Here is a 72,089-nt window from a genome sequence, read left to right as displayed (position 1 = left end):
CGAAAATAGATTAGAATCCCTCTCTGAGAGATAATAGAAGTAAAACTAGTCAGAGTGAAATTTAAAAAAATGCTATAACTGAGCTGCAATCTTGAATGGATGCCATGGTGGCAAGGATGGATGAGGCAGAGCAGCGAATCAGCAATATAGAGGACAAACTTATGGAGAATAATGAAGCAGAAAAAAAGAGGGAGACTAAGACAAAAGAGTGCAATTTAAGAATTAGAGAAATCAGTGACTCATTAAAAAAGAATGACATCAGAATCATAGGGGGCACAGAAGATGAGAGAGAAAAAGGGGTAGAAGGTTATGTGAGTGAATCATAGCAGACAACTTTCCTAACCTGGGGAAAGACACAGAAATCAAAATCCAGGAAGCACAGAAGACTTCCTTAAGATTCAACCAAAACAGACCATCAACAAGGCATATCATAGTCAAATTCACAAAATACTCAGGCAAGGAAAGAATCATGAAAGCAAGAAGGAAAAAACAGTCCTTAACCTACAAGGGAAGACAGATCAGGTTTGCAGCAGACCTGTCCACAGAAACGTGGCAGGCCAGAAAGGAGTGGCAGGATATATCCAATGTGCTGAATCGGAAAAAAAAATATGCAGCTAAGAATTCCTTATCCAGCATGGCTGTCATTCAGAATAAAAGAAAAGATTAAAAGTTTCCCAGGCAAACAAAAATTAAAGGAGTTCATGACCACTAAACCAGCCCTGCAAGAAATTTTAAGGGGGACTCTCTGAGGAGAGAAAAGATGGGAAAAAACCCCAAAAGCAACAAAGACTAGAAAGGACTGTAGAACACCACCAGAAACTCCAACTCTACAAGAAACATAATAGCAATAAACTCATATCTTTCAGTACTCACTCTAAATGTCAATGGACTAAATGCTCCTATCAAAAGACACAGGGTAACAGAATGGATAAGCAAAGACAAGATCCATCTATATGCTGTTTACAAGAAATCCACTTTGACCTAAAGACACCTTCAGATTGAAAGTAAGGGGATGGAGACCATCTATCATGCTAATGGTCAATAAAAGAAAGCTGGAGTAGCCATACTTATATCAGACAATCTAGACTTTAAAATAAAGACTGTCAAAAGAGATAAAGAAGGGCATTATATCATAATTAAGGGGTCTATCCAACAAGAAGACCTAACAATTATAAATATTTATGCTCCAAATGTGGAGCACCCAAATATGTAAATCAATTTATTAGAAACATAAACTCATTGATAATAATACCATAATAGTAGGGGACTTCAACACCTGACTTAGAGCAATGGACAGATCATCTAATCAACAAATCAACAAGGAAACAATGGCTTTGAATGACACACTGGACCAGATGGACTTAACAGATATATTCAGAACATTTCATCCTAAAGCAGCAGAATATACATTCTTCTCCAGTGCACATGGAACGTTCTCTAGAATAGATCACATACTGGGACACAAATCAGCCCTAAAGAAGTACAAAAAGATCAAGATCATACCATGCATATTTTCAGACCACAATGCTATGAAATTCGAAGTCAACTACAAGAAAACATTTGGAAAGATAACAAATACTTGGAGACTAAAGAACATTCCACTAAAGAATGAATGGTCTACCCAAACAGTTAAAGAGGAAATTAAAAAGTACATGGAAGACAGGCGTCTGGTGGCTCAGTTGGTTAAGCATCTGACATTGGCTCAGGTCATGATCTCACAGTTCATGGGTTCAAGACCCACATAGGGCTCTGTGCTGAGGGCTCACAGCCTGGAGCCTGCTTTGGATTCTGTGTCTCCCTCTCTCTCTGTGTCCCTCCCCAGCTTGTATTTGTCTCTCTCTCTCTCTCTTCCTCTCTCAAAAATAAACATTAATTTTTTTTAAAGTACATGAAAGCCAATGGAAATGATAACAACATAGCCCAAAACCTCTGGGACGCAGCAAAGTTAGTCATAAAAGGGAAGTATATAGCAATCCAGGCCTTCCTAAAGAAGGAAGAAGTGTTTCAGATACATGACCTGACCTTACACCTTAAAAAGCTGGAAAAAGAACAGCAAATAAATCCTAAAACCAGCAGAACAGGAAATAATAAAGGTTAGAACAGAAATCAATGCTATTGAAACAAACAAACAACAACAACAACAAACAACAACAAAAACACAGTAGAAAAGATCAATGAAACCCAAAATTGGTTCTTTGAAAGAATTAATAAAATTGGTAAACCCCTAGACAGTTTTATCAAAAAGAAAAAGGAAAGGACCCAAATAAATAAAATCAAGAATGAAAGGGGAGAGATCACAGCCAACACAGCAGAAATAAAAACAATAATAAGGGACTATTATGAGCAATTATATGCCAATAAAATGGGCAATATGGAACAAATGGACAAATTCCTAGAAACATCTGCACTACCAAAATTGAAACAGGAAGAAATAGAAAATTTGTAAAGATCCATAAGCAGTAAGGAAATCGAATTAGTAATCAAAAACCTCCAAAAAAACAAGAGTCCAGGGCCAGATGGCTTTCCAGGGGAATTGTACCAAACATTTAAAGGAAGATTTAAGCCCTATTCTCTTGAATCTGTTCCAAAAAATAGAAATGGAAGGAAAACTTCCAAACTTTTTCTGGTAAAGCCAGCATTACCTTGATTCCAAAACCAGAGAAAGACACCACTGAAAAGGAGAACTATAGACCAATTTCCCCGATGAACACGGATGCCAAAATCCTCAACAAGATATTAGCCAACCAGATGCAAGAATACATTAAAAATTATTCACACAACCAAATGGGATTTATACCTGGGATACAGGGCTGGTTCCATATCCGCAAAACAATCAATGTGATCCATCACATCAATAAAAGACAGGACAAGAACCACATGATCCTCTCAATAGATTCAGAAAAAGCATTTGACAGAATGCAGCATTCTTTCTTCATAAAAACCCTCAAGAAAGTAGGGAGAGAAGGAGCATACCTCGAGATCATATAAGCCATATATGAACGACCCAATGCTAATATCCTCAATAGGGAAAAACTGAGAGCTTTCCCCCTAAGGTCAAGAACAAGACAGGGATGTCCACTCTCGCCACTGTTACTCAGCATAGTATTGGAAGTCTTAGCCTCAGCCATCAGAAAACACAAAGAAATAAAATGCATCCAAATTGGCCAGGAGGAGGTCAAACTTTCACTCTTTGCAGATGACATGATACTCTATATGGAAAACCCAAAAGATTCCACCAAAAAACTGCTAGAACTGATTCATGAATTCAGCAAAGTGGCAGGATATAAAATCAATGCACAGAAATCGGTTGCATTCCTATACACCAACAATAAAGTGACAGAAAGAGAAATCAAGGAATCGATCCCATTTACATTTGCAACAAAAACCATAAAATACTTGGGAATAAATCTAACAAATAGGTGAAAAATCTATACAGTGAAAATTATAGAAAGCTTATGAAATAAATTGAAGAAGACACACAAAAAAGTGGAAAAATATTCTATGCTTCTGGATAGGAAGAACAAATATTGTTAAAATGTTAATACTACCAAAAGCAATCTATATATTAATGCAATACCTATCAAAATAACACCAGCATTCTTCACAGAGCTAGAACAAATAATCCTAAAATTTGTATGGAAACAGAAAAGACCCTGAATAGCCAAAGTGATCTTGAAAAAGAAAACCAAAGCAGGAGGCATCACAATACCATACTTTGAGCTGTATTACAAAGCTGAAATCATCAAGACAGTATGGTACTGGCACAAGAACAGACACTCAGATCAATGGAACAGAATAGAGAGCCCAGAAATGGATTCACAAGTGTATGGCCAACTAATCTTTGACAAGGCAGGAAAGAATATTCAGTGGAATAAATACAGTCTCTTCAAGTGATGCTGGGAAAACTGGACAGCGACATGCAGAAAAATGAACATGGACCACTTTATTACACCATACACAAAAATAAACTCGAAATGAATGAAAGACCTAATTGTAAGACAGAAAGCCATCAAAATCTTCGAGGAGAAAGCAGGCAAAAACCTCTTTGATCTTGGCCACAGCAACTTCTTACTCAACACTTCTCCAGAGGCAAAAGAAACAAAAGCAAAAATGAACTATTAGGACCTCATCAAAATAAAAAAAAAACTTCTGCACTGCGAAGGAAACAATCAGCAAAACTAAAAGGCAATCGATGGAATGGGAGAAAACATTTACAAACGACATATCAAATAAAGGGTTAGAATCCAAAATCTATAAAGAACTTATCAAACTAAAAGCCCCCAAACAAATAATTCAGTGAAGAAATGGGCAAACGACATTAATAGACGCTTTTCCAAAGAGGACATTCAGATGGCCAACAGACACATGAAAAAATGCTCAGCATCACTCATCATCTGGGCAATACTAATCAAAACCACAATGAGATACCACCTCACACCTGTCAGAATGGCTAACATTAACAACAACAGATGCTGGTGAGGATACAGAGAAAGAACATCTCTTTTGTGCTGCTGGTGGGAATACAAACTGGTGCAGCCACTCTGGAAAACTGTAAAGAGATTCCTCAAAAATTAAAAATAGAACTACCCTATGACTCAGCAATTGCACTACTAGATATTTCCTATGGACACAGGTATGCTGTTTTGATGGGGCACATTCACCCCAATGTTTATAGCAGCACTATCAACAATAGCGAAAGTATGGAAAGAGCCCAAATGTCTATCGATGGATGATTGGATAAAGAAGATGTGGATATACAATGGAGTATTACTCAATGATTAAAAAGAATGAAATCTTGCCATTTAAACTATGTGGATGGATCTAGAGGGTATTATGCTAAACGATCTTAGAGAAAGAAAAATATCATATGACTTCACTCATATGAGGACTGGTTCTCTATTCTGTTCTATTGATCTTTGTATCTGTGTGCCAGTACCATACTGTTTAGATTATTATGGTTTGTAATATAGTTTGGAATTAGGAAAAGTGATGCCTCCAGCTTTTTCTAAAAAAATTTTTACTATTATTATTTTTTTATTCCTCAAGATTGCTTTGGCTATTTGGAGTCTTTGTGGTTTCACATGAATTTTAGAACTGTTATTTCTATTTCTATGAAAAATGCCATTGGAATTTTGATAGGGGTCCTTTTGAATCTGTATATCACTTCATGTAGTATGAATGTTTTAGCAATATTAATTCTTCTGATTCATGAACACAAAATATCTTTCCGTTTTTCTTTTTGCATTTCTCTCATTAATGTCTTCTAGTATTCAGTGCCCAGTTCTTTCACCTCCTTGGTTAAATTCATTCCTAAGTAGTTGATTCTTTTACATGCTACTGTAAATGGGATTTTCTTTAAAAAATTTTTAATGTTTATCATTTTGGGGAGAGAGAGAGAGCGCGCGAGCAGGAGACGGTCAGTGAGAGAGGGAGACACAGAATCTGACACAGGCTCCAGGCTCTGAGCTTTCAGCAGAGTCCGATGTGGGGCTCGAACTCAACATCAGGTCATGTGATCATGACCTGAGCTGAAGTCAGATGCTTAACAGACTGAGCCACCCAGGCACCCCATGGGATTGTTTTCTTAATTTCTCTGATAGTTTATTATTAGTGTATAGAAGTACAACTGATTTTGGTATGTTGATTTTGAATCCTGAACTTGGTTTATTAGCTCTAACAGTTGTTTTGGTGGGGTCTTTAAGGTTTTCTATATATGTGTAAGATCATGTCATCTGCAAATAGATACCATTTTACTTTTCCCTTTCAGATTTGGATTCCTTTTAATTATTTTTCTTACCTCATTGCTCTTACTTAGACTTCCAGTACTATGTTGAATAACAGTGGTATGAGTGAACACCCTTATATTGTTCCTGAAATTAGAAAAAAAGTTTTCACCTTTTAACACTGAGTATGATGCTAGCTGCAGTCTCATTATATATGGCCGTTATTATGTTGAAGCACATTATATCTAGACAAAATTTGTTGAGTGATTTTATCATGAAAAGATGTTGAATCTTGTCAATTACATTTTCTGAATCTGTTCAGACCATCATATATATGTTTTGTTATTCTTTTTGTTAATGTGGTCTGTCACATTAATTGACTTGCGTATGTTCAACTATCCTTGTATCCCAGGGATAAATTCCACTTGATCATAATTTGTGATCTTTTTAAGGTGCTATTGTATTTGATTTGCTATTTTTCTTATTTTTTAAAAATTCTTTATTTGTATTTGAGATTGAGACAGAGTGTGAGCAGGGAAGGGGCAGAGTGACAGGGAGACACAGAATCTGAAGCAGGCTCCAGGCTCCAAGCTGTCAGCACAGAGCCTGATGTGGGGCTTGAACTCACAAACCATGAGATCATGACTTGAGATGAAGTTGGACTCTCAACCAACTGAGTCATCTAGACACTCCAATGATTTTCTAATATTTTGATGAGTATTTTTGCACGTATGTTTATTTCAGATATTAATTAGCCTGTAGTTTTCTTTTCTTGTAGTGTCACCTCACTTGGTACCAGTGTAGTGCTGACCTTGAAAAATTAATTTGGAAGTGTTCCTTCTATTTTTGGAAGAGTTTGAGAAGGATTGACCTTAATTTTTCTTTCAATGTTTGGTAGAATTCACCACCCATCTGGTCTTAGACTTTTTTCGAGGGGGAGGGAAATGTTTCTGAGAACTGATCCAATCTCCTTATCAGTAATTGGTCTGTTCATATTTTCAGTTTGTTCATGATTTGGTTCAGATAGGTTGTATGTTTCTGCCAATTTTTTCCATTTCTTTTAGGTTATATAATTTTTTGGTATATAGTTGTTCAAAGTAGACTCTTATGATCCTTTGTATTTCTGTGGTATCACTTGTAATATTTTCTCTTTTACTTCTGATTTTATTTGAGTCCTTTCTCTTAGTTTCTTAGTCTAGCTAAAGGTTTATGAATTTTATTTACCTTTTCAAAAATTAAGCTCTTAGTTTCACTGATCTTTTCTATTGTTCATTTAGTCTCTATCTAATTTATTTCCACTCTGATCTTTGTTATTTCCTTCTTTTTACTAACTTTGGGCTCCATTTGTTCTTCTTTTTCTACTTTCTTGAAGTGCAAATTTAGATTTTTTATTTTAGATCTTTCTTTTTTTTAAGTATGCATTTATTGCTATTAATTTCTCTTTAAGAACTGCTTGTGGGCATCCCACAAATTTTGATACATTGTGTTTATATTTTCATTTATTTCAAGATATTTTTTCATTTTCCTTTTTATTTTTTACCCATTGGTTGTTTAGGAGTATGTTGTTTAATTTCCACATCCTTGTAAATTTTCCAATCTTCTTGTAATTGATTCCTAGTCACTGTGGTCCAAAAAGATGTCTTATAAGACTTCAGTATTGTCAGATTTATTAATTCTTGTTTAATAGACCAACATATGACTTATCCCAGAAAATGTTCCATGTATGTTTGATGAGAATGTGTATTCTGCCGCTGTTGGTTGGAGTGTTCTGTACATATCTGTTGGGTCCATCTGGTCTAATGTATAGTTAAGTCCAATATGTCATTGATATTCTGCCTGGAAAATCTATCCATTGGTGAAAGTGGGTTTTAAAATTCCCTACTATTATTGAACAAATGTCTATTCGTTCCTTTGTGCCTATTAATATTCACTTTATATATTTAAGTGCTCCAATGTGGGTGCATAAGTATTTATAATTGTTATATTACTATGATGAATTGGGCTTTTTGTCATTATATAATGATTTAATTTGTATCTTGTTATAGTTTTTAGCTAAATTCTACTTTTGTTTGATGTAAGTGTAGCTACCACTGCTTTCTGTTTCATTCTGTTTTTCTGGAGTATCTCTTTCCATCCCTTCTCTTCCAGTCTACTTGTGTCCTTAAAGCTTAAGTTAGTCTTATTGGCAGCATACAGTTGAATTCTTTTTTTTTTTTTTAACTTTTTATCCATTCGTCCCTCTGTGTATTTTTTAAATTTTATTTAAATCCAAGTTATTACCATATAGTGTAATAATGGTTTCAGGAGTGGGGTTTAGTGATTCATCACTTACATATAACACCCAGTGCTCATCCTAACAAATGCCCTCCTTAAAGCCCATCACCAATTTAGCCCATCACCCCTCCAGCCATCCTCAGTTTGATTGAGAAATTTAGTCCATTTATATTCAAAGTATTTATTGATCGATATGGAGTTATAATTGCTATTTTATTATTTGTCTTCTGGATTTTTTATGTTTCCTTTGTTCTTTGCTTTCTTTCTTACTCTCTTCATTTGTGACTTGGTGATTTTATGTAGTGGTATGTTCAGACTCCTATCTCTCTATCTTTTGTATATCCACTATAGGTTTTTGTTTCTAGTTACCATGAAGTTTACATGAAAGCACATTATAGTTATAACAGTCTATTTTTTTAAAGTTTTATTTTTTTTGACAGAGAGATGGGGAGGGGCAGAGAAAGAAGGACAGAGAGAATCCCAAGAAGGCTCCATGCTGTCAGCGTGGAACCCAATGCTGGACTCAATCTCACAAACTGTGAGATCATGATCTGAGCCAAAATCAAGAGTTGGTCCCTTAATCAACTGAGCCACCCAGATGTCCCTATAACAGTCTATTTTAAGCTGCCAACAACTTTACTTTGAACACATACAAAAACTCTACATTTTTACAGTCTCCCACATTTTATATTTTTGATATTACAATTTACATCTCATAATATTGTGTGTCCATGAACAACACGTTGCATTTATACTCATTTTTAAAACTTTTGTCTTTTAAACTTTATACTAGAGTTATAGATGATTGGCCCATCACTGTTATAATATTAAAGTGTTCTGGGGTGGCTGGGTGGCTCAGTCGGTTAAGCGGCCGACTTCGGCTCAGGTCATGATCTCACAGTCTGTGAGTTAGAGCCCTGCGTCGGGCTCTGTGCTGACAACTCAGAGCCTGGAGCCTGTTTCAGATTCTGTGCCTCCTTCTCTCTCTGACCCTCCCCTGTTCATGCTCTGTCTGCCTCTGTCTCAAAAATAAATAAACATCAAAAAAAATTAAAAAAAATAAAGTGTTCTATTTAACACTACATTTACATTTAATAGTGAGTTTTATATTTTGTATGTTTCCCATTACTAATTAGCATCCTTTCATTTCAGCTGGAAGAACTCCCTTTAACTTTTCATTTAGACTGGTCTAATGGATATGAACTCCTTCAATTCATCTTTTCTTCAGAGAGTGGGAAGAAGTCCATCCCAGCCTTGCTTGTAACTCAAGCCTCCACATCCTCTGAGAAGAAACCCCACAGTTAAAGTGAAAGTGTTTTCATAGCCTTCTCAGTCACACAGTTCAGCAATCATAGATATAACACAAGTCATTTTCTGTTCCATTTATCCTTTCTAAGAACTTATGGAATTAAATTTTTCCACTTCCTCTCCTTTGGTGGATTTGTTCTCATGACTTGTCAGGTTCTGAGGAGGTTGGTAGAAATCTGGGGCCATGATTATCTAACTGATTTTGCATGGTCTCTTCTCTTTGTTTTCTTGATGATTTAGATGGTGGCTCCAACTGCATGTCTTCCGTTCTGACCTGTCTGCCTTGGTACTTGAAACATGTTACCTGTATGGACACCATCTGGTTCTGACAAAGCCTCCTCTGTCTCAGTGAAGCTTACCTTGTCCTGACTTACTAGATAGCATTACTTTAAAGATCTCATCATTGCTATTCTGAAATAACCCCCACAAAAATAGAGTTAATATCCAAACTGAGAACAATGCAGGCTTAAAAACAAGTTACTTTGACCTTTAGCATAAGGGTCCTGAGGGTTCTCTGTTTTTATTATTTTTTCCCCACAATTTAAACTTTTACCAGAATGAGTTTCTTGTGTTTCTTCTGTTTTATTGCTTTTGACTCACTAGAGGGGGATAGAGGAAAAGGTTTCAAAGAAGCAAGGCCAGAAATTACATAGAAAACTAAATACCTATTTAGGCTAGTGTTCCATATTTTCCTAAAAACAACTAGGGTCCAGATGTCAAATCTAATGGTGAAGCAAATTAAGATACTTGTTTTTCTCCACCCTTATTTTGAGGATAAACTTACTATGGATAATTCAGTCAATGCATCCATGGGTTAGGAGCTGATTACTGATTGAATTTGATGCCTTCTATTTTTATGTTAATTAAAGGCATTCACACTATTTTTTTTCTTCCACTTTTCCTTCAATTTTTGTTGGAAATATCCTAATGAAATCACTTCCTTATTAGTGCCCCAAATTTTGTCTTGCTTATAGACTGCAGAATAGTATTTTAAAAGTTTTGAAGTTACTGCTCAGCCATGAACATCGTAAGGAATGAAAACATAAATACAGTTTCTGTGCACTCACAATATTATATAATATGGTAACCTGCCAGTTAAACATGGTTCCTCGTATCCTTTTTGGGGATTGGATGACTGAGTATATTTTTGAAAAGAAAGCGATCTCAATTCAGTTAGCCATTAAGAGTTGGCATCTGAGATCAAGCACCCTTGATGTTTGGCCAAGTCTGTCAATCTGTCCCTTCCCCCACACTCCCCACTCTCTGAAGACAACATGTGTATTTGGAAACAGTAGGGTGACTCCATTCCTTAAAAAGAAAAATAAACAGGAGCACCTGAGTGGCTCAGTCAGTGGAGAGTCCAACTTCAGCTCAGGTCATGATCATGCAGTTCATGAGTTCAAGTCCCACAATTGGCATAGAGTTTGCTTAGGATCGTCTATACCCTTCTCTCTCTGTCCATCCCCCATTCTATGTCTCTCTCAATATAAATAAAAGAAAAAAAGAAAAACAAACAAATGAGAAGTATGGACTATACTTATTCCAAATGAAGTAACTAGTTGATCTTAAGCAAGGATCTAAAGCAGGTGATATTTCTCTTCAGAAATAACCCCTTCTCCCTCTCTCTCTCTCTCTCTCTCTTTCTCTCTCATTCTGGTACTTCTAGTTTTGCCCATCGCAATAAAAGTATTTCAGTCTGCATTGCACTTGAGTCCTGTAGACATATTCATTTGATTCCTGCATTATAACAGGAGGCTCATCAGTTAGATATGGAAAGAAATGTACATCAATGCACAATTGATTTTCAAATTTTCCTCTCTGTTCCCTTCGATCAGGTCTCCTTCCACCCCTTATTCCAAGAAATTGTGGCTCAATGTTGAACCCTAGTTACTAGGATACCCGGCATACGTGTTATGTCCACCCATCACTCCTGGATCCACACCTGGATCTGTCTAGGTTTTCTCATAAGAACCCACTTGTCCTGTAGCTCCATTCACCCGTAATCCAGTAAGTAACCTGATCACAAACACATGCCGAGATATAAATGACTCATCATGCTTTGAAATATGATGACTTTTTAAAGGTTTTGTGCATTCCAAGGTTCTTTCTGGATACACATGCATTTTTACATAGAGGATCAAATCATTAAAGGTGACATTTTGGACACTGGGGAAGGCCTTTGAGTCAAATTTCTGAGACTGTGTATCTGCTATCTCTCTACCAAAACTCAGGTTCAGTCCACAGAAGTGAGTCATTCTGTCAGAAATGATCTTGTCTTTCTTCCCACACTCAGGCCCTAGCAAACCTTTACCCAGTTCTGTCTCATATGTGGGCCAAAACCTACAGAAGAATACAAAATTGGCCCTTGGAGAGAAAAGCCATGTGGGCTTCTGGTGTGGTCTCCCTGGGGTAGTAAGGCAAACACATGTGGAACAGCCTTAAATATTTGCTGACAGGTATGTGCAAAGTTTGATTGTGAAGAAGTAAACACAGTTCCTGCCCCATGCCCTGCGGCTTTAATAAAAGATGGAAAGAGTTGTGGCAGAAAGGGACCACAACAGGTCCTTCCCTGGGGTGAGTCCCCACCAGGAAGCTGGATCCTGAAAAGTAAAAGCAGCTGTGGGTGTCATCACCCTTCCCTTTAATTACAGAACAACCAACATTTCATTTCATTCTGAAATGGAAAACTGTTCCTGCTTCATTAAATATGTACATTCCATAAAATATGGATTAGCACTGGGCTTTGCTGGTGATCAGTGAGTTATAGTCTTTCCAATCTGACCTAAATTATTCGTGTTGGTTTTATGATCTGGAAAGCAAATGTATGCATTCCAAAGACACTTTCTAAGATGTTTTAAGTTATTCCAATTGTAATATGGAACAAATCCTTACATTTCAACCCTGGAAAAAAAAGCAAGCCTGTTAAACTGCAGAAATGAGTTAGCCATTAATTCAAATGACATGTGGCCTCACCCAGAGAACAACTGTCTTCCATTTATCCAATTATGTTTTGCCCATTCTGGTTTGAATCCTTCAGTTATGTCTCTGACACTGTGGGTGGCTTCATATATTGTTATCCTTCCTGTGAAAACAATCTGGGACTTGTTTAAAATATAGCTAAACTAACAGTTGATTCTTCGCAGAAATGATACATGGAAAGTTGAAAATATATGACTTTTAGGAAGGAAAGAAATGGAATGCACAGAGACAATAAATGATAATTCATACAATCACCAAATGTGATTAAACCTAGAACTGTGAGTTAATTTAACTAGTCAATGTAATTTGGATTTTATTTTTATGATCTCAGAGAGGAAATGTGTTTTCTTTGCTTGAAGGTTTGTAGTTTTATTGGCTATGTCCAGGTTTATCAAAATGTAAAATGTATTGGAAAGAGCCCACTTTCCCCGCCTCCTGGTAAACCAACTCTAAAATTTAAAATGCAGCTGAAGATTAAAAACACCGTCTGCTCTGTGGAACCCTACCAAATCCAAAGTCATGCATCATTTCTGGGGATACTGAGAGAAATCCTAGGACATAATTTTCATTGCTTTTATTAAGCTAATGAATTTTTTATTTCTGAATAACATAGAGAGAATTTACTTTCATGTAAGGCACATATTCTCTACAGATGTATTAGCTTATTCATATTTAAAGCATTTGTCTCTTTATAACTTCCTTTAATGTTTATGTATAATTAACATTTACATAAAGCTTTGTATTTATAAGACAGTTTAAGATACATTATCTCATTTAATCTTTAGAATAATTTCAGAGATAAGAATGACTATCCTGCTTACAGATGAGGAAGCAGAAACTTGGAGAGATTAAATTTCTTCTCCAAACTCACATAGGGTAGTAAGTGGCAAAGCAGGACACAAATCACAAATTCAAATCCTTGGTGTCAAGTCTGGTGTCATTCAGGCCCTCCAAATGTCAATTGCCATTTAGTCCCTTCCTGTGGTGAGCACCACATGTTAACCATATGCCTGTTTCCCTTCAACTCAAGGATTATGCTCACATTTATAGGTAACCCACACAGTCTTACTTTTTTCTTACATTTACACCTAGATAAAATTGCCTACTTGCTATTGAGCTGAAATATAAAATTAGTACAATGTGTCCATTTTGAAACAAGTTAATTCCATGCTCAGCCCACACTCAGCTCTGGTTGTTTTCACCTGCTGATTTTCTTGGCCCTGCACCACTGGTCTGCTTTGTTAGAATACAGATTTCTTGAAGGCACACCTTTTATTATCATAATCTTTCCCATGCCTAACTCACTGCTTCCTATATAGCTGATGTTTTAAAAATGTTTGTCAATGAAGATGCTTAAAAGGAAAGATACAGATAATCTTCCCTGGATGCTACACTATATAGAACTCCCTTTTATTTGAATAAGCCTAAAATTTTATGACAAATATACAAAAAAAAATGTGAATCAAATAAAACTAAATCATGGAAACTAGATCCCTTTTACTGTATTTTACACAACATAAACTTCACATGTTGATGAAACTGCAATTGAAGGAAATTTTGAAGATCCATTTTGCTTCTCTTTTTCCTGGGATCATGAGAATTTGAGATGTCTGTATTCTCTGAGGGTCTGCTTAGCAAGGAATACTCACCAGCACACTTATTGATGAACATTGCATCTGAGTGTTAACTGTGTCCCCCCCACCCCACTGCTCATCCAGATGTGGGGAGCATCAGTGTAACACGCCCCTTCCAGCTCACCTCCAGGACAAATGGCGGTGTTTTCTGAAAGTGAGTCCTCTGGAAGTAATTTTGTAAAGCTTGCGTGGGAAGCCTCAATTTAGAATATATTCTGTATCCAAGAAAACCAGTGCTAGTTTCAAACTGTTACACAGCAGTAATTGATTATTTGAATACTGCATTTAAAATTTTTCCATGTGGCCTTTAGTTATTAATCTGAAGAGGGCCTATCTTCTCCATGATTCTTCATCAATAATTTCTTCTGTCTACTAAATCTTCCACCTCTCTTCATCTACCAGGAGTCCACAAACTAGTGCGCTGTTCTAAAAACTTCAATCCTATCGCCCCCACCATTTCTTCCTTTATAAATTTCTGGAATAACTGGTCTTTCTGGTCCTCACTTACTCCACTGTCAATCTCCCTGTAACTAACATGACTTGACTCGTGTGTCTACTCTTTTTGTGGAAAGTGTTTTCATAGGGTAGCTAATGTCTTCTAATTTCCTGAACTAGTCAGCAGTTTAATTTTTTCACTTCAAGTTTCTGTTAAAATTTAGTAATCATATATTACATATTTGTATACACATAGAAAGTGTATGAAATATACAAAATAATATAATACTGTATAATATATCTACAAATGTACTATCTAGATTGTATCTTATGTTAATATTTTATCATATTTCCTTCACTATGCCCCTTTTAAGAAATAAAATGGTTCAGTACATTTAAATCCTCACTTTGTCCTTTTTTCTTAACTCTAGTACCTCTCTCTTCACTTTCTGCATCACTGACAGTGCAGATGGATCCTTTCTTCCTAACATCTTGCTTCTCCCCAGCACAGCCGTGTTTCCTGTCTTTTCCTCCTACTACTAGGTCTGTGTCTTTCATCCATGGTTTTCATTCTTCCTTCTCTGCCTGGCTCTTAATTGTTGGTATTCCCATGGGCTCCATCTTGGTTCTGGCTTGCTGCTTTGCCTGGGATATAGTGATGCTGTCCACCTGTCCACCTTGTTTCCCTTGTGCCCATGTTTTCCTAGTCTGTTTTTCCAAGCTTGACTCTCTTTCTTGGACACAATTTTCCTCTGAGCAATAGACATAGATTTCCAAGTGTGGGGCAGCCTCACTCAAATCTGCCCCTGCTGGTCCTTTGTATTTTAGTGTATCCCATGCACCAACCTCAGTGTCCTCCCAAGCTCCATTTTTTTTTTCACCCTTAATACTCACTAAACATTGCAAGTCTATCTCAGGAAGTTTCCCTAAATTTTGTCTCCTATCTATCACAACTACCACTGCATTAATGCTCTTCCTTACCATCTTATCTCTGCTTGACACTATCACCCACACTCTAATTGTCTTTGTTCACTAGATATTTTGTACTCCATGCCATCAATCCTATATGCTGTCAGAGTTTGCTTCTGAAAAAAAAAAGTCTGAGTATGCATTGCTGGTACTTAAAAATTTCCATTGACCTCTGGTCCTGTGAAGAAAAGAAAGCATGGATTTCTTTTTGTGCCCTGTGAGGACCTTGAGACTTGTTTGGTGTATACCTCACCACTTCAGTTCATGCCCATCCCATTGCTCATGTACCCAGTTTCTACCTATACCAGCCTGGCTTTCCCCACCATGCATGGGAGTACTGTCAAGACACTCCAAGATGGCAGACTAGACTGATGTGCTCTTCTTGTCCCCTACCACCATTATTTTTTTAATTAATTTATTTATTTTGATAAAGAGAGAGAAAGAGTGAGAGCAGGGGAGGTGCAGAGATATAAAGGGAGAGAATCCTAAGTGCAGAGAGTGCAGAGCCTGAGGCAGGGCTTGAACTCACAAATGAGATCATGACCTGAGCTGAAATCAAGAGTCAGAAGCTTAACCAACTGAGATATCCAGGTGCCTCTTCCACCTCTATTCTAAAGACAGAGGGGAGCAGAGCAATTGATAACAGCAGCAATAAATAAAACAATATAAAATAAAATGCACAGATGAGCTTAAAGTTAAGTAGGGGACATCTTCAGTTGCTTGATGACAAGATTGGAATGTCCATTAACTCAAAAAGACATTAGTATTTGATCTACCTCTTCGAGTGGGTTTTCACACCCATTCTATTGAAGAGTTAAGAATGCATTCCCTGTGCTCCACATGAAATAGAACTGAGGCTGTCGAATGAGGAAGCAGGGGAGAGGTGTTCTATCCATGAATGGGAACTAAAATAAAATTGTGCTCACCAGGCCAGAAATGCCCCATGGAGCATGCCATCTGCCTTGGACCATGGATGTGGAAAGAGCCTCCAGGAGCAAGAAAACAGATACCCAAATTTGTGCTCTGCAGGAGGATGTGATCCAATCTTGAATTTTGTACATGGTGAGGAAATAATGAGCTGAGAAATTAACCTTAAATACTTGGTTAGTGAAACTGATAAAACTCATAGTGCCTAGTGAGAAGCAAAAACTTCCCCACATTATTATCTCTAGACTCTTGTAGAAAATGATTCCCATCAAAGATAAGCTCAGAGTCAAAAATTAAAAGCAAAAATGTAACATAGAGAATTCACAACGAAGGCACTGTAAATCCAGAGAAATCTGAAAACAATTTTAAAGACATGTGCTTAAATTATTCAAAATGTTGAGGGTAGGGCTTGAATCTGTAAGGAAACTACAAAACATTAGGAGGTAAACATTACAGATAGACTTGAAAGGGAAGTAAATACTGAGAGTTGTTGCTCTGGCTCTGGGTTGGGTGTGTCCTTTGAGGAAAAAGGAAAACAGTTGTCCACAGTAAAACTGAAGAGGAAAAAGAAAACAAAAACAGTCAGTTCTTCCCAGGAAGGAAAAGCACCAAGCCGAGGAGTCCTCCTGTTTCACCCCTCTGTTGCTCTATTACTGTCCCTGCCCCTGAACTGCCTCTGCTACAGGTATGGTAAGTGGCCTGCTCTTGCCACTGAAATCAAAGTAGCAGTGTGGATAGACCTATGGGGAGATTTAGACAGCCCAGCGGTCGGCCTCCCAACAATTTGTGCCAGCAGGAGACAGTGCGTGATACCCAAAGACATGTTCTGTTGTCAGAGTGGTAGGGTTAGTACTGGCATCTGGTGGACAGGGGATACTGGAAATACCCTGCATAGACCACACAGGCCCCACAACAAAGTTCTGGCCCAAAAGGTCAATTGTACAGAGGTGGGAAAGCCTGCTATGGATGAAGTAAAAGGCTTTAAATATTATCATATTAATATTATGCTCTGGTTTTCATGCCTTGTTCTTGCGGCTTCCACTGTATCCAGAATGAGGTCTATAGCACATCCCTCTGATGAACCCCATCTTCCTGCATGCCCTTCTCTAATGGAGGAGAAATGGCACCGCCAATGGAGGCAAGAGGTAGAGGGGTCGTGGTGGTGGGGAAAAGTTCCTCTGAACAAATTTTCTAATTTACTTAGTGGAGGGGAGTAGGATTCTGCCCAAATGTAATAAAACCCCAACAGATAGACAACAACAACAACAACAACAACAACAACAAACTCTTGGTTTTAGATCAAGTTATATTGAAATCTAAATATAATAATATAAAATTGCTAGAAGGTGTAGAGGGGAATGTAGTACAGGTGTGTTAAACTGTTTTTCTTATTTTATAGCACAGAAGCTAATAAATGCAATTCAAATGTGACATATTAGGAAACAGAAACAGATTCCATAGATTTATAATGTTCTTCAGCAGATGCACTGAAAGTAGAATTTATTGAAATAATGGGACTGTCTGGAATTTCTTAACTACAGGAACACTATTTCTAAACTTAAAATAAAACAATTTTAATACCAAGTGTAGTAAGAGTGGTGTTGTGCATATAAATAGAACTATCTTTCTGGAGGGCATTTTGGCAATATGTACCAGAAGACTTACAACATTTTAGACCATCCTATCCAGTAATTCTGCTTTGAAGTATTTATCCTACGGAAATAATTAGAGATGCAAGTGTAGATTTATATTCAAAGATATTCATTGGAGTTATTTTTTATATATAATAGTTAAAAGTTGTAATAATTGAAGTGCCAGAGTAGAGATTGGCCAAATAAATTATGGAACATCCAGACAAAGGGATATGAGGTACTATAAATATTCATGTTATCAATACCATTCAGTGACACACAGGAAAAAATGATCTAAATACAGGGCTGCATGGTGGTGAGGCTATTTCAAAAGCAGGCTCCCAATGATGTTAAATACATATGATTATTAAAGAGGCATTTTTTTGCACTCTTTTTACACACAACTACTTTGCCCTAAGAGCAGAATAAGCTTAAGTATCAGATTTTCTGATATACATTTTGCTATAAGAGGAATTGACAGGAGGGCTATGTTGATACTTCTAAAAGTCTTCACAGAATAATATTAAATACAGAAAAGTATATTATTCAAGAACAGGTGGATTTTAACCTTTGTAAAGAAATAAGTCCATTGGTTAAAAATAAAACATATTAGGCTATATTGAAAAAAAATTAGGTATCTTCAGAAGAAATACATCAAAATACTAATAGAATATATTTCTGGATATTGGGGCAAGGATACTGGTAGATTTCTTCTTGATTTATATTCCAAATTTTCCACAGAAGGAAAAAAAAATCTTTGTGTGAGTATGTTTTGTTTTGTTTTGTTCTTGTCTTGGTTCCCCACAAAGGCATGTGTTTGCTTTCCGGTAACCATACCTTCGTTTTCCTGTGGAAAGCTACCCTGTTCTCTCTTCACAGACTACGTGGCTTCAGTGGAGTCTTAACTAAGCATCTAAAAGTAGAACAAGGAATCTGGATATTACATTTCCCTGGTTATAGGGATTGATCAGGGAGAAGCACTTGAGATGACTTGCAGGCAAAAAGAGATTTTTGAAAAGGACACTTTCCTGTCACTAGACGTGAATTTGAAAGGATGTGAGATCTATAGCTGCTGTCTCACAATCTGCAAGGACAAGAGAAGAAACTGATGGGGCAACCAGCCCAAAGGGGTCAGCAGAGCACTGGCCCCTCGGGAAGGCAGCACTGCTCTGGGCACGTCAGTTACCTGAGTTGACCTGTTCCCTTGTGCCTGAGCCATAGGGATTATCAAGATTGATCTTGATAAAATGTTGTGACTTGTTAAGTTTCTTTTTATTCATATTTTTTGGGGGAAGTTTATCCTAGAAGTTGTGATCCTTTGGTCATGTATTTCTTTTTTTTTTAATTTTTTTTTTCAACGTTTTTTATTTACTTTTTGGGACAGAGAGAGACAGAGCATGAATGGGGGAGGGGCAGAGAGAGGGAGACACAGAATCAGAAACAGGCTCCAGGCTCCGAGCCATCAGCCCAGAGCCCGACGCGGGGCTCGAACTCACGGGCCGCGAGATCGTGACCTGGCTGAAGTCGGACGCTTAACCGACTGCGCCACCCAGGCGCCCCAAGGTCATGTATTTCTGAAAAGAATCATAAATATTGATTTTGGGAATATTTTATTGGATCTATTTTTCTCCTTCCATTTGTATAGAAATCAAAGTGCTTGTTTATTCTCATTAAGGAAATAATCAAAATTGTGGTGATTCATTATAATTCTGTCATATATCCAACTATATCTTTTTTTAGGTTTGTTTATTTATTTACATTGTGAGAGAGAGAGAGAGAGAGAGAGAAATAGCAAACATGAGCAAGGCAGAGGCAGAGAAAAAGAGAAAGAGAGAGAATCCCAAGGAGTCTCTACACTGTCAGTGCACAGCCCAATGGACCACAAGATCAAGAGTCAGACCGACTGAGCCACCCAGGCACCCTTCCCCCAAATATATCTTAAATGAGAAAAAGGCAATATAAGCAAATTTTCTGTCTCATTGAATCCAGGTCTTTTCTCTCAAAGCAGTAAGACAATGATGGAATTTTTAATCAATTCAGGCAGAAAAATGGGTAGTGTCACTTTTGGCCAAAAGTTTCTCTTTCCTTACCCCTCTATGACACAAAAGACAAAACAAACCAGGGACACCTCTAGAACTACCACATCAAAAATTGACTTCCAGTAGTTTTTCCAGGAACCAAGGAATAGCTTCCTCCACTTAGGACCCAATATGGACCCTTCTCTTACATTTACTTGGGTATTGGACAGAAACCTGACCAAGTCAGTGCAAGTCTAACAATCATGTTAAAATTATTTAGGCTAGAGTCAACAAGAGCACTGTGTACCAATACATGATCTTTCTTAGCATAAATTTTGAGGCTGTCTGTTCAGTATAATTGTGTGAAGTTAACTAGCAAGAAGAAGATATGGATGGACCAGTTCAAAATGTTACAGATCTGTTAAATCTTGTAAAATAATTTGGCAGTCCTAGAGTACAATTTCCTGATGTCCACTGGAATGGATTTTCCTTCTTCCACTTTTAGTCAAAGATATTTGATCTCTTGTAAACTTTGCTTTCTTAATATCATCAGAATTTTCCAGTGTTTCCCAAAAGAAGTCATGTGACCCAGCGTCTACCCTTCTTGTGCAGGTTCCTAGGGCAGCCCTTGACACTGATGAGCTTTCCTACTCAGACTTGATATGTAAGAGGGCTGGAATGAGAATTGGCCCACTGAGCTTTTCCTGATTGACTAAACTAGAATATGGATCTGATTTTAAAAAGAAGTTAGGTCTTTAAGAGCCTAATGAACTGAACAATACAGTTTGAAAGTTGGCTTCCCAGTGTGATAAGAAGTAAGGGCAGACTTTTAGCTAACTCTCAGTGTGATTCAACTTTATTTTTATCTCATGCCATATCATTCCTTGTGTGGATGGAACTATTTTCCATTCTTTCTCTCTCTGTTCAGTTTTAATTATACTACATATGATAATGCTAATTAACAAGCACCCATTTCAAAACAACCTGGGACATGAGACATATGAATAAATACAATTTAAGCCAAATTGAGCTGAGTGCCCATAAAAATTAGGCACAATCACTCATAAACAGCTGAATATATATTTATTGTTATATTAAATAAAAATATATAGTAATACGGTAAAATCTTTGCGAGCATACTTTGTTTCAGAGACATGCTTGTAATCCAAAGCACTTGTATATGAAAGTGAATTTCCCCATAAAAAATAATGGAAACTCAGATGTTTCATTTCACAACCCAAAAATATTCATATAAAAATGATTACAATACTGTAATATTGTTATATTATCTACTACCTGCACTTACCTTTGAAAACCTTCGTGGCTGGTGTGAGGGAGACAAGAGAGAGGTGGGTTATTGTGTAGGGCAACTTTCACTATTACTAATGGAATCGCTCAATGGAATCTTTTTTTGCATGGGGGCCATTGTATATGCTCACACAGATGTTGACTACAGTACAGTATTAATAAATTCTTATAATATGCTGTTTTAAATGTATATTAAATGTTTTAATTAATTTAAAATTTAATTAATTTAAATAATTTAATGTATATTAATGTTTTAATTAATGCAATAAGGCAGCAGAGGAAAGGATCTATACCTGCAGGCAGCCTGACCTAGAATGAAACAAAGCATTCCTAAGCTTACTCTTGTACAGAAAAGCACAAGACTGCCCATAGGTACTTTGAAGTGATAAAAAATACAATACTGCCAGTTTTGGGCACCTTCCAACATTCTGAAAAATCACTGATTTCTGCCAAACACTGTGACCTGAGACTGAGGATCTGAACATGGGAAGTGATCACCCATAATCCCACAGCACATGAGAGAAGAACCACTGGCTCCATTGTGATCATGTGACATTTGGTGCCACATACTACTCACATTGCAAGACATCGCTCATTTATCAAGTTAAAATTTATTAGAAATGTTTGCTTGTCTTGCGGAATACTTGCAGAAAAAGTTACTCGTAATCCAAGGCTTTACTGTATATAGTAATATTAATATTATATATTAATATATGTTACAAATATGTGTTTCATTTTATGTAATGAAAATATAAGTACTAAAAATATAAAACATTTCAATTAATATGTGGAATATTGTGTAATTAAAAAATTTTTAAAACATCACTTGACCACATGGAGTTGTAGGCATTTATGACAATGTAAGGGATGATTTGTGTGGACAATCCCTAGCATGGTGCTGGTAGCAATCACTTTCAGTTTTGGATATCCTGATGTGATGCTGAAATGGTTATGGTAACAGTAACGATGATGTTTCATGTTAAATTTCCAAATCACTCATCACATCCCAAGTCACTCCCTTTGTCATTATTATTACTACTGCAAGTTGTTCCGTGTGCTTCAGTCACTGCTTTGTGTGTTTCATGACCCTAAATGAATCAGACAAACTTTTAGGATACTGTCAATCACTCTAAGGCTTTTTGCAAATTAAACGTACTTGGGTATGCATTTTTCTCTAGCTGACATAGAGATATAAAATAAATTTTGCAAAGCATTAAATCATTTGAACATGAATATTTAATTTTTTAAAAGCCAGATAAATGCATATGAGAGTAAATATCTAAATTTTTTCCCTGGACACTGAGCACCTTTCACATGTCAGTTAAGTATCCAAAAATGCTCATAACTTGGCAGTTATGGTTAATGTTGGAACTAGGATATGATAAGGAAGGCTCAGATGTATGATAAATATCAGAATTTGTCTTCTCCTGAGTTTCATTACTCAAGTAGGATAGTAAAAGGCAGTTAGACTCATTGTTAGAAATAATGTGAGACCATCTCTTTCAAATCTCTGGTTTCTTCCACTATGTGCTATTTGGAAATTGTAGTAACTGTAATTACTGGGGAAAAACCCTCGAATAATTTTTAGTTGAAACTAATGGTAAACATTTATAAAATTATGTATTTGTAAAATGAATTTTATATTGGGGAAACAATATGATGCAATTTGGAAATAATCAGTGAAGGAAGACACATTTATCAATCAATTAACAATAAATTATCCAATTTTATTTTATTTTTTTTAAAGTTTATTTATTTTGAGAGAAAGAGAAAGAGAGTGGAGAGGAGAGAGAGAATCCCAAGCAGGCTTTGCATTGGCAGCATGGAGCCTGAGGCAGGGCTTGATCTCATGAACCACAAGATCATGATCTGAACTGAAACCAAGAGTCAGATACTTAACCAACTGAGCCATCTTGGTGCCCCTAAATTATCCAATTTTAATTGGAAGTGAAGTATGTACCACGTACTGCCCACTAAATGGAAGATATAATAAGACAGGAGTCATTCCTGCCTTCTAATTGTTTATTAACCAGCATAAAGGACGCACATTGGACAACTAATTACAAACATGATGGGCCTTAACAAAATGGAAGGTGAGTGTTGCTAAACGAACTCATAGTGAGTGAATGTAACTCATTCCAAGAACTCAGGAAAGACCATTAGGGAATAATATTTAGCTAGAGACCTATACATTTGTAGACATTTTGTGGTCAAAGACATAAGGGAAGTATTTTGAGCCAAGAAAATCACATGGGAACATCCTTTTGGAATGACAGCATATCTGAGGCACAGAAAATAAATATTCAATATGGCTAGACCACAGAGAATTCAAGAAAGTGTTGAGCAAAATGAAGTTGGAGAGGTTGGCCATGGGTTTGGAATTTTATCAGATTATCAGGAACCACTGAAAGGTTTTAAGCAAGGTTAGAGTTTTAAGTCTGGTTAGATTTTTGAAAAGAACCTCATTTTAGTCCTAGCTCTGCAACAAGTGACCTCTCTTTACCCCAGTGTCATCCATTAGCACAACATGCTGTTTACAGACCCATCCTACTCTAAGTCACGTGTGACTATATCAGAAACAAAGGGATGAAATTACTGATGAGAAGGAAAGAAGCATGAATGTTCTGTGACAACTAACCATCTGTGTGTGTGTGTATGTGTGTGTGTGTGTGTGTGTGGTTTATGTTGGTGGTGATGAAAGTTGTTTACTCTGTTTATGCATAATAAAGTGAAAAGTGTCTATTTTCTTCAACTGGCCCAGGCACAGGTGCTGTTATAATTGCTGAGATTATTTGTGTATTGGGTTTTAATGATGCATTTAAATACTTATTCCATTTACTGATTTAGGTAAACAATTTATTTTTGCAAGTGAAGGCCAATGTCATGGTTATTCCCAAGCTACCATTTATTTAAAACATATCACCCCAGTCTTTCATACCACCCCCCAAAGAAAAAAAAATAGAATTCTGGTCATTTAAGCACTAAAACAAAAACAAACATAAAAGGAATGATAAAAACAGATTTTTTACTGTAAGAGAGTCATTTAATTGTATCAAGAAGGAAGAAATAAAAGAAGCTGGTTTACAAGTTGCATGCCTTGTGCTACTTTCCCGTAAATGCTCTTACATTTATAAGCCCTTAAGACAAGTTTGGGCTTTTATTGTTGTTGTTGTTGTCATTTAAATCCTCTCAGTAAAAACAGAGCATCAAAGGTGAAGCAGGTGTTCTACAGCATGTGAGTAGCATACAAGTAGTATATAAGATAAAAATATTGTTGTGCTCCTTCTCAGTAGTAATTGGGGAGTGTGCCCATTGGTTTCTTGGTAACTTATAATTTCTAGGAAGAAGAGGAAAGAGAGACTCACAGCTGACTTCATTCTGTGTAGACTCCCTCCTGGCCTGGAAGCATCTATGATACCTGAAGACATGTAGTTTATTTAATTTAATTGAAGTTACAGAAGAATGTAGACTGGCAGGAATGTAGTGGCTATCACCTTTCCAACTTCCAGATTATGGTGGTGCTGATATTAAACTTGTAATCTTTGGGAATTGTTTGAAGAATAAAATGCAAAATGAAATGTATTTAAGGATTTGAACGTTAAAATCAAGTATCTTCTCTATACGTAAGAGCACTTATTGTTCCATACTATTTCATAAAATGCATTTTGTGATTATTCTAGTGTGGCTTCTGCTCTGAATCATATTTGTCTAAGTTTGTTAATAAGAAAATGAGAATCAATGATTAATTGCATCATATAGGGCTATATTTTGCTTAATCAATATATGTTGTATACATTATGTTTATAGCATTCGTGTTTGACCACAGTCCATAAATTAGGATCCTTAATTGGAAGTTGCCTTGTTTCTTTAGAATGAAAATTGGACCTTTTGGGTTGAGGCAAGAGAAGGAGGGAAGGGGTTGACTGCAGATGGTTATGGAGCCTGTGGCATTATCACAGAGTTGCTTCTGCTATTTGAAATCTCCTTCCAGTCCAGAGGGTGACTGGGTCCCTAGCTGGGTGACAGGACTTCTGAGTTTGAAGCTGAGAATGATCCAAAGGATAGCACTGTAGGGTAAGTGGAAACCAGGAAGATAATAAAACTTAATGTAGCAACCCAATGACCCTTTCAGAGGCTGCCCTACAAAAGGCATTTGTGGATGGAATGTTAGATATCAGAGTGGACAAGTGTGAGAGGCAGAGCTTGGCTGTTCCTGAAGCGGGAAGCAGGGGGATCTGTGTCTAACTTCAGGTGCTGAAATGGCAAGACTGCATTCTTAGCTACATATGTAGAGGGAGCCTGGCTGGCCTGCTTCCTGATACAGGCAATTGCAGAATAAATATAGACACCTGTGGCCAGTGGAGGTGGGGTAGCTTTGAGTATTGAGGTTGTGTGGATATTGAGAGGCACTTGAAGTGTTGTAGAATTTGTGTTCTTATAGCGTGCTGGCTATTCTGCATCCATTATGGAACTGTGAGGACACCCCACTCTCATCTTCCACCATTTCCAACATCACCACAAATAAAAGGACTTAATCATTTGTGTCAAGCTATGCAAAAGGCACTTTTGGTGCAAGCAGAGATCTAACAATACTTTGAGCTGTGACCTTCATTTTATCCAGAGGGGTCTATCCTTGTGCCCTTTTTCCAAGAATACGTTATACAGGAGACACTGATGTTGGCCTTTGACTGTTTCTTGGCAAATGGAGTAGGGGAAGCATCTAAATTTCCTGGGATCTAAAAACGCAAGGGTTGTTGGAACAAGCTTCTGGGCAAGTAGGTATTTGCATAACTCAAACTGTCATGTTGTATAAAAAAGAAGAAAGAGTAACAACCACATTGATCATATTCAGGAAAATTTCCCATGACAAAACTCTAAGAATTCCAAAAGGTATTTTGGTAAAATATTCACTAACAGAAGGGAGTGAAAGAGTACAACAAAAGAAGAAAAGTTAAGAACTAACAAAGGATATTTTTTAAGTCCCCTCCCAAAAAAGATACAAGAGTCTCTCTTTGGACAGGTACAAAAAATCATGCTTACATTTTATATACTCAAGTGGAATGTTTGAGAATCTTTTGTTTAGGTGTTAATAAGGGAAATTGGTTATTATTCAGCCCTTTCAGTTACCCATTTGTGATACTGAAAGAGATTCACCAACTGACAACCTATTTTCATAACATAAGAGCTAATAAAATGTGAACTAAAATATTGGACTGAGCCTTTGTAGACAGACATCTGAGCAATTTAAGAGTAAGGCATAAAATAGACTTCAACTCTACACAGCAAGGTACAGCTTGGAAAGAAAATAAAACACCAGATAACAGATATTTAATCTCATCCAAAAGAATATAGGTCTTTACTTTATTCCAAAATAACCTCATATGAATATTCATTACAAAGAAAAAACTGTCCCCCCCCACCAGATAATTGTTTTAAAGCACAAAGTCAAGATTTTTATAGAATAGCATATGGTAAAGTGAAGATAGTGTTTCTAAGGGGAAATTTCCTCTTAGTATTTCTTGGGAAATTTATGTTTTTAAGAATTCTGAGTTCTATAAATAAAATCAAGAAATGAGGAAACCAAAAAAAGTAGCATAACTCTCCTGTGGAATTAAAAGTTAACAATCAACACAGTGACATTCTAAGAAACCCAAATCGAAAGCAAATGAGTCCTGAAACTGACAATTTCAACTTCTGATTCTGTGTAGTGCTGCTGACTTTGTTTGGGGACCCAGATGTTGTGTTATTCAGACGAAACCTGAGTTTGCTGGTGTTTTTCAGTGTCAGGATATTCTGCATAGGCATGTGCTCTTTAACGGAAGACATGCAAAGAGCATATGGGGCTGATGAGGAGTACTGTGATACAAAATCAGCAACTGATCTAAAATCTGAATTAGCCAGAGAAATATCAATTCCAACGGCAAAACCAAAATCCAAGCAAGTAGACAAAAATATTTTCATCTTTAAAAATAAATGAATAAAAGAGAAACATTTTTTTTTTGTTTTAGAATATTTGTAATGGAACAAGGTCAAAACTGTCAGAAAAATTACCTTTTTGTTTTAAATTTTATTTTATTTTTTAATTATGAGAGAGACAGAGTGAGAGAGAATGGGAGAGGGACAAAGAGAGAGAGAGGGAGAAAGAATCCCAAGCAAGCTCTGTGCTGCCAGTGCAGAACCTGATGTGGGGTTCAATCTCACAAACTGAGATCATAACCTGAGCTGAAATCAAGAGCCAGACACTAAACAACTGAGCCACCCAGGAGCCCCTAAAATTTCATTTTAAGAAAAACTCTAGAAATTATTCTTAACTGGGTGGCTCAGTTGGTTAAGCATCCGACTCTTGGCTTCAGCTCAGGTCATGATCTCACCGTTTTGTGAGTTTGAGCCCTGTGTAGGGTTCTGTGCTGGCAGTGCAGAGCCTGCTTGAGATTCTCTCTCTCCCTCTCTCTTTGCCCTTCCCCAACTCATGCTATCTATGTCTCTCTCAAAATAAATAAATAAACATATAAAAAAGATAATTTTTAAATATTGAATATTTATGGCATTATCTTTAGTTTTAAATGCATTTTATTAACATTTATTTTGTGTTGGTATTATTTTCTTTTAATGTTTTCTATTATCAAATGTTCAAATCAAATTAATATTTTATATGTTGAATTATATAATATTGTCCCCATATATAATAATGTTATTTATTTATTTATTTATTTATTTATTTATTTATTTATTTTCAGAGAGATAGAGAGTGTGCAAGCTGGGGAAAGGGACAGAGGGAGAGAGAATCTTAGCCATGATCCACCCTCAGCACAGAGTCTGATGCAGAGCTTGATTCCATCTGTAGGATGATGAACTGACCTGAAGTCAAGAGTCTGATGCTCAACCAACTGAGCCACCCAGGTGCTCCTATTTATCTATTTATTTATTTATTTATTTATTTTTAATTTTTTTAAATTTACATCCAAATTAGTTAGCATGTAGTGCAACAGTGATTTCACTAGTAGATTCCTTAGGGCCCCTTACCCATTTATTCCATGCCTCCTCCCACAACCCCTCCTGTAACCCTCAGTTTGTTCTCTATATTTATGAGTCTCTTCTGTTTTGTCCTCCTCTCTGTTTTTATATTATTTTTGTTTCCCTTCCACTATGGTCATCTGTTTTGTCTCTTAAAGTCCTCATATGACTGAAGTCATATGATTTTTGTTTTTCTCTGACTGACTAATTTCACCTAGCATAATACCCTCCAGTTTCATTCACGTAGTTGCAAATGGCAAGATTTCATTCTTTTTGACTGACGAGTAATACTCCATTGTGTGTGTGTGTGTGTGTGTGTGTGTGTGTATAAACATACATACCACATCTTCTTTATCCATTCATCCATCAATGGACATTTGAACTCTTTACATACTTTGGCTATTGTTGATAGTGCTGCTATAAACATGGGGGTGCATGTGTCCCTTTGAAACAGCATACCTGTATCCCTTGGATAATACCTAGTGCAATTGCTGGGTCCTACGGTAGTTCTATTTTTAGTTTTTTGAGGAACCTCCATACTGTATTCCAGAGTGGCTGCACCAGTTTGCATTCCCACCAGCAGTGCAAAAGAGATCCTCTTTCTCCATATCCTTGCCAACATCTGTTGTTGCCTGAGTTGTTAATGTTAGCCATTCTGACAGGTGTAAGGTGGTATCTCATTGTGGTTTTGATTTGTATTTCCCTGATGATGAGTGATGTTGAGCATTTTTTCATGTGTTGGTTGGCCATCTGGATGTCTTCTTTGGAAAGTGTCTATTCATGTCTTTTGCCCATTTCTCCACTGGATCATTTTTTTTGGGTGTTGAGTTTAATAAGTTCTTTATAGATTTTGGATACTAACCCTTTATCTGATATGTTATTTGCAAATACCTTCTCCCATTCTGTCGGTTGTCTTTTAGTTTTGCTAATTGTTTCCTTCACTGTGCAGAAGCTTTTTATTTTGATGAGGTCCCAGTAGTTCATTTTTGCTTTTGTTTTCCTTGCCTCTGGAGACGTGTTGAGTAAGAAGTTGCTGCGGCCAATATCAAAGAGGATTCTGCCTGCTTTGTCGTTGAGGATTTTGATGGCTTCCTGTCTTACATTTATGTCTTACATTCATTTTGAGTTTATTTTTTGTGTATGGTATAAGAAAGTGGTCCAGGTTCATTTTTCTGCATGTCACTGTCCAGTTTTTATTCCATTGGATATTCTTTCCTACTTTGTCACAGATTAGTTGTCCATACATTTGTGGGTCCATTTCTGGGTTTTCTATTCTGTTCCATTGATCTGAGTGTCTGTTATTGTGCCAGTACCATACTGTCTTGATGATTACATCTTTGTAGTATAGCTTGAAGTCTGGGATTGTGATGCCTCCTGCTTTGGTTTTCTTTTTCAGGATTGCTTTGGCTATTTGGGGTCTTTTCTGTTTCCATACAAATTTTAGGATTATGTGTTCTAGCTCTGTGAAGAATGTTGGTGTTATTTTGATAGAGATTTCATTGAATATGTAGATTGCTTTGGGTAGTATCTACATTTTAACAATATTTTTTCTTCCTATCCAGGAGCATGGAATATTTTTTCACTTTTTTGTGTGTCTTCTTCAATTTCTTTCATAAGCTTTCTATAGTTTTCAGTTTATAGATATTTCATCTATTTGGTTAGATTTATTCCTAGGTATTTCATGGCTTTTGGTGCAACTGTAAATGGGATTGATTCCTTGATTTCTCTTTCTGTCACTTCATTGTTGGTGTATAGGAATGCAATCGATTTCTGTGCATTGATTTTATATCCTGTAACTTTGCTGAATTCATGAATCAGTTCTAGAAGTTTTTTGGTGGAATCTTTTGGGTTTTCCATATAGAGTATCATGTCATCTGCGAAGAGTGAAAGTTTGACTTCCTTCTGGCCGATTTGGATGCCTTTTATTTCTTTGTGTTGTCTTATTGCAGAGGTTAAGACTTCCAATAGTATGTTGAAGAACAGTGGTGAGAGTGGACATCCCTGTCTTGTTCTTGACCTTAGGGGGAAAGCTCTCAGTTTTTCCCCATTGAGGATGATGATAGTGTTGGGTCGTTCATATGGCTTTTATGATCTTGAGGTATGCTCCTTCCATCCCTACTTTCTTGAGGGTTTTTATCAAGAAAGGATGTTGTATTTTGTCAAATGCTTTCTCTGCATCTTTTGAGAGGATCATATGGTTCTTGTCCTTTCTTTTATTGATGTGAGGAATCATGTTAATTGTTTTGAGGATATTGAACCATGCCTGCATCCCAGATATAAATCCCACCTGGTCATGGTGAATAATTTTTTTAATGTATTCTTAGATCTGGTTGGCTAATATCTTATTGAGTATTTTTGCATCCATGTTCATCAGGGATATTGGTCTATAGTTCTCCTTTTTAGTGGGGTCTCTGTCTGGTTTTGGAATCAAGGTAATTCTGGCTTCATAGAAATAGTTTGGTAGTTTTCCTTCCATTTCTATTTTTTTTGGAACAACTTCAAGAGAATAAGTATTAACTCTTCCTTAAATATTTGGTAGAATTCCCCTGGAATGCCATCTGGCCCTGGACTGTTGTTTTTTTGGCAGATTTTTGATTACTAATTCGATTTCCTTACTGGTTATGGGTCTGTCCAAATTTTCTATTTCTTCCTGTTTCAGTTTTGGTAGTGTATATGTTTCTAGGAATTTGTCCATTTCTTCCAGATTGCCCATTTTATTGGTATAATTGCTCATAATATTCTCTTACTATTGTTTTTATTTCTGCTGTGTTGGTTGTGATCTATCCTCTTTCATTCTTGATTTTATTTACTTGGGTCCTTTCCTTTTTCTTTTTGATCAAACTTGCTAGTGGTTTATCAATTTTGGTAATTCTTTCAAGGAACCAGCTTCTGGTTTCATTGATCGGTTGTATGTGGTTTTTTTTGTTTCAATAGCATTAATTTCTGCTCTAATCTTGTTATTTCCTGTCTTCTGCTGGTTTTGGGTTTTATTTGCTGTTCTTTTTCCAGCTCCTTAAGGCATAAGGTTAGGTGGTGTATTTGAGACCTTTCTTCCTTCTTTAGGAAGACCTAGATTGCTATATACTCTCTTATGATGGCCTTTGTTGCATTCCAGATGTTTTGGGTTATGGTGTTATCATTTTCATTGAATTCCATATACTTTTTAGTTTCCTCTTTAACTTCTTGGTTAGCCCATTCATTCTTTAGTAGGATGTTCTTCCGTATCCAAGTGTTTGTTACCTTTCCAAATTTTTTCTTGTGGTTGATTTCAAGTTTCATAGTGTTGTCATCTGTAAATATGCACAGTAAGATTCGATATTTTTGTACTTACTTAGGGCTCATTTGTGTCCCAGTATATGGTCTGTTCTCAAGAACGTTCCATGTGCATTGGAGAAGAATGTGTATTCTGCTGCTTTAGGATGAAATGTTCTGAATATACCTGTTAAGTCTATCTGGTCCAGTGTGTCATTCAAAGCCATTGTTTTCTTGTTGATTTTTTTATTAGATGATCTGTCCATTGCTGTGAGTGGGGTGTTGAAATCTCCTACTATTATGGTTTACTATCAATGAGTTTCTTTATGTTTGTGATTAATTGATTTATATATTTGGGTGCCTCCACATTTGGTACATAAATGTTTACAATTGTTAGATATTCTTGGTGGATAGACCCCTTAATTATGATACAATGCCCTTTTGCATCTCTTGATGCAGTCTTTATTTTAAAATCTAGATTGTCTGATATAAGTGTGGCTAGTCCGGCTTTCTTTTGTTGACCATTAGCATGATAGATCGTTCTCCATCTCCTTATTTTCAATATGAAGGTGTGTTTAGGTTTAAAGTGGGTCTCTCATAAACAGCATATAGATGCATCTTGTTTTCTTACCCATTTTGTTACCCTATGTCTTTTGATTGAAGCATTGTGTCCATTGACATATAGAGTGAGTACTGAAAGATATAAATTTATTGCCATTATGATGTTTGTAGAGTTGGAGTTTCTGGTGGTGTTCTCTGGTCCTTTCTAATCTTTGTTGCTTTTACTATTTATTTATTTCTCTCTATCTCTATCTCTATCTCTATCTCTAACTCTATCTCTATCTCTATCTCTATCTCTATCTCTATCTCTATGTGTGTGTGTGTGTGTGTGTGTGTGTGTGTGTGTATTTTTCATCTTTTCTCCTCTCAGAGAGTCTCCCTTAAAATTTCTTGCAGGGCTGGTTTAGTGGTCACAAACTCATTTTATTTTTGTTTGTCTGGGAATCTTTTTTATCTCTCCTTCTATCTTGAATGAAGCCTTGCTGGATAAAGAATTCTTGGCTGCATATTTTTCTTATTCAGCACACTGAATATATCCTGCCACTCTTTTCTGGCCTGCCATGTTTCTGTGGATAGGTCTGCTGCAAACCTGATCTGTCTTCCCTTGTTCATTAGGTACATTTTTTCCTTTGCTGCTTTCTCCTATTTATCTTTTTAATAGAAAACCTCTAAAACTTGTTAGTTTCACAGAAATTATTCACTATTTATTATTATAGTTACCAATAAGTATTTTGAAAGACTTAAATAACATTTTATGAAAAATACAGTATAATATGATTTGAGAAATTCCTGAGAATTTCAGAGAATCCTAATGTCTCATTCCCAAATCCTAAAGATTGTTATTCCTAAGACTAATGTATTTTGTGAGTTCAGAAAACACTACATGTGGTTGGATTATTTTAACTCTCAGTTTTATGTTAAAGGAGAATTTATTCCAGTATCCAGGTGAGAAAATATATATGAATATAACTTAACTAACATAATGATTTATAATTTCTTGAATTAAGCAATTAAGCAAATGTTATGCATACTCACCACATTACCACACACTTTCACATTCCATTAATTTATTTGTTCTTTCATTTAACAAGGAGTGTTTCCTCTATGTCAGGACTGGTCCAGACTCAGGACAGAGGACTGAACCAAAGAGAAATAGTCCTTGCCTGGGAGGGGAGGACTGACAGTGAAAACAGATAGGTACATGTGAAACATAATTCCAGCTGTGTTTTGACAAGTACAATGGTGACAAGTTAAGTTTTTGCCATTTGTTGTCTGTCCACATTTGGGGTTAAGTACATGGGGCCAGAGAAGGCACTAAGACTGTACTTCACACTTTATGGATCTAAACTGCATTTCTCAAACTATTAGACCTAATTGCACATAAGAGTGCTCAGGATGGAAACTGGAATTTGTCTCTGGGGCAAACTTGTATTCCTTGTAATTGGGATAGACCTGATGAATGGTTCCAAAGGTTCTTTCTTCTTCCCCTTCTGTTTTCTTTCCCATCTCTTCTTTTCATACTCTTTTTTCTTTGTGGTGTTCCTTTTTCTTCATTTTTCATTATAATTGGTTTTACATGCTGCCTTCATATTCTGATGTCTCCAGCATGTGTCTCACATTATCTAATATGTGGGAATCTACTAATTCCCAGTTGGCCTCCCTCTAATTTTATGTGAAAGTAAGTGAAGATCATGTATTTTCCAGGGACTCTATATGTGTATGTGCCTTCATATTGTAATCTGCAATTCCAATCTCATTATGAGCATCTTCTGATTTAATCATATTTCTCAGTATATTAACAGATAATCTTTTAACCTACTCTTTCCCTTATTTGGCTTTCAAGTTTTGATTATCAATCAAATGGCATATAAGCCCTAAGAAATGCTGGGATTTGCCATTTTAAAAGCCACTGTTGGCATTATTTTGTTCACCTCTTGCCATGTTTGGTGCCATAATACATTGGCTGATAATTATTCATTGAGATGATGTCTTTTCTTTTTTTAATTATTTTTTAATTTTTTTAATTTACATCCAAGTTAGTTAGCATGTAGTGAAACAGTGATTTCAGGAGTAGGTTCCTTAATGCCCCTTACCCATTTAGCCCATCCCCACTCCCACAACCCCTCTAGTAACCCTCTTTCTCCATATTTAAGACTCTCTTATGTTTTTGTCCCCCTCCCTGTTTTTATATTATTTTTCCTTACCTTCCCTTGTATTAATATGTTCTGTGTCTTAAAGTCCTCATATGAATGAAATCGCATGATATTTGTCTTTGACTGACTAATTTCACTTAACATAATACCCTCTAGATCCATCCACGTAGTTGCAAATAACAAGATTCCATTCTTTTTGATTGCCAAGTAATACTCCATTGTATGTGTATACCACATCTTTATCCATTCATCCATCGATGGACATTTGGGCTCTTTCCATACTTGGGCTATTGTTAAGAGTGCTGCTATAAACATGGGGTGCATGTGTCCCTTCGAAGCAGCATACCTGTATCCCTTGGATAAATACCTAGTAGTGCCATTGCTGGGTCATAGGGTAGTTTATTTTTAATTTTTTGAGGAACCCCCATACTGTTTTCCAGAGTGGCTACACCAGTTTGCATTCCTACCAGCAATGCAAAAGAAATCCTCTTTCTGCACATCCTCGCCAATATCTGTTGCCTGAGTTGTTAATGTTAGCCATTCTGACTTTCTGTATGAGGTGGTATCTCATTGTGGTTTTGATTTGTATTTCCCTGATGATGAGTGATGTTGAGCATTTTTTCATGTGTTGGTTTGCCATCTGGATGTCCTCTTTGGAGAAATGTCTATACATGTCTTTTGCCCATTTCTTCACTGTATTGTTTGTTTTTTGGGTGTTGAATTTCATAAGTTCTTTATAGATTTTGGATACTAACCCTTTATCTGACATGTTGTTTGCAAATATCTTCTCCCATTCCATTGGTTGTCTTTTAGTTTTGCTGATTGTTTCCTTCACCGTGCAGAACCTTTTTATTTTGATAAGGTTCCAATAGTTCATTTTTACTTTTGTTTCCCTTGCCTCTGGAGACATGTTGAGTAAGAAGTTACTGTGACCAAGATCATTCAGCAAAGTTGCAGGATATAAAATAAATGCACAGAAATTGTTTGCATTCCTATACACCAACAATGAAGCAATAGAAAGAGAAATCAAGGAATCTATCCTTTTTACAATTGCACCAAAAACCATCAGATGATGTCTTTAATAAAGTTATTCATAGGTCTCTTTGTTTACAGACTTATTAAAATCTACTGCAGCAGTTAAATCAAGGTTCCAGGTTATATTAACTCAAATTTGCTTTGAGCTTACTTTGAAAATAAATTTCCCAAGCATAATGTGGTGCACTATAAAATATGGCTAAATGTTTCTCTAGTCTTTGTACATAGGCCTCATTGCAATTCACACTTCTTCCAGCAAAAGGTGGTTTGTTTCTCTACTTCCTGGAATCTAGGTTAGGCTTGCAACTTGTGTTGGCCAAGGAAATGCAACAGAAGTGATGCAATAAAGCTCTAAGTATTCCTGAAGTGTCTATTTTTGCCCTTTTGGGACTTGGCTGCCATGTTAGAAAGCCCAGTGTAGTATGCTTGAGGGACGATGGGAAAGAGCAGGGACATCTCCACCCACAGTTGCAGCCAACTCTCAGTATGTGAGTGAGGCTACCTGCTCTGAGCTGGCACCCGGCAGGATTACCAAGTGACTCCAAGTGCATGAGAGACCTGTCAGTGATAGCTCAGCTGTGCCCGAGGTGACACCCCAAGAGTTAGGATGAAATACAAAGTTGTTTTAAACGTTAACTTTTGTGGTAGGCACACAGCAAAAGCTAATGAACACAGAATTTAATACTTAAAAGTAAGATGCTGCTGTATCAATAATTGAAAACATGTAGCTTTTGCTTTAGCGGTAGCCAGGGTGAACACCAAAGACTGAAGAGACAGTGAGGAAATTGTTAACCAGAATAGAAAAAATAAGTGGCAACCTATTATGGAAGCTGAAAAATCAGTGAGAAAATTGTTACTGAGGGTAAACATGGGCAACCCATGTCATTTAGTTGTAGAACAACTTAGGTGATAGAAAAGGTCCCTAATAAAACAGGCAGATCTGTCTAAGGAGATCTCTAGGAAGAATGTTGAAAAACCAGTTAGGTTCCCCAAGCTTCATGTGGTCTGTTAGATGCATGAGAGACACAAATGAAGGAAGGAAATTTTCGGTTTGTAAGTAGAATGTAGAGGGAGTATTGTGTAAGTAACACTTGCTGGATTCAAAAATTAAACTATTTTCATCCCTAGTTTCCCTAGTTTGCAAATGATTATCACTGTAAATACCTCTGATAAGGATCAAGTCAAGGTGTGGATGTAAGACCCTTATGTACAACAGTGGTTCTCAAACTTCAGTATGCCTCAAAATTATCTGGAAGACTTGTTAAAATACATGGTATCTCTTCTTTTCTAAGAGATTCTGATTAAGTTGTTTCAGAGCAGGGTCCAAAAATTGCATTTCTAGCAAGTTCTCAAGTGATGCTGCTAGTCTGGAGACCACACTTTGTGGAGCACTGACATAGCCAGGTTTACATCTGTGACAAGTCGACCTGCTAATTTAGACAAAATGGCTTCTAAGAATCTTAAAATTTTTTTTTATATATATGAAATTTATTGTCAAATTGGTTTCCATACAACACCCAGTGCTCATTCCAAAAGGTGCCCTCCTCAATACCCATCACCCACCCTGCCCTCCCTCCCACCCCCCATCAACCCTCAGTTTGTTCTCAGTTTTTAACAGTCTCTTATGCTTTGGCTCTCCCACTCTAACCTCTTTTTTTTTTTTCCTTCCCCTCCCCCATGTGTTTCTGTTAAGTTTCTCAGGATCCACATAAGAGTGAAACCATATGGTATCTGTCTTTCTCTGTATGGCTTATTTCACTTAGCATCACACTCTCCAGTTTCATCCACGTTGCTACAAAAGGCCATATTTCATGCTTTCTCATTGCCACGTAGTATTCCATTGTGTATATAAACCACAATTTCTTTATCCATTCATCAGTTGATGGACATTTAGGCTCTTTCCATAATTTGGCTATTGTTGAGAGTGCTGCTATAAACATTGGGGTACAAGTGCCCCTATGCATCAGTACTCCTGTATCCCTTGGGTAAATTCCTAGCAGTGCTATTGCTGGGTCATAGGGTAGGTCTATGTTTAATTTTCTGAGGAACCTCCACACTGCTTTCCAGAGTGGCTGCACCAATTTGCATTCCCACCAACAGTGCAAGAGGGTTCCCGTTTCTCTACATCCTCTCCAGCATCTATACTCTCCGGATTTCTTCATTTTGGCCACTCTGACTGGTGTGAGGTGATATCTGAGTGTAGTTTTGATTTGTATTTCCCTAATAAGGAGCGACGTTGAACATGTTTTCATGTGCCTGTTGGCCATCCGGATGTCTTCTTTAGAGAAGTGTCTATTCATGTTTTCTGCCCATTTCTTCACTGGGTTATTTGTTTTTCAGGTGTGGAGTTTGATGAGCTCTTTATAGATTTTGGATACTACCCCTTTGTCCGATATGTCATTTGCAAATATCTTTTCCCATTCCATTGGTTGCCTTTTAGTTTTGTTGGTTGTTTCCTTTGCTGTGCAGAAGCTTTTTATCTTCATAAGGTCCCAGTAATTCACTTTTGCTTTTAAGTACCTTGCCTTTGGGGATGTGCTGAGTAAGAGATTGCTATGGCTGAGGTCAGAGAGGTCTTTTCCTGCTTTCTCCTCTAAGGTTTTGATGGTTTCCTGTCTCACATTCAGGTCCTTTATCCATTTTGAGTTTATTTTTGTGAATGGTGTGAGAAAGTGGTCTAGTTTCAACCTTCTGCATGTTGCTGTCCAGTTCTCCCAGCACCATTTGTTAAAGAGACTGTCTTTTTTCCATTGGATGTTCTTTCCTGCTTTGTCAAAGATTAGTTGGCCATACATTTGTGGGTCTAGTTCTGGGGTTTCTATTCTATTCCATTGGTCTATGTGTCTGTTTTTGTGCCAATACCATGCTGTCTTGAGGATGACAGCTTTGTAGTAGAGGCTAAAGTCTGGGATTGTGATGCTCCTGCTTTGGTCTTCTTCTTCAAAATTACTTTGGCTACTCGGGGCCTTTTGTGGTTCCATACGAATTTTAGGATTGCTTGTTCTAGTTTCAAGAAGAATGCTGGTGCAATTTTGATTGGGATTGCATTGAATGTGTAGATAGCTTTGGGTAGTATTGACATTTTGACAATATTTATTCTTCCAATCCATGAGCAGGGAATGTCTTTCCATTTCTTTATATCTTCTTCAATTACCTGCATAAGCTTTCTATAGTTTTCAGCATACAGATCTTTTACATCTTTGGTTAGGTTTATTCCTAGGTATTTTATGCTTCTTGGTGCAATTGTGAATGGGATCAGTTTCTTTATTTGTCTTTCTGTTGCTTCATTGTTAGTGTATAAGAATGCAACTGATTTCTGTACATTGATTTTGTATCCTGCAACTTTGCTGAATTCATGTATCAGTTCTAGCAGACTTTTGGTGGAGTCTATCGGATTTTCCATGTATAATATCATGTTATCTGCAAAAAGCGAAAGCTTGACTTCCTCTTTGCCAATTTTGATGCCTTTGATTTCCTTTTGTTGTCTGATTGCTGATGCTAGAACTTCCAGCACTATGTTAAACAACAGTGGTGAGAGTGGGCATCCCTGTCGTGTTCCTGATCTCAGGGAAAAAGCTCTCAGTTTTTCCCCATTGAGGATGATGTTAGCTGTGGGCTTTTCATAAATGGCTTTTATGATGTTTAAGTATGTTCCTTCTATCCCGACTTTCTCAAGGGTTTTTATTAAGAAAGGGTGCTGGATTTTGTCAAAGGCCTTTTCTGCATCGATTGACAGGATCATATGGTTCTTCTCTCTCTTTTTTTTTTATTAATGTGATGTTTCATGTTGATTGATTTGCGAATGTTGAACCAGCCCTGCATCCCAGGAATGAACCCCACTTGATTATGGTGAATAATTCTTTTTATATGCTGTTGAATTCGATTTGCTAGTATCTTATTGAGAATTTTTGCATCCATGTTCATCAGGGATATTGGCCTGTAGTTGTCTTTTTTTGCTGGGTCTCTGTCTGGTTTAGGAATCAAAGTAATACTGGCTTCATAGAATGAGTCTGGAAGTTTTCCTTCCCTTTCTATTTCTTGGAATAGCTTGAGAAGGATAGGTATCATCTCTGCTTTAAATGTCTGGTAGAACTCTCCTGGGAAGCCATCTGGTCCTGGACTCTTATTTGTTGGGAGATTTTTGATAACCGATTCAATTTCTTTGCTGGTTAGGGGTCTGTTCAAGCTTTCTATTTCCTCCTGATTGAGCTTTGGAAGAGTGTGGGTGTTTAAGAATTTGTCCATTTCTTCCAGGTTGTCCAATTTGTTGGCATATAATTTTTCATAGTATTCCCAGATAATTGCTTGTATCTCTGAGGGATTGGTTGTAATAATTCCATTTCATTCATGATTTTATCTATTTGGGTCATCTCCCTTTTGGTTTTGAGAAGCTTGGCTAGAGGTTTGTGAATTTTCTTTATTTTTTTTAATTTTTTTTTTTCAACGTTTTTTATTTATTTTTGGGACAGAGAGAGACAGAGCATGAACGGGGGAGGGGCAGAGAGAGAGGGAGACACAGAATCAGAAACAGGCTCCAGGCTCCGAGCCGAGCCATCAGCCCAGAGGCTGACGCGGGGCTCGAACTCACGGACCGCGAGATCGTGACCTGGCTGAAGTCGGACGCTTAACCGACTGCGCCACCCAGGCGCCCCTTCTTTATTTTTTCAAAAAACCAACTCTTGGTTTCGTTGATCTGCTCTACAGTTTTTTTAGATTCTATATTGTTTATTTCTGCTCTGATCTTTATTATTTATCTTCTTCTGCTGGGTTTAGGCTGCCTTTGCTGTTCTGCTTCTATTTCCTTTAGGTGTGCTGTTAGATTTTGTATTTGGGATTTTTCTTGTTTCTTGAGATAGGCCTGGATTGCAATGTATTTTCCTCTCAGAACTGCCTTCGCTGCATCCCAAAGCATTTGGATTGTTGTATTTTCATTTTCGTTTGTTTCCATATATTTTTTTAATTTCTTCTCTAATTGCCTGGTTGACCCACTCATTCGTTAGTAGGGTGTTCTTTAACCTCCATGCTTTTGGAGGTTTTCCAGACTTTTTCCTGTGGTTGATTTCAAGCTTCATAGCATTGTGGTCTGAAAGTATGCATGGTATAATTTCAATTTTTGTAAACTTATGAAGGGCTGTTTTGTGACCCAGTATATGATCTATCTTGGAGAATGTTCCATGTGCACTCGAGAAGAAAGTATATTCTGTTGCTTTGAGATGCAGAGTTCTAAATATATCTGTCAAGTCCATCTGATCCAATGTATCATTCAGGGCTCTTGTTTCTTTATTGACTGTGTGTCTAGATGATCTATCCATTTCTGTAAGTGGGGTGTTAAAGTCCCCTGCAATGACCACATTCTTATCAATAAGGTTGCTTATGTTTATGAGTAATTGTTTTATATATTTGGGTGCTCTGGTATTTGGCACATAGACATTTATAATTGTTAGCTCTTCCTGATGGACAGACCCTGTAATTATTATATAATGCCCTTCTTCATCTCTTGTTACAGCCTTTAATTTAAAGTCTAGTTCGTCTGATATAAGTATGGCTACTCCAGCTTTCTTTTGGCTTCCAGTAGCCTGATAAATAGTTCTCCATCCCCTCACTCTCAATTTGAAGGTGTCCTCAGGTCTAAAATGAGTCTCTTGTAGACAGCAAATAGATGGGTCCTGTTTTTTTATCCATTCTGATACCCTATGTCTTTTGGTTGGTGCATTTAATCCATTTACATTCAGTGTTATTATAGAAAGATACGGGTTTAGAATCATTGTGATGTCTGTATGTTTTATGCTTGTAGTGATGTCTCTGGTACTTTGTCTCACAGGATCCCCCTTAGGATCTCTTGTAGGGCTGGTTTAGTGGTGACAAATTCCTTCAGTTTTTGTTTTTTTGGGAAGACCTTTATCTCTCCTTCTATTCTAAATGACAGACTTGCTGGGTAAAGGATTCTTGGCTGCATATTTATTCTGTTTAGCACACTGAAGATATCGTGCCAAGCCTTTCTGGCCTGCCAAGTTTCAGTAGAGAGATCAGTCACGAGTCTTATAGGTCTCCCTTTATATGTGAGGGCACGTTTATCCCTTGCTGCTTTCAGAATTTTCTCTTTATCCTTGTATTTTGCCAGTTTCACTATGATATGTCATGCAGAAGATCGATTCAAGTTACGTCTGAATGGAGTTGTCTGTGCCTCTTGGATTTCAATGCCTTTTTCCTTCCCCAGATCCGGGAAGTTCTCAGCTATGATTTCTTCAAGTACCCCTTCAGCACCTTTCCCTCTCTCTTCCTCCTCTGGGATACCAATTATGGGTATATTATTTGTTTTTAGTGTATCACTTAGTTCTCTAATTTTCCCTCATACTCCTGGATTTTTTTTATCTCTCTTTCTCTCAGCTTCCTCTTCTTCCCTAACTTTATCTTCTAGTTCACCTATTCTCTCCTCTGCCTCTTCAATCCGAGCTGTCATCATTTCCATTTTTTTTTTTGTATTTCGTTTAAAGCGCTTTTCAGCTCCTTGTGACTGTTCCTTAGTCCCTTGATCTCTGTAGCAAGAGATTCTCTGCTGTCCTTTATACTGTTTTCAAGCCCAGCAATTAATTTTATGACTATTATTCTAAATTCACTTTCTGTCATATTATTTAAATCTTTTTTGATCAGTTAATTAGCTGTTGTTATTTCCTGGAGATTCTTCTGAGGGGAATTCTTCCGTTTGGTCATTTTGGATAGTCCCTGGAGTGGTGAGGACCTGCAGGGCACTTCCCCTGTGCTGTGGTGTATAACTGGAGTTGGTAGGCGGGGCCACAGTCAGACTTGATGTCTGCCCCCAGCCCACTGCTGAGGCCACAGTCAGACTGGTGTGTGCCTTCTCTTCCCCTCTCCTAGGGGCGGGATTCACTGTGGGGTGGTGTGGCCCATCTGGGCTACTTGCACACTGCCAGCCTTGTGGTGCTGGAGATCTCGCGTATTAGCTGGGGTGGGTAGGCAAGGTGCACGGGGGCAGGAGGGGCAGGTTTAGCTCGCTTCTCCTTAGGTGATCCACTTCAGGAGGGGCCCTGTGGCAGCGGGAGGGAGTCAGATCCGCTGCCGGAGGTTTGGTTCTGCAGAAGCACAAAGTTGGGTTTTTGCACGGAGGAGCGAGCAAGTTCCCTGGCAGGAACTGGTTCCCTTTGGGATTTTGGCTGGGGGATGGGCAATGGAGATGGCGCTGGCGAGCGCCTTTGTTCCCCACTAAACTGAGCTCTGTCGTCAGGGGGCTCAGCAGCTCTCCCTCCCTTTGTCTTCCAGCCTTCCCGCTTTCAGAGCAGAGCTGTTAACTTATGACCTCCCAGACGCTAAGTCGAGCTTGCTGTTGGAACACACTACGTTCGGTCCGGCCCCTCCGCTTTTGCTAGCCAGACTCGGGGGCTCTGCTTGGCCGGCAGGCTGCCTCTCTGCCCCGGCTCCCTCCCGCCAGTCCGTGGAGTGCGCACCGCCTCTCCGCCCTTCCTACCCTCTTCCGTGGGCCTCTCATCTGCGCTTGGCTCCAGAGACTCCGTTCTGCTAATCCTCTTGTGGTTTTCTGGGTTGTTTAGGCAGGTGTAGGTGGAATCTAAGTGTATCAGCAGGACGCGCGGTGAGCCCAGTGTCCTCCTACGCCACCATCTTCCCTCTCCCTTAAAATTTCTTTAAATAGCTTGATATGCCCAGAATAGGTATCAGTCTTGCAAAGAGTTATGCATATGGCTTTTGGGGCATGGGGTCAACCCCGACAAGATTAAAAAGAAACTTAGAAAAAAGAGATGTATTGGTGTTAGCCCTTATTGCTTGAACTAAAAGAGTTAGAAACTCTTAAAAATTAAAAGAGATCTCTGGACACCCAATTTTCCATGGGCAGAAAGCTGAGAGAAATCTTTGCAACTGCAAATATAGATTGTTATTATTGTTTGAATAAGAATGATATCTCAGAGGCTAAAACCAAAGAACATAGGGAAACAATAGATTAGGGGACTACTCCCAAGGAGTAGAATTAGGAACATTCAAAGAACATTCCTTGCAACTAGAGAAGTGGGCCTTGGCCACATGTCTGGGCTGTGCTTCAGAATTTTTATAGGCTAATGGCAACTTTTAGCCTCTCTTCATCCCCAGTTTGAATGGGAATACCTAAATGTATGGAGAGCTGATAACACATCCTTTTGGTGCATAGTCTCTGGGTCAAGACGGAATATATCTAAGGAGATGCACTGAGGAGCTTTATCCATACCTGAACCTGATGCAGGGCAAAGATTCTCAACTGGAGTCAAATGCTATAATTGGGATGGGACTTATGGGGTCTCTGGGATAATATGAATATTTCGCAGACAGGAGTAACATGAATAATTTACGACAGATGGTGGATGGTAGTAGATTGCAAAATACAACCAGAAGTTCCTATGATCTATCCACCACCTTCTATTCAAGATAAAGTCTCTTTCTCTACCTCCTTGGATCTGAGCCTATCTTGTGACCTACTTGGAGATGGGATGTTATGAGCCTTCCAAGCTGAGACCTCCAGAGGCGATGTCCTCTGTTTTTGCTTTCTTGGAATATAGATACCATGAGAGTAAGTCTGAGCTGGCTACAGAGAAGGCTCAGGGGAGAATCAATCAATTTAAATTGTATTTGAAGATGAGAAAAAAATTACCCATGTTATGCTGCTGCAGAACAAGCTGTCTCCTATTGTTTTTTGGATGATAGAAATTAAATTTTGGGATAGTTTGGCACTGAGTTAGAGGTACACTGAGATGCACTAAGTCTATGTGAATTGTAAATAAAAATACAGAAATTCTAAGGTCAGAATAACTCCAATTACACATAATTTTCTCTGGAGAATAGAAAATATCTTTTAAAAGACAACAGATTTCATAAAAAATAAACTGGCCATTCCCAGAAGATATGTTGTGAATGGTATCACATAAGCATAGTGTCAGTGTCCATATTTGGCTCTACCTCCAATGTGGCTTAAATGTATAGGGAGAAAAAAGGAGGTACATCTTCTATTTTCATCTACAAGTATTTATTTCAACAAGTGTTTATTGACAACGTACTATGTACAAGATCCTGCACTAGGTATCGTGGGTAGAACAGTAAACTAAACAAGCAAAAATCTTGCCTTGAAGGAGCTTAGAATCATAGTTGAGCCAATAGACAATGAAAACCATAATAAGTAAAATAGTCTGTTGGAAAATAGTAAGTGTTGAGGAGGAAATATAAAATAAAGAAGGCAGATAGGAAGTGTTTAGGTGATAGTGGTTAAAATTTAGTCCTCACTTTCAGGAAGACTCAGAAGAGATTTAGTAGTAGTAAATATCTAGAAGGAAGTGTTGGAGGGCATGAAGATACCAAAGAGAACACATGTACACACACCTTGAATGTAAACATGTGTGGAGTGTTGGAGGAATGGCACCAGGCAGGTTAAGTAAGACAGTTGAGGTCATAAAGATAATGCAAGTGGGGTGGACTTCCAGGACACAGTCAGGATTTTGGCTTTTGCTGTAAATAAGATGGGAAGTCATTGGGGAATTCTGAAAATAAGAAGTATGTGATCTGACTTAGATTTTTCAGTTTATCTAAGACTGCTATTTTGAGACCAGACTGAGGGGATGAATAGAATAAGCCAGGTGAGTACCACAGTAATAGTGAGGGAAGTGGTACCAAGAGGTCAAGTTCAGGATATAGTATGCAGTCAGATCCTGGGGGATTTGCTAATTGGTCAAAAGTAGAGCATGGGAGAATGAGAAGACTCAAGGATGAGTCCAAGGTTTTTGGTCTAACCAATTGAAAGCCTAAAATTGGCATTAACTGAGATAGGGAAGAAGAGCCCATGTTAAGTTTGAGGTGGCTAACAGACATCAAGTGGAGATGTCAAGTAGATAACAATATGCATCTAGAATTTGGGGGAGATGTGTGAGCTGGGAATAAATATTTGAGAGTTTTGGCTGTATTGGCTTGTTAGGGCTTCCATAGCAAAGTACCACAGGCTGGGTGGCTTAGAAAATAGAACTTCATTTTCTCACAATTCTGGATGCTAAAAGACTAATATCAAGACTGCTTGGATCTAGTGACCCACATGACCTAAGTTTAACTTAATTACTTCTTTAAAGACCCTATCTCCAACTAATTTCACATTCTAGGTACCAGAGGTTAGGACTTCAACATATGAATGAAGGACACAGTTCAGCCCATGATATTAGCATTTGTGGTATTTAAAATATGAGACTTACTAAGACCATCTAGGATGGGTTTAGATAGAAAATAGCAAAGATACAAAGACAAGCCTTGAAGCCCTACAATATTTAAAGGTTGAAGAAATGAGAGGAAACCAGTAAAGAAGATTGAAAATGAAAGACCAGAGATATAGGAAGAAAGTCAGGGGGGTAGGGTTTCCTGAAAGGCAAGTGGACAAAGGTTCAAGGAGGAGAGAGTGATCAACTCTGCCAATTGCTATTGAGAAACAAGTAAGCCACCTTAAAAATTTGGAGGGGCCAAGATGGCAGAGCAGAATGGAAGTTTTCTTCTTTTTATCCCTGAAATACAGCTAGATCAGCATCACACCATTTTTCACACCTAGAAAATTGATCTGAGGACTAATAAAACAATCTGCATAACTTGAGCCATAGAACTTGACAGGTATGTGGCATGGAGAAGTGAACTGGGGGAGAGGGAAGCTGCAGAGGGTAGGAAGCTGTATTTGTGGAGAGAGGACAGAGAAAGGGAGAGAGTACAAGAAAAGCACTCACCCCAAAAGTAGCTGGAGAGAAAGAGAAAGAGTGGAAACACCCACAAGTTACTGAACAAGAAAGGAGGAAGGAGAAAGGAGAGGGTTTCAATTCCACTAGGGTTCTATAAACAAAGGAGAACAGAGTCGGAAATTTCTCAGCCCATTACCTGGCAGTGCTCTGGTGGGAAGGGCGAATTCGCAGGAGCAAGCAGCAAGGTCTGAGGGTCTGTGGACCACAAAGGGAGACACAGCTTCCCTGCTAGGAGGGCATTTTGTACAGGCTCTATGTCCCCCCCACCCCCCCAGGCAAAGGTCCCAGTGACACCTGCAGAGAATGATTGCTAATATTGGAACAAAGATGCCAGGATGCAGTGAAACCTGGTACTGGTTGTGTGTTGTGATTTATCATAATCCCTGAACCACTGCCACTACGTGATTGCAAAAACTTATTCTGGGGCAAGCCAGGACCTGGCTACAACCTCTGAGCCTCTACAGCAGCATGATCACAGGAACAAACCCAAGGGCAATCCAGCACCCAGCCATTGCTGGGTGAGACCCTCTCCCAGAAGGGAGGAGTGGGTCCAAGCCACAGGGACCTCAGAAGTAAGGGGTTTGGAAATACAGCCCATCTGAGATAAAATTTGGGAGGGAGGTGCCACCTGGCAAGCTTGGACATGGACCGCTTAGTGGGGAGTGGACAGAAGCCTCATACAAGTGCAGAGTTCTGGAGCCAGAGACTGAGAAGTTGGATGACACCATTTGCACCTCTCCTGAGCATGTGCATACATGCTGATCAACCCCAGTTAGCTAAGCATCACCACCTAGTGGACAATTGGAGCCAATACACCAAGCCCCTTTCAACTGCCCTAGAGGACCACCACAAGTCTCCCCACCTGCTTAGTGTATGGACTATAAAGTGCTTCATAGTTTTACTTTTAAGGGAAACTGGATGAAATTTCATTCTGATTTCATGCTGTTCATTGACCCATCTGTTTGGCTTTTTTATTTTCTTTTCCTATTCTTGGATATAGAAAGATATAAAATATATTTTTATTTTCTGTTTTTATATAAAATTAAAAAAAATTACTATATTTTTTATTTTTTGTAAATTTATTTTTATTCTATTTTACCTTCTTCAATCCATTTAATTTTATTTTATAGTATACATTTTAAAGGTTTTAAATGCTTTCTTACTTTTTTTCTCTTTTCTTTTCTTTCCCTTTTTTCTCTACTCAATCCAGCTTCTTTCAACAAGCAGACCAAAATATACCTAGGATCTAGCTTCCTTTGTTTGATTTTTTTGTGTGTTGTTTTTAATCTTTTTAATTTTTAATTTTTATTTTATTAATTATTTTTATTCTTCCAAAATAAAAAAAAAGGAAGGAATTCACCCTAAAAGAAAGAAGAGGAAGAAATGACAGCCAAGGACTTAAACCTCACTGGTATAAGCAAGATGTCTGAATTAGAACTTAGAATCACGATAATAAGAATACAAGCTGGGCTGGAAAAAAACAGAATCTCTTTCTGTGGAGATAAAAGAAGTAAAATCTAGTCAGGACAAATTAAAAATGCCATATCTGAGATGCAATCTTGAATGGATGACATGGTGGCAAGGATGGATAAAGCAGAACAGCGAATCAGCAATACAGAAGACATAATTATGGAGAATAATGAAGGAGAAAAAAAAAACAGAGGGAAAACTAAGGCTAAAGAGCACAATATAGGAATTATAGAACTCAGTGACTCACTAAAAAGGAATAACATCTGAATCATAGGAGTCCCAGAAGATGAAGAGAGAGAAAAAGGGGTAGAATGTTTATGTGAGGAAATCATAGTGGAAAACTTTCCTAGCCTAAGGAAAGACAGACATTAAAATCTAAAAAGCACAGGTAACTCCCATTAAATTACACAAAAATAGACCATCAACAAGGCATATAATAGTCAAATTCAAAAACTACAGACACAAGGAAAGAATTATGAAAGCATCAAGCGAAAAGAAGTCCTTAACCTATAAGGGAAGACAGATCAGGTTCACAGCAGACCTATCCACAGAAACATGGCAGGCCAGAAAGGAATGGCAGAATATGTTCAATGTGCTGAATAAGAAAAATATGCAGACAAGAATTCTTTATCCAGCATGGCGGTCATTCAAAATAGAAGGAGAGATAAAGAGTTTCCCAGAAAAACAAAAATTAAAGGAGTTTGTGACCAGTAAATGAGCCTTGCAAGAAATTTTAAGGGGGACTCTCTCAGGGGAGTAAAGACAAAACAAAGCAAAAAAGACCAAAAGCAACAAAGACTGGTATGAATCAGAGAACACCACCAGAAGCTCCAATTCTATAGGCAACACAAGGGCAATAAGTTCATATCTTTCAGTACTTACTCTAAATGTCAGTGGACTAAATGCTCCAATCAAAAGACATAGTTTAACACAATGGATAAGAAAACAGAATTCATCTATATGCTGTTTACAAGAGACCCATTTTAGACCTAAGGATACCTTAAAAATAAGTGGATGGAGAACCATCTATCATGCTAAAGGTCACCAAAAGAAAGCTTGGGTAGCCATACTTACATCAGACAATCTAGACTTCAAAATAAAGACTAACCAGAAATGAAGAAGGTATTATATCATAATTAAGAGGTCTTTCCACCAAGATCTAACAATTGTAAACTTTTATGCCTCCAACATGAAGTGCCCAAATGTATAAATGAATTAATCACAAATATAAAGAAACTCATCGATAATAATATAATAGTAGGGGGCTTCAACACCCCACTTACATCAATGGACAGATTATATCTAAACAGAAAATCAACAAGGAAACAATGGCTTTGAATGACACACTGGACCAGATGGACTTGACAGATACATTCAGAACATTTCATCCTAAAGCAGCAGAATATACATTCTTCTCCAGTGCACATGGAATGTTCTCCAGAATAGACCATATACTGGGACACAAATCAGCCCTAAGTAATTATAAAATATCAAATCATATTGTGCATATTTACAGACCACAATGCTATGAAACTCAAAATCAACCACAAGTAAAAATTTGGGAAAATAACAAATACTTGGATATTTAAGAACATCCTACTAAAGAATGAACAGGTTAAGCAAGAAATTAAAGAGGAAATTAAAATTTCTTGGAAGCCAATGAAAATGATAAGAGGGAACTATATAGCAATCCATGCTTTCCTAAAGAAGGAAGAAAGGTCTCAGATACACAACCTAACCTTACACCTTAAAGAGCTGGAAAAAGAACAACAAATAAAACCCCAAACCAGCAGAATACAGGAAATAATAAAAATGAGAGCAAAAATCAATGCTATCAAAATAAAAAAAAAAAAAATTAGAACAGATCAAAGAAACCAGGAGCCAGTTCTTTGAAAGAATTAACAAAATTGATAGACCCCTAGCCAGTTTGATCAAAAAGAAAAAAGAAAGGACCCATACAATTAAAATGAAGAATGAATGAGCAGAGATCACAACCAGTGCTGCAGAAATACAAATAATAATAAGAGAATGTTAGGAATAATATGCAATAAATTGGGCAATCTGGAAGAAACACATTCTTAGAAACATATAAATTACCAAAACTGAAACAGGAAGAAGTAGAAAATTTGAACCGACCCATAACCAGTAAATAAGTTGAATTAGTAATTTAAAAAATCTCCCAAAAAAACAATAGATCAGGGCCGTATGGTTTTTCAGGGGAATTATAACAAACGTTTAAAGAAGACTTAACCTATTCTTTTGAAGCTGTTACAAAAAATAGAAATGGAAGGAAAACTTCCAAACTCATTCTACAAGGTCAGCATTATCTTGATTTTAAAACTGGACAAAGACCCCACTAAAAAGGAGAACTATAGGCAAATTTCCATGATATACATGGATACAAAACTTCTCAACAAGATTCTAGCCAAGAATTATTCACCAGGACCAAGTGGGATTTAAATCTGAGATGCAGGGGTGGTTCACTATTCACAAATCCATCAATGTGATACATCACGTTAATAAAAGAAAGGACAAGAACCACATGATCCTGTCAATAGATGCAGAGAAAGCATTTGACAAACTACAGCATCCTTTCTTGATAAAAACCCTCAAGAAAGTAGGGATAGAAGGATCATACCTCAAGATCATAAAAGCCATATACAAAAGACCCACAGCTAATTTCATTCTCAATGGGAAAAACCTGAGAGCTTTCTCCCTAAGGTCAAGTACACAGCAGGATGTCCACTCTCACTACAGTTATTCAGCATAGTATTGGAAGTCCTATCCTCAGCAATCAGACAACACAAAGAAATAAAAAGCATCCAAATCAGCAAGGAGGAATTCAAATATTCACTCTTTGCAGATGACGTGATACTCTACATAAAAAACCCAAAAGATTCCACCAAAAAACTGCTAGAACTGATCCATGAATTCGCAAAGTGGCAGGGTACAAAATCAATGCACAGAATTGGTTACATTTCTATACGCCAATAATAAATCAGTAGGAAGAGAAATCAAAGAATTGATCCCATTTACAAATGCACCAAAAACCATAAAATACCTCGGAATAAATCTAACCAAAGAGGAAAGAAATCTATACACTGAAAACCATAGAAATTTTATGAAAGAAATTGAAGAAGAAAAAAATTGAAAAATATTCCATGTTCATGCATTGGAGGAACAGATATTGTTAAAATGTCAATATTACCCAAAACAATCTACATATTCAATGTAATCCCTATCAGAACAACACCAGATTTCTTCACAGAGCTAGAACAATCTTAAAATTTATATGGAACCAACAAAGAACATGAATGGCCAAAGCAATCCTGAAAAAGAAAACCAAAGCTAGAGGCATCACAATCCCCCACTTTAAGAGGTATTACAAAGCCGTAATCATCAAGACAGTATGGTACTGGAACAAAAACAGACACAGATCAGTAGAACAGAATAGAGAACCCAGAAATGGACCCACAAACATATGGACAACTAATCTTTGACAAAGCAAGAAAGAATATCCAGTGGAATAAAGACAGTCTCTTCAGCAAATGGTGCTGGGAAAACGACAGCAACATGCAAAAGAATGAACCTAGACCACTTTCTTACACCATACACAAAAATAAACTCAAAATGATGAAAGACCTAAATGTAAGACAGGAAGCCATCAAACTCCTAGAGGAGGAAGCAGGTAAAACCTCTTTGACCTTGGCCACAGCCACTTCTTACTCAACATGTCTCTGAAGGCAAGGGAAACAAAAGCAAAAATGAACTATTGGGGCCTCATTGAGATACAAAGTTTCTGCACAGCGAAGGAAACAATCAGCAAAACTAAAAGGCAACTGACAGAATGGGAGAAGATATTTGCAAATGACATATCTGACAAAGGGTTTGTATCCAAAATCTATCAAATTCAACACTCAAAAAATAAATAATCTAGAAACAAAACAAAAACAAATAATCTAGTGAAAAAATGGTCAAAAGACATGAATAGACACTTTCCAAAGAAGACATCCAGATGGCTAACAGACACATGAAAAAATGTTCAACATCACTCATCATCAAGGAAATACAAATCAAAACCACAATGGGATACCACCTCACACCAGTCAGAATGGCTAAAATTAACAACTCAGGCAACAACAGATGTTGGTGAAAATGTAGAGAAAGAGGAACCCTCTTGCACTGCTGGTGGGAATGCAAACTGGTGCAACCACTCTGGAAAACAGTATAGAGGTTCCTTAAAAAATTAAAAATAATTAAAAATTAAAAATTAAAAAAATATGTATATACACACACAATGTAGTGTTACTCAACAATCAAAAGGAATGAAATCTTGCCATCTGCAACTGCATGGATAGAACTAGGGTGTATTATGCTAGTGAAATTAGTCTGAGAAAGACAAATATCATATGACTTCACTCATATGTGGAATTTAGGATACAAAACAGATGAACATAATGGAAAGGAAGCAAAAATAATATAAAAACAGGGAGGGGGACAAAACATAAGAGACTCTTAAATATGGAGAACAAACAGAGGGTTGCTGGTGGGGTTGTGGGTGGGAGGATGGGCTAAAGGAATATTAAGGAAGACACTTGTTGGGATGAGCACTGGGTGTTATATGTAGGGCATGAATCATTGGATTCTACTCCTGAAATCATTATTGCACTATATGCTAACTGACTTGGATATAAATTAAAAATAGAATTAATTAATTTTAAAAATTTGAAAAAATAATAAAAACTTCATACTACTACTACTAATAAAAACAAAAATCAATAACAGTAGTTTCTATTGAACCCTTACTATGTGCTGGGAGTTTGACTACCTCATTTTTCCTTCAAATCATCTCTGTGAGATGAGTACTGTAATTATTCTGCAATTTACAGATAATGAAACTGTAATTCAGAGAGATTAAATAACTCACCCAGTCAGGACCAGCTACATAATTTGTAGGGCTCAGTGCAAAATGAAAAGGTGGGTCCTTTGTTAAAAAAAATTATTAAGAATTTCAACATGGTGACAGAAGAAAACTGGATCTAGAATGGGACCTTTTGGAGCATGGTCCCTGGGTAGGGGACCCACATCTACAAAGTCGGACCAGCCCCCGGTCAGTGTTAGACCCAGCCTGGCCTTGTTAAAATGATCCTTTACCAAAAATGTGAAGTGCCCTATAGTTTGCCAATAGTTTAATCTAACAGCATTAAAAGACATTTCTGAGGACTTTCTGTTGCTCTGGACAATATTAAAAAACAAAACAAACAAACAAACAAACACGAAGCTCTCTTCTGGTTCAATCCAAGTATTTCTGAGGTCATCCCTGGGGATAGGAAGCTAGGAAGGGTGCCTAGTTGGAACTATTCCTTTGAAAATGAATTAAGAACTCTAACATCCAGCTGTGACCATGCAATCTATGCTTCTATGCCTGAAACATGGATGGGAGAAAAGGTGACATCTAAGCTTGATATTTATTTGGGTTGACACTATCTGCCACCAGTGCTAATTTTAAGCTCTTTGGGGTGTTTATTGCCAGCCCTTCTTTCGAGGCTCACATAGACATTACAGCTGTGAAAGCATTTGTTGACTGACAGAAAACTCAGCATTAGGACGAGCAAATTAAATATTCCTTTCTCACACCTGCCTTTATTTAGCTTCATATTCATGAAATATCAAATTTTTCTTTATTTTTCTGGTCAGTCTTCACGGAAGCACCACTGTGCCACTGTGACAGCATTTTAAATTAGTTTCACTATGGTCATCAGCTTTGTGATTAGCTCTGCTTCTTGAACACCTGGTCTGACTTTAGAAATTATTTGCCATCTGGTCAAATACTAAGTAATTATAACAATTTAATGGCAGGATGAAACACTGTTAAGAGACTTGATAGTCTTGTCAAAGACTGCCATCAACTTAATAAATGTTTTCCCTTTTTGACTTTAAAGATGTTACGTTTAAGGGCATCTTTGGGGTTTCCTTGGTATTAGTCTTTGCAGACATCATGTTGGTGAGAGTCCCATGGGTCCCCTTTATTCAGCGATTTCCATCACATATTAAAACAGAAGCAATATGTAGCTCCTGTCTGACAAACATAAACCTAAAACCACACACCACACTCAACTCATCATTTGTTATTAGGATCATTGGCTTGCCTGGAATCCTGAAGTCCTTACAACATGGAACATTCAAGAGCATGGGTCTTGTTCATATGCACCATTTTGCTGTGACGGGTGTCTTCTGAGGATGTTTTGGAAGGCAGAATGCATTTTAATGCCATCGTGTACTTTGAGATTGGATGTCATTTGGATGATTCAGTGGGAGAGATGTCCTAATGCTTAAGAGCATTTACTCTGGAGCCACACTTCTTGGTGTGGATCCCATTCTGCCACTTCCTACCTTTGTGTTCTTGGCCAAGATATTATTTATATCTTTTCTGTCATCTATAAGGCAGAGATGATGACAGGAATTACTTGATAGGGTTATAATAAAGACTGCACACAATAGTATTATTAAGTACTTAGTGCCTGACATATAAGAAGTGCTATGCAAGTATTGTTAAATAAATGTGACTATAGATAACTATACATACATAAAATGTAAAAGCAAATAGAAATTCTTATTAAGAACTGTATGAGATTGGGGCACCTGGGTGGCTCAGTCGGTTAAGCATCTGACTTCAGCTCAGGTCATGATCTCGCGGTTTGTGAGTTCAAGCTCTACATCGGGCTCTGTGCTGACAGCTCAAAGTCTGGAACCTGTTTCAGATTCTGTGTCTCTGTTTCCCTCTGCCCCTCCCCTGTTCATGGTCTGTCTCTCTCTGTCAATAATAAATAAATGTTAAAAAAATTTTAAAAAAAGAACTGGATGAGATTCAGTCTTGGATAGATAAAAAGGCTCTAGGTGTGGGGGCACCTGGCAGGCCCAGTTGGTAGAGTATGTGACTCTAAAGCTTCAGTGTGTCTTTTTGGGAGACAGCAAAATACCTCTTTCACTCTGGACATCTCCATGTCAAGTATTGACATTTCATGTTGGAGTCTAGATGCCAGGAACTCTTGTGAACATATAATTATATATGTATTATGTGTAAACCAAAGCCCATTATTTCAGGAAGCTGCGAGCCTGAAAATGTATTTTAAGTAACACTTCCTAACAAGCCATGTCTTCATATGTGCCTTTTTTTTTTATAAATTTTTTTTTTCAACGTTTTTTTATTTATTTTTGGGACAGAGAGAGACAAAGCATGAACGGGGCAGGGGCAGAGAGAGAGGGAGACACAGAATCGGAAACAGGCTCCAGGCTCCGAGCCATCAGCCCAGAGCCTGACGCGGGGCTCGAACTCACGGACCGCGAGATCGTGACCTGGCTGAAGTCGGACGCTTAACCGACTGCGCCACCCAGGCGCCCTCATATGTGCCTTTTTGAGAAGGTTAAGAGCTGTCAGGATGAATTATACCCATCCCAGAGCTGGCCTTTTATCCAGCACATCGGTGAGGGCATTTGGTCATCTGTATCTGGACACTGATACAATTTACTTAACATTAGAAGGGGACCTTCCTCTTAATGGCTAACACAGCCAACTGATGACCTGCTTTCATCACAGGGACTTCTCTAAGTATTAAGCTTGGGGCTGTGCATCAGAATGTAACAGCCCATCATTTTGACTGAGATGAATGATACAACTGCACATGACACTGGCTAAAGCAAGTGACCTATAACTAACAAACTAGGAGTGAGTATCCACCAGGCAGCACACAGCTATGTTGGAACAGCACAGCTGACTTGAGTTGCAAGTGCTGGTTGGTTACTTAGCCAGTCGCGAATCCAATGAGGTATGACCACATTCAACAGTGCCAAGGGCCATGTGAGGGCATGACTCAGCAGCCAGGTATGTAGACCACACCACCGAGACGTGGCCCAATTGGGAAGCCTCTGCAGATTTCCTGCCAAGAGGCAGAAGGTGCCAATGGACTGTATTCCATGGCACTGTGTAATGGAATCCTTTGGGTTAGTTATATCAAACCCTTGGAGTCTGTTAATGCCAAGTTAATAGAGCACATAACTGTCAGATTGCTGTAATTAAAGAAAACACACGCTATATTTACTGAACTTCTACATTAGTGAATGCTTTTCAAGAGTTTTATCTTAATTATCAGAGTGCCAGTATTTCATTTTTCTGACATCTGGCATTTTGATAAGGCAAACTCTGGATTGGCGTGGGCTGACAGGACAGAAGTGAATTCTCTATGAAGAAGACTAAACAGTTAAAGTGCCACTGTTAGAAGAAGAACCATGACTTGATAATATAAGCAGGATCCAGGATTGTTTTTTAAAAAATTACCTGGTAGGCACGGCCACTTATAACACCCCTCTGTGGCTGTGCACAATTTCTTTATAAGCCATGAATACATTAATGTTTCCCCCCAAGAGTTCCAGGCAGCTATATTTTATATTCAGCCTCCTTGTAAACTTCACAGTGTGGAGTTTCTCGACAGGTTTTAGCATATACACTATCAACACACTAATATATTCCAGTAAATTCCCAGAGCAAACTCCAAATCAAAGCTTCCCAGGGTTAAGAGGCACTAAGCACTTAAATGACCATCTGACCATCCGTAGGCCACAGAGGGAAGATGCAGACAGCTGGCTGCTGACAAGGAGGCTGCCTGCAGCTTTCTGATGCACAGTCTGTCACTGCAACTGGTGTGGATGCCCCTGATTTAATATCTTCAGTGACAGCCACACTGTAGCCTTAGCATACACATCTTAAGAGGAATATGACATTACTGGGCAAAGATTGCATAAAAGTATCATTATGGGCTGCATCTGACCCCACTTCAAATTCATAAGTTGGTACCTTAACCCTAATGTGATGGTATTTGGAAATGGGACTTTTGGGAGGTATTTGGGTTAGCTGGGGTCATGAGGGTGAGGCCCTCATGGGATCAGTGCCCCTAGAAGAAGAGAGATCAGAAGGCTTGCTCCCTCTCTTTCTCTTTCTTCCTACCAACAAGAAGGAAGAGGCCAGGAAGAGAAACATTCCAGAAACCAGTCAGGTGGCATGTTGATCTTGGACTTCTGGCCTCCAGCACTGTGAGAACTTAAGTTTCTGTTGTTCAATGCCCAAGTATGGCATTTTCTCATGGCAGCCTGAGCAGACTCAGACAGCCATGTTTCATGCAGAATATCACAGCTTTTGATATCGTTTGTAATTAAAACAAAGTCTGTTTTCACAGGCACTGTGTATGGCCCTTTGGAAAAAGAAGCAGATAAGATGCACATAGTTTGGCAGCTGTCCTCATGGCCCTTATTATCTAGGATTTACTACAGGGATCTGACCTTGCCTCCCCACCTGTGTGACAACAGACACACTGTACCCATATTAGGTCCTAGAAACTTCAGTGGACAGATTATCTTTTTGCATTCTTCACATTCCACTGTTTTTTTCCATGTGGACTCCTTACCACAGACAACATAATAAGTAAAACAACCCAACACAAATATGAAGAGAATTATTTTGTGGCACTAATAGAAACATGGGGGTCTTGCTATTAGTGGAGACAGTAGACACTGTGGTTAAGAATGTGGGTTCCAGAGCCATGCCACATGGGTTTACATCCTGGTTGTGCTATTTACAAGATGTGCAACTTTGACCTTTTTCTTAACCTCTCTGTGCTTTTGCTCCCTTGTTATGAAAATGAAGACAATAATGGTATTTCCCTCCTGTTGTGGTTGTGATCTTTGGATGAGATAAGATATATGAAGTACATGTCCTGGAACATAGTAAGTACACAATAAATGTTAGCCTTTATCACTTACTTATATTTTATCTGTATTTTATCATGGCACTGAAAGGGAAAATAATTGCACTAGGGAAGCGGGCTGTCATTCTGAGATATAGGTCACTCATAATTAGCTCTTGAATCTATTGTACCAACATTTGGAAGCCCCACTCAGCACAGATCACAGATGGGCTTCACTTGACTTATATATAGCAGTGCTGTGAAATAGGGCAAGAAGGATATTTGCTGGTGATAATGATGCTAATTGAAATTGCACGTAATGTGTTAACCAGTTGCAGTGTTGTTAGAGCTGCCCAGATAGGGAAAAAGAAAAAAAAGTACTGAGAAAGGTTTATCCTCTGAGGTAGACAGGAAAGAAATACTTTAATTTTTTTAATGTTTATTTATTTTTGAGAGACAGCGACAGAGAGTGAGCAGGGGAGGTGCAGAGAGAGAGGCAGACACAAAATCTGAAGCAGGCTCCAGGCTCTGAACTGTCAGCAGAGTCTGATGCAAGGCTCAAACTGTGAGATCATGACCTGAGCTGGATTTGAGCACTTAACAGACTGAGCCACCCAGGAGAAATACGTAAAAAAATTCAGTGTAAGTCTTGGCAGGGGCAACTTATAATTCTCCAAATTTGCACTTTCCCCTCCCCACCCAAACTCTCTATTTTCACCTATTTTGCTAATAATTGCATTTTTACTACAATAAAAAGATAATAGGAATTAGAAATATAACAAATATGAGCTCAACTTTTATGTCTGAAAAACATAGGTTCAAATCATGACCATGGCACTTGACATGTTTTAACTTTGGGAAATTTAATCTGACACTTGCTAGCTTGTGGCCGAAGGTCTGACTTTAGCTAGTCCTATGAAATAAAGACTGGCTGGCCTAAGTCCTCAGTTCCTGGGAGGGAGGTAGCCTCTAAATCCTTGGAGCTTCCCAAGTGACAGATATGTGTGTAATTCATCGTGGACCCTAACAGCTTATTTGCGGGGGGTGACTCAGGATGGGGCTGGGTGGGCTGGAAAGTTGGGCTATGTGATTTGGGGGTAGGGGTTTTGAGCCACATGATAGCAGTCCAAACCTGGGGGATGGGCAGAGGCTGAAGAGATTGAGTTCAGTCACATTAAATGGTTCAATCAATCATACTTACATAATGAAACCCCCAAATCTGGACACCAAAGCTCAAGTGTGCTTCCCTGGTTGATGAGACTCTGTGGTACTGTTCACATTGATGTGATAGGAAGGTGATGTGTACTGATTCCTCAGGAAGAAAACACTAGAAGCTTTCTGTTTAGGAATTCCTAGCCCTCACTACAAGAATCTCTTCTCTTCAATGGTCCTGAATTGAATTCTTTTCCATATAATAAAGCTGTAATCACAAATACAGCACTTTCTGAGTTCTATGGGTCATTCTAGTGATTCACTGAACATCAGTGAGTGGGAAAGCCTCCATTTTCTATCCTGTTGGTCAGAAGTGAGGCTGTCCCTGAGACTCTCAAGCTGGTGGCTGGTGTCTGAAGTGAGGGTAGGCTTGTGGAAGACTGTGACCCTAACCTGTGATGGGTTTATTCTCAGAAGCCACTTTATCTAGTTATATTTTCACTACACAATTCAGAAGGCACGTTTAAAAAAATCCGGTAAACAATATAGTTTAGTAAAGAGGTTCTCAAAGTGTGAGTCCTGGAGGAGTGAGAATCATCTGAGAGCTCGTTAGGGATGCAAACTCCCAGGTACCACCCAGGCCTCCTGCATGAGAAGCCCTAGCATGAGGCCTAGCACTGTGTGCTCTCACAGATCCTTTGGTTCTGATATAGGATGCAGTCTTTGGTTTGAGAACAAACATTCCAACAACTAGACACAGAATCTAGAGCTGGATATAGCTTGGACTTGAATCCCTCCCTGCACCACCCCCCCCCCCCCCCGCACCATTTATTAGCTGTGTTACCTTGGGCAAGTTGTTGAACCTCTCTGAGCCTTGCTTTCCCACCTGGAAATATGAAAATAGTAATAGAATACCCCATGCAGTTTTCTTGAAGGATAAGTGGGTTAATATATATAAAGTACTTAGAATAGGACATGGAACATTGCTTTATAACTGTTGATGGCCATTATCTATAAAACAAAGGTATTGCTATTTGTTCTGTGGTGAACATCAAATTATATTACATATAATATATTCTGTGGTACATATCCCACAATCAGTGAATAATCATTATTTTATTATGTGCAACTTCAACTCATTCTAGGCATGGAGTAAATATCACAATTATTTTGCTGAGGAGCAAATGGAAGTTATAATCAAGCTGCTTGGAATTTCCTTCACAAGGTCGAGCTGTCCCATCTCTGACTCTTTGCTGAGCCAAATATCAGTGGTTTTATTGGAAATGCCTTTCTGGGCACTGACTTCAAACTAATACTGAGGAGAAAACTACAATTTGTTTCTCATCAGACTCAACTGGTTGCTCAAGATGGAGAGATTTCAGTATTTTCTACTTCAATCATCACTTACGATACTTTGTGACATTTTGTGATGATTTTAAAATCAGAAGCATTCTGGTTAATTTATTGATTTTTAATTAAAATGATATTTTAATTTCATTGTAGACCTGCAGAAATGCAGTGTTTCTCAAAGACTTTCAGAAATACATCTGCATCAGAATTGTCTGGGGTGTTTAGGGCTAAAAATAAAACAAAAGAAATCTGAATGAAAACCTCAAGCATGGATATTGAGCTTTGAGAGGTACTGTTCTCAGAAATAAAAGAACATCAGAAAACAAAACAAAATTAAAAATCCCTAAAATTCCAAGAGGTATTATAAACCCAGAAGGGGTAGTTGAAGATGTAGGTTCAGAAGAGGGACTTGATGGTATCTGAGGACAAGGGAGAGGTGAGAAGGAAATATAACAAAGAGTGTCAGGAGCCAGGACCAGTTATTATGGAGATGACACAGGCAGCCTTTTTTAACTGAAAACAGAACCACAAGCTATTTATGACTGAGACATGATGAGTTTTTCTGTCTTTCTGCAGCATGGACCTCCATAACCCTCTGATTATTTCTGTGCTGAGCAGGGCCCATCAGGGTCAGGGCTCACCATTCCTGGGGGGGGGGGGATTAATTTTTTAATGACATGGTATAAGTGCAACCACATATCATGTGCCCCAACTGTCATTTCACACTTTCAGTCACTTTATATAAATAGAGTACAAAGGGATTTCCTTGTTTCTACAGGTCTCCTCAAGGCAAGGCATATGTTTGCAATCCAGGGTGACAGTGACTCTTCTCATCTCAATGCATGGAAAGCAAAGATAATCTGTTTGCTGTTCTCATGGGTCCATTTTTTTTTTCTTGTACAGGTGCAATGAATAGAATAGAGAGACACACAAGCATAATGAAAGATTTACCTATGCTAAAGAGATTTAGTGATGTCTAAATAACTTAGAGCTAAAAATAGAGAAACTAGATGACTTTACCTCTAGATAATTTGCCAAATTCTTGTTCAAGTTCTGGTACCACTTTTTTTTACTTGTTCTGCTAAAATGAGACTTGTCAAGGATTATATCTTCCTTTCTAACTAGTCTTCTAGAGGAGGTATCAGTGAACTATAAAATGGAAGTATATACAGAAGAGGAAACTGTCTAAACAATGCCTAAGATGGATGATTGATCGTTGAATAAATAGAAATTATTTCTGGGATGTCTTACCATCAGAAAACACAGAGTAAAGATGCAACAGTGTGGGTAAAAGGTGTGTGTGTGTGGGCGGGGGTGAGGTGGGGGGAAGAATGGTAGGGCAACAATATAAGTAAGTTAGCCAGTTAGATAATCTGAAACATTCCTGCTACCAAGACACCTAGAAGTGCTGGATGCAATGCAGCAAATATACTTTTTTTAAAAATTAACATTTATTTATTTTTGAGAGAAAGAGAGAGCAAGCAGGGAAGGGGCAGAGAGACAGAGACACAGACTCTGAGCTGTCAGCACAGAACCCAGCATGGGGCTCAAACTCACAGACTGTGAGATCATGACACGAGCCGAAATCAGACACTTAACCAACTGAGCCACTCAATTACCCCTACAATACAGCAAATATAATTTTAAAGGCAGAGGTGAACTTGTAGGAAAGTAAGGAGGAATTCCCAAGGGCCCAAAGCAAGGAGAAAACTACAAACAATGGTCAGTGGGTACCAAGCCACAGCTGCCCTGGGAATTTTGTCATTTCAATAATCAGGAAGCATATACTTAATGGCCATTAAAAAAATGTGCACAATCAAAATGGAAGACTGTAACTGTGAAATTTGCATTAGCCCAGGCTTTATAATGGAAATCTTTAATAAAAAGAAATTGCTCATTGATGAAAGGAGAAAATGTAGGTTATTGGGGTGCCTGGGTGTCTCAGTTGGTTAAGTGTTCAACTCTTGATTTCAACTCCGGTCTTGATCTAACGGTTGTGAGTTCGAGCCTGACATTGGGTTCCATGCTGGACATGAAGACTGATGATGTTTTGGTGTGATGGGTAGTCTGGAGCTGACAACCAAGAAAAAAATTCTCGTAAAGGTCTTTGGTGCAAAAAGGTAAATCATCTTATTAAAGCATGGGGACAGGACCCATGGTCACAAAGAGCTGCACTGGGGTTATGAAGAATGGCTTCTTATATACTATGAAGTTGGGGAGGTAAAGTCAAAGGGAGGCCTCCAGAGGGACTATGATATGCTAAAGAGGACTCCTAAGATACCTGAGGCTTTGCTCTTGTCCAGCTAAGGTTGGTTTTCCCTCTAGTAACGCATTAAAAGTAAGACAGTAGGGAGTTCCTGGAGAAATGTTTTACTCTGCCTGCCTCAAGTATCTGTCAATGGGCTGCGGGTTATAAGGAAATTTAATTTTACCTGCCACTTTCTTCTTGCCTTTGTTCCCCACATCACTATGGAAGGGTGATGTTGGGGCTCCAGGAAATTGAGTCTACGGGTTTCTGGAGATAAGGCTATTGGTAAGATTGCCTTTTTCTTATAATTTACTGAGACATTTGTAAACTGATGGCGACTCATGCCCTGTATGTATGACTGTGATCTCTATCAGTTAGTCATTTGTTTTCTTTCCTTTCCTTTGTCCTTGGCAGCCAGGAGTGCCTGGGGAATGTCACACATATCCCACTTGGGAGGGGGGATGGTGTGCTAACTCGTATTTTGCCCTCAGCTTGCCTTATGTTCCCTTATCAAAGACTACTTAAAAAGAAATAAAATAAAATAAAGATTAAAAAAAAAGCCTCATGATTTAAAAAAAAAAGAAAGAAAGGAGAAAATGCAGAAGCTTATTTATTTTTCATAATATGAGTTTGGTGCAAAAAAAATATTCATACTCTACCTAAAATCTGTAATCAAAACTTTTCCATAAAGATAGGTTTAAAGTTTGAATTTATATTATCTTATAATCTCAAATCTCTCAAATGAAAAGGTAATATAAAAGGCTAGAAACACCACTGAGGTGCCTACAAAGACAAATACACAATTTATTTGGAGCTGCACCTTTTGAATCCAGGGGGCATACGATTCCACAAATACGACTTTACTGAAAATGTATTCACAATCCAAAATTATAAAACGTGGGGACACATAGCACAGTAAGCAAGAATCATCACAAAAGACAAATAACAGGAGGTAACGTTCCAAGAATTTCAGATAATGAAAGTAATGTAGACAGAAACTATAAAACAAACCTGTTTAGAAATAACAAAAGTTAAAAGTAAATAACAACATGAGAAATAAATAAGATGCTATCAGCCAAGGCCAGGCATAATTGAGAAGAACAGAAGGTGAAGAGGCAGGCAAATTGGTTTCTGGAATTTCTCCACCACTTACTATGAGCTTTATGTCTTTGATTAAGTTATTTAATCTGTCTAAACTGATTCATCTTGAAGATATACTCTTGATTTTTCTGTCTCAAGACAGAGGTTATTAAATCATTTTCTCATTGGCTTGAGAGGACAATAGTGCTCACGCACGTGGCGCCCATGGAGGGAACTAAGACAGCCCAGAGGGCTGGTGACAGCTAGGTGTTATGGAGGCAAAAGGCTGTATTCACCCCTTTGGTCAACACCAGCTTGCAGGTGGAGGGCCCAGTGGGCATTCTAGCTGGCATCACTAACAACAAAAGTACCCAGGTCAGCAAATCTCACATTTTGTTTGCTAGTGTTATTATCTTTTTTGATCCAGATACTTCCACTTTCAGAATGTGGATTTCATTTGTACATATTAGAGTTCTTTGTTCAATACAGGATTAAATATTAACACAATTATGAAATTGAATTCTTTTTACCATAAATCTTGATTTCAGTGGAAATTAGAGTCAGAGTGGGGGCAAGGAATGGTGGCTGGTGGAGTTCACTGGCAGACAAGGTTACTGACCATACCTACTGTGGTGTACACAATGTCTGGGTCTGTAGGTATTTATCTCCAGGCATTTACCTAAAGGAAATTACTGGAAATCAAAGCAAATCCAAGCAACATTCATGTAGGTACAAATGAACCTCCAGTAATCCTGTAGACATATATTTATGTCTACATAATGGAAATTTGTAGGATGTTTTACCAGTTTTACCAGTACCAATCATTTTGGAAGAAGGAAACAAGGATATAATTTCCTTTCCCCATTTGTGTGCAATTAAAGCATTTAGTATTGTGCATGGGGACCAGCCACTATTAGCACATTTGAAAAGAAAGGCTGTAAAATCACTTCTCCAATAGGAAGTTCATGTTGGATGACAGGGTACCTTTTTCTTGCCTGAGAAAATGACACTTTGCAGAAATGTGTAAAGATATGAATTGTCACAGGGAGTTACTTCCCTAGTAATTGTCTTTGTAAGAGGTCAGGCTGAACAACTTTTAATAGACTCAGTCATGGTGGGAGAAGATGTTGCCGAGAGGATTCATACTAAATCAACGCAGTATTTTATGAAGGATATTTGTGAGCCTTTCAGCAGTGAATTGCTGATTTACATTAGCTCAGCTTAAAATAAAAGTGCATTATGAGAAAACCTAGATGATAACGTGGGAAAAATGATTTTCATATTCTTCCTTTGTATGGATGTCACTGGAAGCTGTTTGAGGGAGTGTTGCTATTTTTTTTAAGATGCTGCATGACTTTGTAAGAAAAATCTGGTTACAGATTTCTCAACGTTGAATTTTATGCAGCCTTCAGCATGTGCACAAATTACTCAGACAAGATAGTAAATTTCACAAAGTAATCCTTGCATAAAAGACATTGGTCTTTTCTTGCCCTCCAACTCCAACTGAGGGATGAAAGTATGATTAAACACCTGCAAATCAATCAATATGATAAAGTAAATTAACAAATATGAAGAATAAAAATCATGACTATCTCAATAGATGCAGATAAAGTATATGACAAAATTCAACATTTATTTAATATAAAAAATCTTAAACTAGATATAAAGGTAATGTACTTACTTTAATAAAAGCCATATATGGGAAGCTTACAACTAACATCACACTCTCTTCCTCTAGGGTAAGGAACAAGACAAGGATGCCCACTCTTGCCACATACATTTAACATAGTATTGGAACATACATTCAACTCCTAATCAGAGGGACTAAGCAATAAATAAATAAATAAATAAATAAATAAATAGCATCCAAATTAGAAAGGAAGAAATAAAATCGTCATTTGCAGATGACGTGATATTCTATATAAAAATCCTAAAGACCTTACCCCAAAACTTGTAGAACTAATAAATGAATTCAGTAGAGTTTCAAAATACAAAATCAGCATTCAAAAACCTGTTGTGTTTCTACATACTAATTGCAAACTATCAGAAAGAAATAAAGAAAACAATTCCATTTTCAGTTGCATCAACAAAATGAAATATCTAGGAATAAATTTAACCAAGGATGTGAAAGAGCTATACACTGAAAACTATAAGACCTCAATGAAAAAAAAAAAACTGAAGAAGACACAAATAATGGAAAGATGTTCCATGCTTATGGATTTGAAGAATGAATATTGTTAAAATGTCCATACGATTCAAAGCAGTCTAAAGATACAATGCAATCCCTATCAAAATTCCAACGGTATTTTACACAGAAATAGAATAAACAATCCTAAAATTTGTATGGAACCACAGAAGACCCTGAATAACCAAAGCAATTTTGAGAAAGAACAACAAAACTAGAGGCATCACACTCCCTGGTTTTATTCTATATTACAAAACTATATTCAGAATAGTATGGTATTGGCAAAACAGACACACAGATCAATGAATCAGAATAGAGAGCCCAGAAATAAACCTTTGCATATATAGTCAATTAATTTATGGCAAAGTTGAAGGAATATATAACAGGGAAAGGACATGATGTTGGGAAACCTGGACAGCCACATGCAACAGAATGAAACTGGACCACTGTCTTACACCATAGACATTATCAACTCAAAATGACTTGAATATTTGAAAAAAATGTAGGTGAGTAAGCTCTTGGTGATGAATTTTGGATGTGACACTAGAAACAAAGGCAACAAAAACAACAACAAACACATGAGATTACATCAAACTGAAAAGCTTCTGCATGGCAAAGGAAACCATCGACAAAATGAAAAGGCAGCATAATGAATGAGAGAAAAAAATTTGCAAATCATATATTTGGTACAGAGTTAATATCCAAAATATATTAAGAACTCCTATAACTCAATACCAGAAAATCCATAAAATCCAACTTAAAAACGGGCAGAGGATCCGAATAGACATTTTTGAAAGCAGACATACAGATGGCCAACACGTATATGAAAAGATGCTCAACTTCACTAACCATCAGGGAAATAAAAATCAACCACAATGAGAGATCGCCTCACATCTATCAGAATGGGCATCATCAAAAAGACATCAGATAACAAATGCTGGTGAAGATGTGGAGAAAAGGGAACATTTGTCCACTGCTGATGGGAATTTAAATTGGTGCAGCCATTTTGGAAAACAGTATGGAAGTTTCTCAAAAAATTAAAAGTAGAATTGCCATATGATCCAGCAATTGTACTTCTGGTTATTTATCTGAAGGAGATGAAAACACTAAATTCATAACCATGTAAACATCCTTTTATTCATTGCAGTATTGTTTACAATAGCCAAAATATGGACATAAGTGTTCATCAATGGATGAATGTATAAAGAAATTACACACACACACACACACACATACACACACACACACACACACACACACACACACACACACAACGGTATACTATTCAGACATAAAAAAGAATGTAATCTTGCCACTTTTAAAAACATGGATGGACCTTGAGGACATAAAACTAAGTGAAATAAGTCAGACAGAGAAAGACAAATACCGTATGATCTCACTTATATGTAGAATATAAAAAAAAAACAAAAAAAAACAAAAACATGCTCATAGATACAGAGAACAGATTGATGGTTGCCAGAGATGGGAGATGGGGGTTGAATGAAATGGATAAAGGGGTCAAAAGGTATAAACTTCCAGTAATAAAAGAAATAAGTCCTGGGGATGTCATGTACAGCATGGTGACTATAGTTAGTAATACTGTACTGCATGTTTAAGAGTTGTTAAGAGAACATAACTTAAAATTTCTCATCATAAGATAAAGCAGTTCCATAATTATATATGGTGATGGATGTTAACTAGATTTAAGGGTGATAATTTTGCAGTATATACAAATATTAAATCATTATGTTGTACATCCAAAACTAAAATGATGTTGTTTTTCAATTATGCTTCAGTTAAAAGAAACAAAAATACTAATAAAATAATTTTTAATATAAAAGTACTACTAACTTTTAAAAGTACTAACACATTAAAAAACAAGTTGTGTTCATACAAAATGTTAATAAGTTCCTTTTATTTGTCCCCATGGCCAAAGTGGCCTTACAGCAATGAACCCTAATGGAATGTGTTGCTCGGGGTCAGGAGTGCTGCAATTTTGCTTCTATTTATTCGTTCTTGTCCATTGAAGTATGTGATGCAAACTGTCCCAGCAAAGTGAATTATTTATAGATAATTTGCCACCCCCAATTTCTCCATTGAATAATCCCTTCAATATGGTTGGCCACTTCTTTTCAGTATATTTCTGGTCTCCTTTTAGCTTACAGGCCACGCCTTTAACTGGTTTCTCTTCCTCTACATAGCATTTACATCCTGGAGTCCTCATGGCTCATTTCCGGACTCTTTCTTATTTCTATATGTACTCTTTCTTTAGACTCACTTATTCCTAGACTCAAAAGTCCATTCATATATGCTGGAAATTCCCTGGTATATGTCTTCATCCAGACCTCTCATCTTAGAACTAAATTGGGTAACAAACCTTTTACTTGAGATCATTATTTGTGGGCTTCATGTAGGGCTTTCAGGTTCATGGCTTCTTTCCACAAACCTGCTCACCTTCCAGTTGTCTCACTGGCAATAAAATGTATCACCATCTTCCCAGTGTTTCAACGTTTTTTTATTTATTTTTGGGACAGAGAGAGACAGAGCATGAACGGGGGAGGGGCAGAGAGAGAGGGAGACACAGAATCGGAAACAGACTCCAGGCTCCGAGCCATCAGCCCAGAGCCTGACGCGGGGCTCGAACTCACGGACCGCGAGATCGTGACCTGGCTGAAGTCGGACGCTTAACCGACTGCGCCACCCAGGCGCCCCAATCTTCCCAGTGTTTCAAACCCAAACATACGAATCCCCTTCTTTCTCTCATTTCGCACGTCTATTACATACAAAAGTTGTAGCAATTCTACTTCCAAAATGTTTCTTAATTCTATCAATCTTCTTCATCTCCATGGCCACTCCCTTTATCCAAGCCATTGACTACATTTACCAGTCAGGTATGACTGTGTTCTAGTAGGTGTTTTGTTGTTGTTGTTGGTGGTGGTGGTGGCTTTTTTGTTGTCATTGTTGTTTACCTGCAAACCATGCCCAACTCTCAATCAATTCTCCATAAAGCAGCTAGAAATAATTTCCCCATACATAAATCTAACCATGTGGTTTCCACCCCCAGTTTCAACAAGAAATTTGTATGATGGTCATGTCCACATGTTCCATATTGTATAGAAGATTCAATATGTAGGGGATATGTCTTTGAACATATTTGAGCTTATTATATTTATACTCTTAATATCCTCTTTCTAATTATCTTTTCATAAAGGACAAGGAAACACTTGCTTCCATGACAAGGGAAAATATCTTATTTTTTCAATGTCCTAGATTACAAATTCTTTGAGGGCTCAAATAACCTATAATTCCTTGCACATTAACTGTGCCTTTCTTTTTTTTTTTTTTTTGGTTTGCTTATTGTCATATTTCTTTTTATTTATTTATTTATTTATTTATTTTTTAATATATGAAATTTACTGTCAAATTGGTTTCCATACAACACCCAGTGCTCATCCCAAAAGGTGCCCTCCTCAATACCCATCACCCACCCTGCCCTCCCTCCCACCCCCCATCAACCCTCAGTTTGTTCTCAGTTTTTAACAGTCTCTTATCCTTTGGCTCTCTCCCACTCTAACCTCTTTTTTTTTTTTTTTCCCTTCCCCTCCCCCATGGGTTTCTGTTACGTTTCTCAGGAACTGTGCCTTTCTATTGAGGAGAATCTAGTGTGTTAGTGTTTGAATGGAGTTTACACACTGTACAATAGATATCCAACTGACATGTGACAGTAATTCTTCAGTGTCTCTCAGCATACCATATTTAGGAATATACAGTTAGCCCTTGGGGCGCCTGTGTGGCTCAGTTGGTTGAAAGTCCACCTTCAGCTCAGGTCATGATCTCACAGTTAGTGAGTTCGAGCCTCCCGACGGGCTCTGTGCTGACAGCTCAGAACCTGGAGCCTGCTTCGATTCTGTGTCTCCCTCTCTCTGTCCCTCCCAAGCTTAGTCTCTCTCTCTCTCTTTCAAAATAAATAAACATTAAAAAAATTTAGTGGTGCCTGCGTGGCTCACTCAGTCGGTTAAGTGTCCAACTTTGTCTGAGGTCATGATCTCACAGCTCACGAGTTCAAGACCCAGGTCAGGTTTTGTGCTGACTGCTCAGTTCCTGGAGCCTGCTTCGGATTCTGTGTCTCCCTCTTCCTCCTCCCCTCCCCCACGCATGCTCTGTCTCTTTGTCTCTCTCTCAAAAATAAATAAACATTATATATATTTTTAATTTATAAAAAAGAATATACAGTTAGCCCTTCAGCAACATGAGTTTGAACTATTTGGTTCCATTTATATGCAAATTTTTTCAATAAACAAACAGGAAAAAATTTTTTGACATTTGAAACAAGTTAAAAAAATACACAAATTGCATAGCTTAGGATATCGAAAAAACTTAAGAAAAGTTAGGTATGTCATGAATGCACAAAATATGTGTGTATTCTACACTAATAATTTATTGCCATAAAATATACACAAGTCTATTTCAAAAATTAGTTTATCTAAACTTATGCACACAAACACTTACAGATCTTATATATGGCATCATTTTCAGTTGAGAAAAATGTAAACGAACACAAAGGTGCCATATTAAATCATAACTACATAAAATTAACTGTAGTTCATAGTATCCTACTGTGATAATTTTGCAGCCACCTCCTGTCGTTATTGTGGTGAGCTCAAGTATTGTGAGTAAATGCTTAAAATGCCCTGTGACGTTCATCATCTCCATGTGAGCAGTTCATCTTTCCAGTAAATTGCATAGCACAGTAAAAAGTGATCTCTTGTGATTCTCCTGTATTTTTTAGAGTGTTTAGTGCAATATTGTAAGCTTTGAATAACATTATGGGACCCATATGAAGTGCCATTAGTGATGCTGTAAGTAGTCCCAAGAAGCATAGAAAAGTCATGACATTACAAAAAAAAGTTGAATTGCTTGATATGTATCATAGATTGAGGTCTGTGGCTGAGGTTGCCCACCATTTCAAACTACATGAGTCCAAAGTAAGGACCACTGTAAAAAAAGAAAAAGGAAATTTGTCAAGCTGTTGCTGCAGCTATACCAGCAGGTATAAAACCTTGCACTTTTTGCAACATACCTTTATATCTCAAATACAAAATTCAGCTTTCATGTGGATGCAGAATTGTTACAGAAAAGGCATACCTGTCGACTCAAATATAATTTGAAAGAAAGAAAAGTCATATGAGAACTTAAAGCAAAAGGCAGGTGAATAATCTAAATCTGGGGAATTTAATACCAGTAAAGGATGGTTTGATAATTTTAGAAAGAGGTTGAGCTTAAAAAAATGTCAAGATAACAGGAGAAGCATCTCTGCCAGCCAAGAGGCAGCAGATGAGTTCCCAGACACCATTAAGAAAATCACTGAGGAGAAAGGATGTCTGCCTGAACAGGTTTTTAGTGCAGATAAAAAGTGCCCTATTCTGGGGGGAAAACGTCACAAAAGACATTTATTAGTAGGAAGGAAACAAGTACCAGAATTTAAGGCAGGAAGGGATAGGCTCACTCTACTGTTTTGTGCAAATGTAGTCAGGTTTATGATCAGTACTGCCCTTACTATAAAGTTGTTAACCCTTGAGCCTTGAAGGGAACAGATAAATACCAGTTGCTCATCTTTTGACTGCACAAAGAGAAAGTTTGGACAATGAGAACACTTTTTCCAGGTTGGTTCCATTAATGCTTTGTCTCTGAAGTCAGGAAATGTCTTGACAGTAAGAACTTCCTTTTAAAGTTCTTTTGATATTAGACAATGTTCCTTGCCACCCAGAACCCCATGAGCTCAACACTGAAGGTGTCAAAGTGGTCTACGTGCCCCCAAATGCAATATTTCTATCTCAGCCTCCAGATCTGGGGGTAAAGGCTCATTACACATGGTACTCTGTGGAAAGGATTGTCAATGCTATGGAAGAAAATCCCAACAGAGAGAACATCATCAAAGTCTGGAAGGATTACACCATTAAAGAAGCTGTAATTATAGAAAAAGCCGTGAAAGCCATCAAACCTCAAACAATAAATTCCTGCTGGAGAAAACTGTGTCCAGATGTTGCAAATAACTTCACAGGATTTATGACAGAGACGATCAAAGAAATAATGAAAAAAAGATTGTAGATATGGCCAAAAAGGTGGCGGGGAGAAAGCTCTCAAGGTATGGATCTCAGAGAAATTCAAGAGCTAATAGACACCACACCAGAAGAGTTAACAAACTTGATGGTGATGAGTGCATCCAAACCGGTGCCTGATGATGAGGAATAAGATGTATAAGAAGCAATCCCAGAAATCAAATTGACATTAAACAATCTGGCAGAAATCTTTCAATTATTCCAGACTGCTTTTAACCATGTTTGTGACCTGGATTTTTATGATATGGGTACTGGAACCAAAGCAAATTGTGGAAGAAGAGTTGGTACCGTATAGAACCACTTTTGGAGAAATGAAAAAGCAAAAACGTCAGACAAATTATAGCATATTTCTGTAAAGTTACATCAGGTGTGCATGCATCTTCTGCCCCCTCTCTTCCTCCTCCACCTCTGCCACCCCCTGAGACAGCAAGATCCACCGTTGCTCTTCTTACTCAATGTGAAAAAAACAAGGAAGACCTCTATGATGATCCAATTCCATTTAATGAATAGCAAATAATCAACATTCTTTGTAGTTAATAAACTTATCTGGAGTGTATGTGAGTGTCTGTGTGGAAATCTAGTAAGACTCTATGGGAAGAACTGTACAGGACACTTTGTGTCATACATCATTATCATTGCCTAAATATTCATCATGCAGAACATCATATGCAAGAGTCTTGTGGAAGAGAATAGGCTATCCTTACATAAGGATGAAGGTGAATGATGCCTAATACAAAATTAATAATGTGTTAGTTTTTTATTAGTTT

This window comes from Neofelis nebulosa, chromosome 9 (assembly GCF_028018385.1).
Source record: "Neofelis nebulosa isolate mNeoNeb1 chromosome 9, mNeoNeb1.pri, whole genome shotgun sequence".
NCBI lineage: Eukaryota > Metazoa > Chordata > Mammalia > Carnivora > Felidae > Neofelis > Neofelis nebulosa.
Note: the sequence above shows the minus strand (reverse complement) of the source record.